A 72,089-nucleotide genomic window follows, 5' to 3' on the forward strand; every position below is an offset into this window, starting at 1 on the left:
CCCATTTCCTCTTAATATTACCGCGGAACTCTATTTCCATTTCTCTAATCAAAAATTTATAAATAAAACTAAGTGTCTTTTTCCTTTTAGCATTTTTTTGCAAAAATTCAAACAAATCGTGTGTCCTAACATCAAAAATCTTCTTATTTTCCGTGAAATTATATGCGTGTATTAATTGATTATACCAAAATTTATGGTTATTATCCAATTCAAATTCAGATTTAAGAAGATTAAAACAGAAGGAACAGCACCTTTAAACTCAACATGGCTGTCCAAGTTGACCAGCTTCACAGTCTAATCAGTGAGATTTCTGGAGAGTTTCCTAATTCATTGAATTTTGCGGTGATGTATTATTATTGATGCACCAACTACAGTACATGACTTCCTAAAAGTCAATGCAGATATCCTTTTCCCTGAATCTGAGGTAATCTGTACTCGATTCTGTGTCCGGGTGTAGGTTTCTAAATTCAATGAACTACAAAACCACCCATTATTACAGGGGTTTTGGTTTTTTTTCTTCAATGGACCTAAATAAAAAGTAACTTGACACGTACATTTTTACTAAATAAACATTGGTCCTCCTGCTTCCATCAGATTAAACACTAAGGTAAGTGATATACACACTATATTATATATATATATATATATCTGTGTGTATATATATATATATATATATATATATATATATATATATATATACATATACACACACACACACATATCCCCATAGCCATAAGTCAATGAAAATATGAGATTTCTTCTAAGGTCCTAAATTCTGGCACATATTTTGCAAAAGAAAAATTATTCTATCATAAAGTGTTAAATAAGTTTTACAATTGCGAAATAGCAACATCTTTTGGTACATTTAAACTTAACCCCCTAAACAAACAATTTTATGTTGATGTAAAGCAAATGTAAGTCCCACATCCCTTACAAAAGATACATTATTTGATTCAATATCCTCAAGTTATTTTTGTGACTAAAAATTTTGCTTACCAAAAAAACAAACAAAAAAAAAGCCATTAATTTAGAACATGTGCAGAACTTCATTTTCATTTATTTTTTCGAGTATTTTAATCAAAAAGAAAATATTTTTTCTCACATTATATCACCATGTAATATGTAAAGATATGGTTTAAAGAAAATATATCAATTAGCCATTCACTATGGAGTTATTTGCATATACTTTCGTAATATGCGGACCGGCTTTCTGTAATCAATGGAGACAGAGAGAGGAACGTAAACAACACCAGAGTAACACCAGCAAACGCTGGCCAGCCCAGAACTCACCTAGTAATCCTTCCACTAATGTCTCTCACAGGGCGATGCTGAGGAATCGAGCAATAAATATTAGAAACTAATACACCGCGGCTTATATTACTGTGAGGTATAATACTGCACACGACTCAACGCAATGACCTGGCAGCGAAAGAGACGCTCTGGAAATTTCCACGGCTTCACATGGTAGGAGGCGGGGAATCCCCGACAGAATAATGCGCGTCTCGGCCAATCAACTACGAGCTAGTAGACGGTTCTGTTTGTAAACCCATCCCCCTAAAGTAGACGGAATTCCAATTATTTGGTTTAGGCGCTTGGCTATGGTTTGTGAGGGGCCTGTGGAAAGTTTTGACGGTGGGCGGGAAAATGTCACTCATTACCTTGGTATGATACAGAAGACGTGTTACTGTCGGTTTGTAAACCGAACCTAAACGTTTGACGTTAGTATTTACATGGTAAATATGGGGAACCATGATTTTAGCTGAAGAGCATGAATAACTAGTAGCTGTAGTTGTCATAGGTTTCAGTCAGAACCATATGTTAATTATGTGCTATGTGACTCATATGCCCTTCAGTAAAATCACACTGGTCAGGCCGGAATTAGAGGACACAGGTGAAGGGCACACACAACAAACACTAATGTTCATATTGTGCATTCTAAGCTTCTTGGAAAATTGAATGCTCCACAGTAAGGGAACACACATGTAGAATATAATATAGACACAGCCTATGTTTTTATCTAGCATGTTAGAAATATATATGAATAAAACAAATTAGATTTACACGTTTTTCTACATAGGTTCATTTGTGTGTGTTGTAACCAAAAAATAGAAAATAGTGGTGCAAGTAGATTGTTGCAAAATTTAGAGGTGTCTATTATTTGTTAATGAAAATTGTTTGTGGGTATGGTGGAGAAATTTAGACATGGAGACTATGTAGATAATTAGGCGCTAAATGCAAATATTGTCACTGATAGGTGCTAGTTGTATACTACAAAGGAGGAAATGTTTTATTTTAGAGGAGAATTAATTAAACAAGAGGTCAAAGTCTAAAACTGGAGGGTTAGAAGTTCAAATGCAAGCCAAAGAAATTTTGCGTTGCCAAGAGGGCAAGGCCATCTTTAATATTGATTGGACCCTGGGCACGCAAATCCTGTATTAAACACATGGTAACATAGTAAAAATCACAAGAAAACTCAGCACTGAAGGCATTGATCAAATAAATAATGCATACAACCCCCAAATTGCAGGTATAGATCAAAGCTCACACACACCATAGGTCAACCTTGGCACCCAGATTGTGCAGATATCACTTGCCCAGCACCCAAATTGCACACAAAGGACTTGCCCTGGATCCCATATTGCACACGTAGGACTTTGCCCCCAAACAACCTACCTGTGCCGTATTTGCCCACCAGTTTAACATCCACATCCATGCTATCACACAATTATAAATTAATACATACTCATTCACACATATTCATACTCCCATTAAAAGCAGTAGAGGCTAATACAATGAGGGAATTTAAACATGGATGGGATAGGCATAAATCTATTCTGAATTTTTACCCCCACAATTCTTGAATAAGAGTCTACATCCATTTTATCCCGTGTGACCAGTATGACACATACAGTATCAAAATCTAGACAACTCCCTTACACGTCTGAGGTGGGCGGTCAGACTTGCAAGGCTGCCTTTGCTTTGCTCCCACACAGCGGCTATTCTCTTGTTCCGCCCAGGAACCCAGCTGAGTCACGTGAATTTACGCCACTTCACCTGACTCTGCTGGGTTCCTGGGTGGAACAAGAGAAGAGATGCTGTGTGCAAGCAACACGAAGGCAGCCTTGCGGGAGTGCACAGGAAATCTGCAGATCTGGTAAGGGGGTGGGCGGGATTGACCACATATGTTGCGGGAGCAGGCGGGATTGGACACATGATGCGGGAGTGGAACACACATTGCCGGAACGGGCAGTTATGGTTAGAAATTCACCGTGAGTGGGTGGGATCGGGATTAAAGAAACAGTCCTGCGGAGGGCTCTACTTTGATTCCATAAAAATCTCACCTATGAGATTAATTCAATTATTTGTGACCCTGATGGAAGATAAATGTTGGTAGAATGCACCGTTCAAGGTCAGAGGCTACTCCTCATTCAACATACTTGAAACTTATTTTGCTTACTTAGGGGTACAGAATAAATTTTAGGTGGGGGTAAGAATGCTTTCAAAAATAGACATGTTATAGACAAAATGCAAAGTGAGCGAACAGAAATAAAATATAAATCAAGCCAATATTTTATATGACTACCCTTTACCTACAAAACAACATCAGTTCATCTAGGTATACTTCCAGAAACTCAGGGATTTTGTAGGTTTACCCCTTCAGATAATGACCAGTGACATGCCTGGTATATTGTGGCATTAAATGAGTTTAGAAAGTGATTAAAGATCGCTTTCTTGGCGCAAATGGTGTTGCTGCAATGCCTTGGATTCAGCAACACCTGCTTAAAAGGTTGCTGAAATGCATTAATATGATCGCTCAACAGAGAGAAAGTGCAATAGCGAGAGGCATGGTCTCACAAGGCATGCTTCTCACAAGATGGCTGTGCCCACTAAAAAGTAAACAAGTTCCCAGAGAGAAAGAAACTAAATAAAATCACAAAAGTTATTGATTACAATTAAAATTAAAAATTTTCTTAAATAAACTGCCTATAGGGAAACAAAAGGCTGCTGGAAATCAGTTGTGTCCACAACTGGTAGTAATCCCAACAATGTTACATTGGAACATTGTAAGTATTAAAGCATAGCTTTACTAAAAACCTGAGTGCTGTCTAACACAATTGGTTTAGACACTGTGCTGACATTTACCTACATTCACTGTGCATTCTGTGTGTCTAATATACTGCTGAACTATCTAGCTCTCTCACACTAAAACAAGATAAGCCTACTTTACAATTCCATGGTTAGCAGGGGTCACTGGCTCTGCTAAACAGTTTTAAGTTTTATGTACGTGCATGCCTTACAGGTGCCACATTTTTAAGCTCTTGTAGTCCTGTTTGTAAGCCAATTAGTTGTCTTTGTTTTCTTCAGGAGTTAGTGTATTACATGATCACGAATATTAGTTGGCCACCTTGGTGAAAGAACTATAGTGGGGCCCAAAACTTTCAAAAAATCTGGATCCATATGTTGTATGTTCCAGTGTTCATTGCAGATAGCTCTAATAGTATCCCAAGCTGCATCATATGTTCCAACACATCTGATGTAATTTTATTCAGAACAGGAGGCTCATATTATGCTTAATAATTTATTTACTATACTATACTATAGCAGCAAATATGAAAATATACAGAAATAACAGTTTATCAGAAAAAAATAAATAACACATCAACATAAGTGCCATTAACAAATCCACCAATCAGAACCTAGTCCAGATCATAACTGCCACAGAATAGAATACTCCTCCTCTTTCTTTGCTACTCTGCCTTATTTGCTATTTACCATTTTAATATTTTATTATTCTATTATTACTTTTATTAATTTGATATTTTTTCATGTTATTTTAATGTCTGGTTATTACTTGTCCAAAAGATGTTTCTGCCCTCTTCCAGTCAGCAATCAACCAGTCTCTTTATTATATTCCCAGCTCTCTGTTGCCTCCTGTGAGGTTTTCAGAGCTTTTGTGGAGCATCTTTGGCTGTATTTTTGGCAGTTTTCTTAACCGCCTGTCTCTGTCGCCATCTTTTTTCAAGGCTGAAAAATCTGTTTATATACATATATAAGAGGATTTATCCATACTTGTATGGTAATAACTAATAATGAGGAACTTATCTCAAACATTAAAGTAAAAGAACACTTGGGAAATAGTGACCATAACATTTCATTTGAGATTAAGTCCAAAAAGCAAATGGGTAACTGTTCTACCAAAACACTTAATTTCAGAAGGGCAAACTGACAGGCTCAACCATGGAATGTATAGACTGGGTTGGATTGTTCTCTGGGGTAAACACAGAGGACAAATGGAATACCTTTAAGCACACATTGTAAAGTTACACATCCCAATATATACCTATGGGAAACAAATACAAAAGTAACAAATCAAAACCAATGTGGTTTACCTGGAAAGTAAAACAGGAAATAAGGAATAAACAATTGGCATTTAAGCATTATAAAAGCAAGGGGTCGGTAGTAGGTACTGCATCCAACCATGCAAGGTCAATGGAGCCCAGCTCACTAATCAGTGTCTTAATAAAAAAATTGCATATATATATATATATATATATATATAAATCGCTTCACAAAAATTCCCGCATGGAGAGAGTTAAAATATTAGCATTATAAATGCCCTTAGGGTGCCTAGTTTAAAAAAATTTATGATTTGATGGGGTAAATTGAATTGGCCGGCTTCAAAGATGTCCCAAATATTGGACGTGGGCACAGAGTGACCAGATGTCTAAATAGCAAAAAAATACACACCTCACAAAGGTGGTCTTTTACCTCCCAAATAATCAAACAAACCCATGCATGTGGGGTATCACTGTACTCAGGAGATGTTGCAGGGACATATACGAGGTATGGTAAATTCATACCTGAGGTACAACATGTATGAAAAAAAATCTAAAAAGATTTACTACCATAAACTTTGAAAAAAAGGCTGGTGGTGGAATTAGTGCATGGGGTGTCTAGTTTTTAAAAATATATGGTTTGATGGGATAAATTTCATTGGCTGGCTTCAAAGATATCCATATAGCACATGGCGCAGAATTACCAGCTTTGGGGAAAAAATGGTTTTGAAATATCAAAACGCTACCACTACTTATTGCCCCATAACGTGCAGAAAAAAGCAAAAAAAACCATAACAACATTGGGTATTTCTAAACTCAGGACAACTAGTAGAATCTATTTAGCAGGTTTTTTCATTAGTTGTTGCAGATGAGTAAAAGTTTTTTGTTTAAAAAGTGAGAAAAGGTAATTTTTAACAAACAATCACCATATTTAATCATTTTTTTTTATAGTAAATTAGATATGATAAAAATGGTATTTAAAGAAAGCCCTGTGTATCCTGAAAAAAACAATATATAATGTGTGTGGGTGCACAAAATGAGAAAGAAGAAAATTACAGCTAAACAGCAACACTGAAAAATGTTAAAAGAGCCATTGTCCCAAAGTGTACTACGAGTAAGAAACAGTCTTGTCATTAAGGGGTTAAAGGACGGTGTTTAAGGTGCTGTGTGCAATGTTTATTTTGAAGATATAAAGAGATGTTATTGTATGTCACCGTTATAATGTATATATATTTGCCTATCCAGTCCTCAGGTGTTACGCGAATAAGTGTCATTTTGTCATTGTGTGAGTCATCCATTGTCCTTTTGTAAAGTCAGAATGTTTGCTGATAGGGAGCTCCCCCAAGGCGGGACTTCACCTTGTTAGTCCATTGTTTCTACTTATTTGTTTGCTAATTCTCCTGGAGATTCCTACAGGATGTGATTAGAGTTTTGTGTCAACTCCTCCTCATTAACTAACCATGGTCTGATGTTTGCTCCATTGTGTAATTTTTGTTTCTATTGTTCATGTGGTGACTTCCCCCTTTTTTGTATAAAAAGCTATGTTTTTGATCAATAGGGTAGTTTGACCCTCAAGAATTTAGTCTCAATTAATGTTCTCAGGGTACCTATATCGACTTCAGCGGCTGATATTCTGGTATCGACCAGGAACCAACGAAAGGCTCAGTGGTCACGGTTGGCAAAAACTAAAAAGAAATCAGGAAGGCATTATCAAGGCATTCAGCAACACAACCCCCATCCCCGATCTCCTTGTGATTGCTCCGAAGAGCAACCACGAGTGCCATCAGCGAATGGCATTGCTGCCAATGGAGCCCAGCTCATTAATCACAATGTAATTAGTAAAATAAAAGAAAAATATATAAAAAAAAATAAAAAAAATTGGTAAGGTAAGAATAATTCCCCACGGTCACCAAAAAAAAGTCCTATATATATATATATATATATATATATATATCAAATAACAGATGGAATAAGTATCTTGTGATAATACCTTTTTTTTATTGGACTAACAGAATTTTGGACTGACAAGCTTTCGGGAGCTCTTCTCCCTTACCAAACACTTACCTCTTGATGGACTGTGACCGCTCCGGAGAGCGGTCACAGCCGCAGCTGCCAGTGATCTTCGCCATCAGCAAGATGGGGGCGGCCCGGGAAAAAAAAACAATAAAGATGAAAGAGTTCGCTAGATGGTCTCCAGACCCTCTAGAGAACTCTGGCTCCACTTGCAGGTTGAATACAGGTACTGCACGCAACCATGCAAGTCAATGGAGCCCAGCTTTCTAATCACAATGTGATTAGTAAAATATTCAAAAAATAAAAAATGTGCTAACATTTAAAAATAATTATGCAGTGATGTCACTAGATGAACCATCCAGTACCAGCAAAATGTGTAAAAAAAATATAAAAAAAAGTATTTTTTTATTTTATTTTATTTTTTTAATAAAGTTTATTATTTTGAGCAAGTGCTAAAATTTCTCAAAAATCTCAACAAATAGTTAAAATAAAAGCACTTCAAATACCCAAGGGGTGTCTAATATAAAAAAAAAATGGCTGATGGGGTAAATTGGAGTGGCAGAGCTCAGAGATAGGGCATAGGTACAGACTGACCAAAATGGAGAAAAAAAGCGCACTTCCCAAATGTGGCATTTTAAATCTCAAACAACACGACAAACCCATGCATGTCAGGTATCACTGCACTCAGGAGATGTTCCTGAACACACATTGGGGTGTTGTTTGACAGTGACATATACCAGAACCTGTATATCTATAACTAAATTACAATTTGTGTGAAAAAAATAAATAAAACAAATTACTATTACAAAGTTTGACAAAGTGTAGTTGTATAATTGGTGCATGGAAAGGGTTAAAATAACAGCATTTGGAATACCCTGGGGTGTCTAGTTTTCAAAAATATATGGTTTGACGGGGTTAAATTGAGTTAACCGGCTTCAAAGATATTCCAAAGAGGAGATGGAGGCAGAATGACCAAATGACCACCTGAATTACGCATTCCCCAAAAGTAGCCTTTTACAAGCCAAACAATCTGACAAGCCCATGCATGTGGGGTATCGCTGTACTCAGGAGATGTTCCTGAACACATATTGGGGGGTTGTTTGACAGTGACATATACCAGAACCTGTATATCTATAACTAAATTACAATTTGTGTGAAAAAAAAATAAAAAAAAATTACTATTACAAAGTTTGACAAAGTGTAGTTGTATAACTGTTGCATAGAAAGGGTTAAAATAACAGCATTTGAAATACCCTGGGGTGTCTAGTTTTTAAAAATATATGGTTTGAATGGGTTAAATTGAGTTAACCGGTTTCAAAGATGTTCCAAAGAGGAGATGGAGGCAGACTGACCAGATTTTTTAAAAAAGGTTTGGAAATCATAAAACGCTGCTTGTACTTATTGCCCTATAACTTACAAAAAACATAAAAACATTGGGTATTTCTAAACTCAGGACAAGTAGTAGAATCTATTTAGCTAGTTTTTTTACTTGCTTTTTTAGGTGAGTAAAAGATTTTTCAAATAAAAGTCATAAAATTTGTTTTTTTTCAATTTTTCACCATGTTTTTTAATAAGTAAATAAGATGATATGATCAAAATAATGGTATCTGAAGAAAGCCCATCTTGTCCTGAAAAAAACAATATATAACTTATGTGGGTACACTAAATGGGTGAGGAGAAAATTACAGCTGAACACAAGCACCACAAAAGTATTAAAACAGCCTCGGTCCCACAGGGTACAAAAAGAAAAAACGAGCCCGGTCCTTAAGGGGTTAAATAATAAATTAAATAAATAATTCTTTTTATAAACTAACTTTATTTTGTTAAGAATTTCTTAAGTAAAAAGAGAGAGAGAGAGAAGGGGAGGAGAAAAATACAAGAAAATCTGTTGCCTGTTTAACTGTTTTGGAATTAATGTTTTTTAACCCCTTAAGGACGTTGGGCAGTCCCTAAACCCATTGAAAACAATGCATTTTGAGTGCGTACATGTACGGGCTTTGTCATTAAGGGGTTAAATTATACATGAAGTTCATTTCTTGTCCACCCAGTTTAAAAAAAGAAAAAAAAAATAGAAAATGTGCTGCTTTATTATTCATGCAGGGATTCTAGAACAATCTTTCTCAAATTCTCAATACAGAATTACACTTCAGAACCTAGTCACATTCAGCTACACTTCTGCCAACAGAGATATAAATATCTTGGCATTGTTGGACTCTTGCCTAATATTTTCCCTGCATGTTGCTGCATTCACATCCAAATTTGGACCACCTTATCAAGACAAATCATCCTGGATTAAGAATGCACATTGTTTAACACATGTTAATGTCAATCAGTGACTACTGCGATGTTCCAAAGAGTCACACAAATACAATTTACTGAAACAAATATAGTACAGTCTCAGAACTTTACAAATCACTGATTTCATCTTTACAAAACAAGAGAATTATCTGTTTGTGCTAAACATGGAGCCCCTTAAACCCATAAAATAGATGTACAGGGTAGAAACTGGAGAGAAAGAGTTAAAGAAATAAGACATCAGTTTCTCAATTATTTTGAAAGAGTCATATATGCCAATGAAAAACTCAATGGCAGCAAGGAGTGAAATTAAATGTAATTTAAGGAGGTTAATAAGCCATTTCTTTTCACTATTCACTATTTGGCGTTTCCCAAATATATCATTTTCTGCTTTCCAGTATAAACAGTGTGTTTAATTAATTTGACTGAATACATTTATTCAATGACAATTTACATAACTCTTAATGTGCCATAGAGAAGGCTATTGCGTTCCCTACACTAAGGTGGAGGAACTACTTCCCTTATGGGGCCACTGATGTCAACTTTATGCTTTACAACTTTATAACCGCATGTCCCAGGCGTCGGGCGATACGAATGACGCATCCCTGCGCTAAACCCTGATTATAGGGTAAGTGAGGCCTATAATCCGGCCAATTCGGTCTATTATGTTTACATATCCTTCTATGTTACATTCTCAAAGAGGACATGTTGCATCTTTCTCAAATATAATCATTAACTTTATAACACGTAACAGATACTTCTGTCACAGACGTCCTCCAGACGTTTTTCCAAGAATGGGAAAGCCAACAACACAACCAGTCTTTCTGTTCCTCAACTTCATTCATATTCCGATTTACTGCATCTTCTTTATATAATTTTAACATTATATGAAACCACATATTTTCTTAAGATTGTTTATTTGTAGTTGTCTTGCTAACAGTGGATACAGTTCATTGCTACCTGTCTTCTAGTTCATGTGGCATGTGATGCTGGGTGTGAATGCACTGGTATGGTGAACACAACAATGTATTTCTCCCCATATCCTGGAGGAATATAATATGCGAGTTAGAAGGGGAGTTATGGTTTCAACTTCCTCCCTTCACTTTTCATTATGAAGGGCCAACAATACCAATGTGAAGGGCTGTGCTGGCCCTGTATAATGCACAATACAATGCGTGAAGAGACAATTTGACTGATTGAAATAGATACCGCAAAGGGCCAGTTAAGCTCCTCTTTTTTATTGAATATTTCTTTTTCAATAAACATAATATCAATTATGTTGGTAAAGTCAGAAAGCCAATCGGCAGTACTGTGACGCAGGTACAGACATGGCACAGAAACTCACTAGGGTTGGCTCTTTGTATTGTATACTGAAGTGAAGGAGCTGAAACACAACTCTTCGACAAGCTTTTAACAGTTGGAGAGATGAGATCAGAGGTCTCCATTGTAACCACTGTAAACTTTTAACTCTGCGTTTAACCTCTAGAATGCCACCTCTGTATGTAGTTCCTAGCACCACCTTTCACCCTCTCCATCCCAACCAGTGGTTTTTAGCTGGTTCAGGCGCTACTTTATGTGTAAAGAAGACCTATCCTCTCAAAGCAGGACAGTTCTTTTGTTAAAAAAGATTGCACAATCGCTCCCATGAGAACAAATCATGCAATGTTAAATCCAAGGTGCCAGTTTACAGTGATTGCTTCCCAGCGGGCACAGGCAGCTTAGAAGTTCAGTGCAAGGGATTACCCATGTAGGGACCAGCCCTGGCACCCCCTAGCTTCATGATCACTCCTTGAGAGCTCTAACTCCTGAAGTGCTACGATCGGGTCACAGCTACAATATGCAGCTTTTATAACACAATTGCTAGTTCCTCCGGTCCCAGCAAGCCTGTAGGGACCAAGTTACAATCAAAGTGGTACTCCTATGAAGCAGCAGTTCTGGACATTATCACAGCTGCTAGATGACCCCGCCAGCGCCAACAAAACAACAAGCTCTTCCCAGTAGTGTTTAGGCACCAGGAGCCTGGGGTCTGTTAGTTTAATCTCTAAAACAAGGTTCACTCGTCTACAGGGTATTGAACATGAGTGGTGACAAGCGGAACTCAATGCTAGTATCTCGTCTTTGTCCCAATCAATTTGTGGGTTGTGTAACTGCAGCCAGGTGTACCCCAGTATCAAGGGAGCATGAGGTGATTGTATTATTTCGAACGCAATGGTTTCTTTGTGGGTTGCCCCTATGAACATCGTGAGGGGTTTGGTCTCTTGGGTAACCACTCCCGGACCCAATTGTGGGTCACAACAGAAGGAGTCCCTTTGGGACAGAGTGGCAAGCCGTGTTGTAGGGCCCAGCTTTCTTCAAGGATCACACCAGATGCTCCAGAGTCTATGAAAGCTTGGGTGACCACAGAGTGGCCATGCCACCTAAGCAAAACGGGTATCATCATGCAGTATGGAAGAGAGGTGATGGTTGTGCGTAGGGGTTCTCCTCCGTTGGTCCCTAAGCTCTTTCGTTTCCCGGACGCACAGGACATGAACGCAGTAGGTGATCCCTTCGGCCGCAATAAAAACAGAGGCCTTGACTCCTTCTTCTTGCCTTTTCGGCTTCGGTTAGGTGGCGTATAGTGCCTATCTCCATGGGTTCCTCTGGCGGGGTGCTGGGTACTGCCGGCGGAGACCGTTGTATGTTGTGGGAAGGGAACGGTCGAGACCGTCTACTTTTGTCCTTCTCCATCTGTCTCTCTTGTATGCGCTTGTCCACAAGTAAACAGAGGGCAATGAATCCCTCTACATCAGACGGAGGGTCATGGTACAAAAGAGCCTCCTTAATTTTTTCATTGAGTCCTTTCCGGTAGGCTGCTCTCAGGACGCCCTGATCCCATTGGAGTTCGCAAGCCAGCGTACGGAATTCCACGGTGTACTGGGCCAGGGTCTTAGGGCCTTGTTGCAACTCTAACAAGGTGGATTCAGCCGTTTCTTTGCGGCCAGGCATGTCGAAGACCGACTGTAGGGCTTCCATGAAGGCAGGAACGTCGTCCAGGAGTGCGGATTCCTGCTCGATCAGGGGGAGACCCAGAGCAGCGCCTCTCCTTTCAACAACGAAATGATGAACGACACCCGTTTTGAGGCAGAACGAAAAACACGAAGATGATTGTGAAAATGGAGCATACATTGGTTCAGAAACCCTCTGCATTCTTTGGGATCACCTGCGTATTTATCAGGGAGCGGTAACCGAGCGGTGGCACAGGCAGAAGCAGTAACGGTCGTTGGCAACCACCCGATCGCCGCAGACATGCCGCGGCAGCTCAACCAGAGCTGTCGCTGTTAGGTGACCGTGCCCTGTTGCCGCGCTCGCCCCTCCGTGTACGTGCTGAGCGCACAACAGTGCACGGAGGGGACGCGCAAGTGATTTTAATGACAATATCGTATTTTACACATGCAACTCGATTGTGCTTAAGAAAAGCGCTTCCCTTTGAAATAAAAGGGAGAGGTTCTTAATTATTCCAAGGTAGTCCAGGAGAAAATTGTGCATATGAACAAATTTAAAATCTGTGAGTTTTCTCAACAAACCATGGGCAACTACAGAAACACTGTCTTTTTCTGCAGTAACACTTTCAAGGTGGACTGTCACACATTTCCAGTCTTTGACAAGTGCAGAGAGAGCACTGACTTTGCTGGCCACCCATCTCACGTTATGCAAGTATAGAGAATTTTATTCTGGAGATTCTCAACCACCTGCTTCAGTTGTCGCATTCTCTTGGGTAAGTACTGGTAAAACTGGTACAGTTCATTTAAAACAGAGTCCGAGGTCATCAATGAATTTTGAATGTTTAACTGAGCTTAACACGCTTAAATGTAATCTATTGTGGCAGGATGGCCCGATTACAGACAAGAAACTCCAAACACCAGCAGAATAAAAGCAAAATGGGGTTTATTGTAGCTTTCTGTAAGGTCCACAGTGTTGCGCTTCACAGTATAAATAAACAAAACAAAAACAAATCCTACTCCATCTTGGAGACTATCTATACAAAATTCTTATCTCACTAACCAACTGGCCAGCTAATCCAGTCCCAGTCATCAAAGTAGTAGCAGCACAACACTAGTTTGTTTGGACCATACCTTTTGTTAGAAAGTCTGAGGGCCTCTGGCTTGACTGCCTCTCTCCCTGTTTTCAGACAACTAATGCCTCTAACGGCCGCCCTTTAACCCTTCAATCCCAGGGTTTTTGGTACCTCACAAGCCCAGAGCAATTTTGCCATTTTTGGGGTATGTCGGTTTAGCGATGATTCTCTTTTCCTGTGAATAGTGTACCCATATAAACTATATATTGTTTTTTCAAGGAGAGATAGAGCTTTCATTTGATACCATAGTTGGATGATTAGCTGAAAATTTAGAATGAGAAATTTAGTAAAAACTAATTTTTTTTTACATTTTCCCTCTGAATCCTCACAAAATTAGGTAAAGTGATGGAAAATCCCCTCCAAGTTTATCAATTCAGGTGTCCTGAATACCTAATTTATATAGACTTTCCAGACTTTCCCAGCGCCAGGGAGCATACTATAAGGTGTACAATTTTGTATCGTTTTTATGCCTATGGCTTAATGGGTTTGGGGGTTGTGAACGGGGGCAGAAGGGTTATACTGGCTAGATGTTATGTGCTAGGGCAATGGGAAGTAAGGTTTTTTAATAATTTTTTTTATTATCTTTTTTTATATATTTTTTTTTAATTTTTTATTTTTTTTATTTTTTATATATTATTTTTACACAGAAATGGTTAGAGGTCCTCCTAGGGACCTCCTGAACATGCCAGTGATGTCACAATGACATCACAGCTCACATTATAAATTTTTTTTGTATTATATATATTATTATTTTAATGATTTATTTAATATTATTTTTTAAATGAATTAACTTTTTTTTTCTGCTTTTCTCTTTCAGGACGGGAGGGGGAGTGAGAGAGATGGTTTCTCACTCCCCTCCCCACGATCCCCCCTGCACCGATCACACTGTGATCTCTATGCAGGTCCTCACAGACCTGCATAGAGATCGCAGCGTCTCTGTGCCTCATCGGAGGGCAGGATATCCCCGCAGGGGATATCCTGTCCTCCGATGACCTTCTGGGTTACGTCAGCAGTGACGTAACCCGGAAGGGAATGCCCGATCGCGCGTTTGCAACTGCACGATCGCGCAATCGGGCACTTTCAACCGTAACAGCTTACCGGCTTTCATGCCGGAAGCTGTTACGGGAGATCGGGCAGCAGAAAGCCGGCGATGCCGGCTTCTGCTGCCAGGGGGGAGTCCAGGCTGTCAAACAGCCTGGTCTCCCGTGCAGCGGCAGGGATGTGTCCCTGACGCTGCACGAAGGGCTGGACGTACCGGGACGTCCATAGGGGTTTCTTTGTGGGCGTTTTTTGGACGTCCCGGTACGTCTATAGGGGATTGAAGGGGTTAAACACCTCAGTGCAGGTTAATTGGATCCACCTGCTGACTTCCCAGCAATTTAACCCCCCTCATGCTGGGAATATTGAGCATTCCATCCTGCCATTGATAGAGACAGACTCTGTTACCTTGCCACACTGTGTAGAACACAGTGAATGCCAATTAAGTGGGTCAGATTGTGGCGTGTTTTCTGCACAAGTCCATTTTCAGCTCCAATCATGCTGGCAGCACCATCTGTACCAATGCCATTCAGGGTGGCTTGAAGAAAGCCAGTCTAGGAGACCATGCATCTTCAGATCTTTAGTAATAGTTTCTAAGTACCCATCTGCAGTAGCCATATCAAAATTTCTTTGACCCCATTGTTCTTGATATATACCTGACATACAATATTAGTTTCTCTACTCCTGCTTTGTCAGTTGATCCATCTAGCATCAAATTTTAGCTCACAGGTGAGTTTTTCCTGATTAAAGCTGCAATATGTGAGATGAATTCTTTGCATCTCTTATCATTTGCATACTCCTCTCTCACAGAAACTCGTAATTTCCCTGTCAGCTCTAACAATCCTTAAAGGTCTGTGAATGGCCTGTTGTTCTTTGCAATATACCGTATTTGCTCGATTATAAGACGACCCTGATTATAAGACGACCCCCCAAAATCTGAATATTATAGGAAAAAAAAGAAAAAGCCTGAATATAAGACGACCCTAAAGGAAAAAAGTTTTACCATTAAATGTTAATTCATGTAAACTATTTTTTTTTAATAAAAGCTATGATTGAGAAAAATATTTTTTTTGTTTTTATTTCCTTGTATTTTCCAACCTGTCCCCCAGTTACGCACATCTGCCCCCAGGCTTGCCACACCAATATGGCACTGTGGCCCATGATATGCCTTTTAACCCTCTATATGCCACTGTGGCCCATGGTATGCCTTTTGACCCCCTATGTGCCACTCTGGCTCCAGAAATGCCTTATACCCCTATATCCCATTCTGGCATTTAGGGGGTTAAAATGCATATTATGGGGCAGAGTGGCATATAGGGAGGTATAAGGCATTCCAGGAGGCAGAGTGCTCTATTAAATGCCCCCTTAACGCCACTCTGCCTTCCTGAAATGCCTTATACCTCCCTATATGCCACTCTGCCCCATAATATGCCTTTTAACCCCCTAAGTGCCAGAGTGGCATATAGGGGTATAAGGCATTCCAGAAATGCCCTATGCCCCCATTTAACACACACACGCACACACACACACACACACACGCACACACACACACACACTTACCGGTGCTTCCAATTTCCTGCTGTATTGCCGGGGCAGCGGGTTGACGTCTCCCGGCTGTCAGAGATCAGAGTTCCCCGCACCGGTGCGGGGAACTCTGATCTCTGACAGTCGGGGAAGGTATCCGCGACGGACGCAGACAACCCCCGCTGCCAGCCACACCTCCTTCCGGCTGCAGCGGACGTTGTCTACGCGGATTACGTAGACGTCAACCCGCTGCCCCGGCAATACAGCAGGAAGCACCGGTAAGTGGGGTGGGGGGGGAGACAGGAGGATCCAGGTCGCCTGCAGCGGTGCGGGGGATCTGGATCTTAGTCTCATAATCAGACCTCTATTTGAGGTCTGATTAGAAGACGACCCCGATTAGAAGACGAGGGTATTTTTCAGAGTATTTGCTCTGAAAAAAACCTTGTCTTATAATCGAGCAAATACGGTAATAGGCAACATTAAATAAAACCTTCATATGTATTGAACATGACTTTGTCCATTTTCTTCACGCATGCAGCCAATGGTTGTAGCTTCTGGAGCCAACAATGCATGTTTGCCCTGTAAACATTTTTCATGCTGGAGAAACTTCTCATGCTTTTTGAAGGTCTCAAGTTTAAAAGGCCCTGAAAACTCTTTCACAGTCTTAGATGTTTGGTCAGCAATGCCAGGGAAGGCGGTGGTTTGGTCAAATTTAAGCCATGTGAGCTCCTTTGTTTGACAGGCTGACAAACATCTAGGTGCCATCACGAGCCCTGAGCTAAATAGAGTGCCACTGTGTATGGGATACATGATTGGTCTCCTGGGCCCTCTTTGATAATTATTATTATTATTATTATTATCCTTTATTTATGTAGCGCCCAACAGTTTACGCAGTGCTTAATACAATACATAAATTCAAGGGATATGACAAGACAAGAATTGACAGACTAAGACAAACCGATACATTTGGTGGAGAGAGCCTGCTCGCAAGCTTACAATCTAGAGGGAAATGGGGTGACAAACATAAGGCATAGAGAAAGGGTGAGAGGTATTGTGGTGGTTGTATCGATGACAAGGAAGTTCTAGCAGCTAAGATGGTATGCTTCTCTGAAGAAGTGGGTTTTTAGATGTTTCTTGAATGTTGGGAGGGAGGGAGAATGCTGAAGGTTCCTTGGGAGTAGATTCCAGAGATATGGGGCAGCTCGAGTGAAATCTTGTAGACGGGAAAAGGAAGAGGTGATGAGTGAGGAGGAGAGCCTTAGCCCATGGGAGGAACGTAGGGATCGAGTAGGAGAGTATTTGCTAATGAGGTCAGAAATGTACGGAGGAGCAGTATTATGGATGGCCTTATATGTCAGTACCAGGATCTTAAATTTAAGGTAATTGGGAGCCAGTGGAGGGTTTCACAGAGGGGGGGAGCAGAAGAGGAGCGACGTGCAAGGAAGATGAGCCTAGCAGCCGCATTAAGGATAGACTGTAGAGGAGAGAGTCGAGACAGTGGAGTGCCAACCAGAAGAGTGTTGCAGTAGTCAAGACGGGAAATGATAAGGGAATGAACCAGGGTTTTTGTGGATTCTTGGGTGAGGAATGGGCGGATACGAGAGATGTTTTTTAGGTGCAAGCGGCAGGATCTGGCGAGGGACTGAATGTGAGGGATGAAGGAAAGGTTTGAGTCAAGGATGACCCCAAGGCATCGGGCCTGGTTAGTAGGAGAGATAGTCGTGTTGTTAATGGTGATAGAGAATTCAGGTAGTGGAGTGGAGATGGAGGGAGGGAAGATAATGAGTTCAGTTTTAGAAAGATTAAGTTTCAGGTAGTGTTGTGACATCCATGAAGAAATAGCAGACAAGCAATTGGTAATACGGGACAGGAGAGATGGAGAGAGATCAGGAGAAGACAGGTAGATTTGGGTATCATCTGCATATAGGTGATACTGGAGGCCAAATGAGTTGATTAGTTAATTAGTTAATTAGGATAACCAGTTATCCCATATGTGGTTGGCATTGAAAGTGAAAGTTGTAGGTTTATGTTTTACAATGTTTGCGAAAGTGGACAGGCTATGCCTCCTTTGCAATATAAAACAATGGGGATGGTAAAAGCGCTAGACAGGACTTTCTGAAGGTAATTCTTTGTTAAAAATGTATTAAACAAATTCTTGAAAATCCTTAAAGTTCATAAAATAGAGCAGCAGCCCACTTGCCAAGGTTTCCTCTTCTTGGCTTGATTGATAGTAGAAATTCACAAAGGGGTAGTGGTTGCGCTTCAACAATAAAAAATAGAAAAGTAGCAAAAATGGTGTAGTATGTTTATATTCCAGGTATACATAAAAATAAGAAAAAAATGAGGTACTCACAATTTTTTTGGAGCTATCCTAGCTCCAAAATGCACGTATGGGCGATACAATCCTTGCCTAAGGATGAAATAGCAGCAATGGTGTGATACTCAGTTGTATAAATAAATAACCTTTTTACATTCCTCCTGGGATAATTTTCTTTTTTTCAAGAAAGATCTGCTGCTAAGGTCTTGGTGCCAGATACCACAGAACACCTTCCGAGGTCTAGTGAAGTCCATGCCTCGACGAGTCACGGCTTTTTTGGCGGCAAAAGGGAGACCTACACAATATTAGGCAGGTGGTCATAATGTTATGTGAGGTATTTCCAAAATCAAGCGCCTTAAATAATATATCTTTATTTGTCAAATAGTTTAGTAAGAATTATCATAGGCATACTATGAAAAATAGTTTTTGTTTTCTTTATTCATATTACCGTATTTCCTCGATTATAAGACAAGGTTTTTTTCAGAGCAAATGCTCTGAAAAATATCCCTCGTCCTATAATCCGGGTCGTCAAATAGGTCTAACTATGAGACGACTAAGATCCAGATCCCCTGCAGCTGCTGGGGACCTGGATCCTCCTGTCTCCCCCCCCCCTGCCCCGCTTACCGGTACTTCTGAGTCCCCGGTGTGTACCTGGGGCAGTGTGTAAATGTCTACGCAATTCCGGGATGGACGCAGACAACCCCCGCTGCTAGCCACGCCTCCTTCCGGCTGCAGCGTAATTGCGTGGGATCTACACGCTGCCCCGGCTGCATGACAGGGAAGTCAGAAGCACCAGTAAGTTTGGGGGGGGGGCGGGGGAGTGTTAAATGGGGGACATAAGACATTTCTGGAGGCAGAGTGCTCTGTGAAATGCCTTTTAACCCCCTTAATGCCACTCTGCCTCCAGAAATGCCTTTTTAACCCTCTATATGCCACTCTGCCTCCTGAATGCCTTAAACCTCCCTATATGCCACTCTTCCCCCATAATATGCCTTTTAACCCTCTAAATGCCAGAGTGGCATATAGGGGTATAAGGCATTTCTGGAGGCAGAGTGGCACATAGGGGGTCAAAAGGCATATCATGGGGCACAGTGGCATATAGGGTTAGAAGGCATATCATGGGGCACAGTGGCATTTAGAGGGTTAAAAGGCATATCATGGGGCACAGTGGCATATAGGGGGTATAAGGCATTTCTGGGGGAGATGTGCATAACTGGGGTGCAGATTGGAAAATAGAAGGAAATAAAACCAAAAAATGTTTCTCAATCATAGCTTTTATTTAAAAAAAATAGTTTAGATGAATTAACGTTTACTGGTAAAACTTTTTTTCCTATAGGGTCGTCTTATATTCAGGCTTTTTCTTTTTTTCCTAAATTAATATTCAGATTTGGGGGGTTGTTTTATAATCAGGGTTGTCTTTTAACGAGCAAATACGCTATTTTCTATAATAAATTATTTCTTATTATATATTTTGTGTGGGTACACTAGACATTTAAAATGGCATCATGGTTGAATAGACACATGAAAATGTTAACATAAGAAAATATAACTTTCAAATATTTATTGCAGCCAAATAAAAAATGTACATAGTTAACCTAGTCATTTTACATTAATTGTAATATTTTTAAATATTATCAATATTTAAAAACAAGAGGGGACAAATGCATGACAAAACAGTGATACATCAAGATTTATTTTAAAGGGACAGCAATGCAAAATAAGTACAGCTTATATCAGAGTCTATATTTTTAGCATTTTAAATGTGTTAATATAATTTATTTCTGTGTGCAAAACCAAAACACAGAAATTATCTTTTTGTAACCAAATAAATTTTAAAGGAACATAGAGTATATATTTGGCTGCACATTGTTTTGTTTTGTATATAACATATTAACACAACATATAGGCAGCTTCCTAAAGGGATGCCCCATCCGGCATATGAATCACAATAACTGTGTCACATTTTCCCCACACAAATGCATGTGGAGAGTCATCAAATCCCTTTTAATGCATTCCTCTCTACCCTTCACCCCACCATCTTGGCTATAAGAAGATGTGAATGCATATCCTGCGAATTTCATGCATGATATACTCAATACCAGCTCTGTCTCAAGCCGGAGTTCTGGGGACTCTGAGACCCCATGCACAGGAAGCAAGCAGTGCTTTCTTTCCATAGATTGGCTGTTTTATGCAGGCATAACTGGTGCAAATAGTGGGTCATTGTGCTACAGTCTTATATACAATTAAGTGTGTGTCTGTGTTTCTTTCCTTTACAGGATAATAAGGTACTAAAATAACCATTCTTCATTGGTGGGGCTATATGGAGTCCTAGTGCTTTCTGTGTAGCAAAACCCTTTTAGGCAAACCCCATCACTTTATTTTAAGGAGATTAAAAAAACAGCCAATATACATTAAGGTAGGGTCCATGGCTGATAAAGCATGACAAACATTGGAGTCTTATATCAGCTAAAAGCTTGTCAATGCAAATTAGAATAGATTGCAACACCCAGTAAAGACAGGGCAATTGAAGGTTTTGCTTTAAGTAACAATCTCTGCTGACAATACAGATGAGCCACTTTAGTGAGCAACAACATTGCCCTTGAACCAATTACATCATTACACTTTAGGGGCGACCAAAGTCAGTAAAGGTAGCTATTGACTTGCTGAGTCTGATAGTTGTTGGGTTTTTAGAAAAGCTAGAGCACTGTCCTCACAGACCTGGAACCAAGAACCTTAAAAGACAGGTAGGCTTCAGTTCCTCTGGTCAGAGATCTATGGTGAGGATATAAAACCTTTGGAAATCTACAATTGTGGACTTGTAGTTAAAAGCACCTTAGGTGTTAATCTATATGTATAACGGTATAGACATTTCATTGATAAAATACTAAACAAAAACACTGTCATTTTCAGTGAATTTGCCTCTTTAAAACAAAAACCATAAGAAAAAAATCTAGAAAATAAAGCATTTGGCATCAGCTAAATGTAACGGTTCATACTGTAACACATTGCATAGCTTTATACAAAGCACAACTTAAAATACTCTGCTAGTAAGAGTTTTTTCTTCAGACAGCTGCAGAACAGTCCCTGTGCCAGCAGGTGGCGATCATGTACAGTTTCACAGAGCAAGTGGTCTGGGTCACAGCATATCTCTTGAGTTCCGAATAGCACAACAAAGAACCATGCTGAATATCATACCAAAAATCTGTTAAAAATAAAAAACACAGGTTACATGATTTTTTTGAGCTACTTAGCATTAAGTGATAAATTACATATTTCAAATTATGGGAAAAAAAATGAAAGTGGACAATCCAAATTATTTATTTACACCTGCATTTTAAGAATATGACACTGATATATAATACATATATTATGGGATATACCAAACTAATTTAGAAAAAAAGTATCCACACAATGCTCGAGCAGCTAGACAAAATAATTATTATAATTACAATTTTAATGTAAGCATTCTGTACCTTTCGTTTAACAAAATCTTGCATACAACTTCTTTCACATGACATGAGATACACTGGTTATTATGCTTCTGTAGAACACGTTTCAGATTTACCTTTGCTTTGCGCTCTTTTCATTACATTTTCATTTTAATGTAATCTTAATTTCTATATAATTTTTAGTAAGACTTTAGGGAGTGTATCAGATAAAGTATTGTTTGACAGTTGAATTTTACTTCTTCCAGCAATAGTTGGATTGTGACCTCTATTGATAAACTGTGTACCCCCTTTTCTATTCTGTACCCCATTTCTACCAAGGTCAGATCTCCTTGGCCATCCCTAGGAAAAGAGGAAAGGGGACCAAAAGGCTATCACAACTTCCCCACCAAAAAGATCTTGCCTTGGCCTTTGTATCCTAAGATTACCCGATACTTGACCTTTGCCCCTGACCCCTCTCGTGTCTCCTGATCTGATCTACCATTGCTGACCTTCGAACCCTCGACCTCCCCAATCTCCAGCATCCCAAACCTGGCTTTACTCCACGCTGATCTGACCTCCCCAATCCGGACATCAGCACGCATACTGACCATCCTCTTCTCTCAGTACTAGTGGCTGTGTGTCCAACTCCTGCATTCACACATTTGCTAGCAATATTGCATATCAGAATCCTCGCCTGATTGCTAACGTGACACAGGCTGATCAATAGACACAAAGACATGCCATAAATGTCTATTAAGGGAGGCCTCCCCCTAAAGACATTCATGCAGGCTAAAGGACTGTGCTGCTGCAGACACCGCCACAGAGCATCAGGGCAGAGGAGACTTCACTTGCAGTGTGTTTGAACAGGCTTTAAATGGCTTAGAATATATATATACACACACACATATATATATATACACACAGATATATATATATATTTACTCACAGAGTCCATTGCACACCATTCCAAATATTCCAAGCCCGGTGCTAGTAACCAGCAGTTTCCATGTATGTCCTGATGAAAGTCAGTAATGACTGAAACGTCGACTTGACTTTGAATAAAATGAAATTGTCTATTTAAAGACCTGGAGTGCTGACCATCTTTTTGAAAGTGTTTTATATATATATATACACACATATATATATATATATATATTACACACATATATATATATATATATATATATATATATATATACATATACACACACATATATATATATACACACATATATATATATACACACATATATATATATATATATATACACACATATATATATACACACACATATATATATACACACATATATATATACACACATATATATACACACGCATATATATATACACACATATATATACACACATATATATACACACACATATATATATATATACACACATATATATACATATATATATATACATATATATATATATATATACACACACACATATATATATACATATATATATACATATATATACACATATACGGTATATACATATATATACACATATGCTGGAACCTGGGCATCATATTAATGTGATTACAGCCTCCCTATGCCATGCTATTCCCCCCCCCTTACACATCCATGCCATCACACACACACTCATTCACAAACATTCAGCATAAAACCCATCACTCTCACACACTTACTAATCCACTCTCACTTAATGTTTTCCTACCTTTCCTCTGTTAGTTACTTTTCCTCCTCCTCTTCGTTCTTCCTCTTGACTCTTCTTCTTCTTCTGTGTCCTGTCCTTCCGGTGCAGTAAAGAAGGTGGGCGTGGCTTCAGTGCTGTGTGCCGGGATCTGACATCAAATCCCGACGCACAGCATCAGTTGCCGCGCGCATAGCAAGGGAGCAGGATCGGAGGTCTGTATTAACAGACCTCCCGCTCCCTTGATTGATTTTAAGCTGGTTGGGGTGAGATTTTTGATCTCCCCAACCGAGCTTGCTCCTCCAGCGGTGGACATTAATGTCCGTATCTGGAGGAGTGCCAGCGTCACCCTGGACGGACTGCCCACCCCCCCCCCCAGCTCCCCGTTAGGTACTGTGCGCACAATGTTAGGACGTGTGCGCTCCCTCGAAAAGTTATGTGTGCGCGCACAAGCGCACAGCTTAGAGGGAACACTGGCTGCGTGTTGAGTTATTTTAAAGGGAAAGCAAATTTACTCTGTTATACAGGCTGTACACTCACTACTTTACATTGTAGCAGAGTGTCATTTCTTCAGTGTTATCACAAGAAAAGAAATAATAAAATATTTACAAAAATGTGAGCAGTGTACTCACTTTTGTGAGATACTGTATGTCATTATTTAAAGATAAACTTAATTGAGTCACTTGTATTATAGCAGGTATATTAACCATAATACACTTGTAGCAAAATAACTAAATGAGAGTCATATATAAATATGATCACAGCAGTATAGAATATGAAGAAGTTGGCTGTGACCCTGAAATTTGCCTCTTTACCCTGACACCCTGTGATTGGGGTAAAAAACCTCACATTCAGGCTCAAACCCTGAGAGTTCTCAGGCGTGCCTACAATTGCTGCTCTCTTAATCTTCAGAAATGCTCAGCCAATTTACTCTCCTTCCTATTTCCCATCTCAAACATGGCATGTCTTAACCTTGCTACCTCTCTCTCTCTATAACTTCACCTCACACCTGCTCTACTAAGGCTTACCGTATTTCCCCATGTATAAGATGCTCCCATGTAAAAGACACACCTTAATTTTGAGGCCAAAAAATTACACTTCTATCATGCCCCGGTTCCAGGATGAGTGTGATGTTAGCTGTGCTGGAATCTGGGTATGCCTGGGCATGATAGGAGTGTTATTGCTGTTAGCAATCATGTATATTTAATATAGCAATCACACTCCTATCATGCACAAGCAGCCAACACATGCACATCACTTTGAGTCTCCCTGTGCCCTGCCCCCCCCACTTACACATCCATGCTATCACACACATATTCATTCAATCCCCCATTCACGCAGACTAATACACCCTCCCCGACCCTTACCTGAACTGTAGATCTTCCGGTACCACTCGCAGACTTGCTCAAACTCTGAGTGAACTTCTCTTGTCCCGGCCAGGGGAGCAGGTCCAGGAACGGAGTCATGTGATGTACATTCATGTGACTCCACTGGATTCCTGTGTCTCCTCGACGGAACAAGAGAAGCTGCTGAGCAAGCGGTGGTAAAAAACAAAATCTACAACCACTGTATATGACGCACACTGTTTTTACACCAAATTTACACCAATTTTTTTCTAAAAAAAGGTGCGTCTTATACATGGGGAAATACAATACATTTCCAACCCCAGCACGCAACACTACCCCACACCTTTGTCGCTGTTACGCACTGCTGAACATAGTTGGCAGAAGTCTCTATGATTTCCTGCACTATAAATTCATGCTACGTTCCCACTACTCTGCTCTCAACTTTGCTAAGTAAACCTACTTATCCTTTCCCTGTCTCGTAACCCTAAACACCTCTTCAATTTCCTTCTTCACTCTATCACAACTACTAACTAACCTTACTGCTCCTGACGTTGCTACATACAATTGTGATCAAAAGTGTGCACACATTTCTTTTATTTCTTATGAGATTCATATAACAGAATGGCACAACCAAAACACGGCAACAAAGAAAAAAATGAAACGGCCCCTGTTCAAAAGTCTGCATACCCTTAGTTCTTAATATTGTGTATTGCCCCCTTTAGCATCAATGACAGCGTGCAGTCTTTTGTAATAATTGTCTATGAGGCCCCACATTTTTGCTGGTATAGCTGCCCATTTTTCGTGGAAAAATGCCTTCTGGTCATGCAAAGTCCTTGGTCGTCTTGCACGTTTGAGATCTCCCCAGAGTGGCTTGATGATATTAAGGTCAGGAGACTGTGATGGCCACTCCAAAATCTTCACCTTTTACTGTTGTAACCATTGGAGGGTCAACTTGGCCTTGTGCTTAGGGTAATTGTCGTGCTGGAAAGTCTAAGAGCGCCCCATGACCAGCTTTTGTGTGAAAGAACGCAAATTGTCTGCCGGTATGTTTCTGATAACATGCTGCATTCATCTTCCCATCAATTTTTTTACCTTGTTAGGCAGACTGTCAGCCAGTCGCAGGGGATACAAGGGGTTCTGTCTGTACCCCACGATGCATGACAGGTAGTGGGATGGTACAGACAGGCGGAATGAAACACAGCACAGGCAGAATACTTTGAAAGGCACTGTATTAATGAAGGTGACAGGAACAGCAAGTACAGGCAGTAAGTCTCTAGGCAGGATGACCACTGGCAGGGCGGACAGCAGGAAGCCCACTGGCAGGGCGGACGGCAGGAAGCCCACTGGCAGGGCGGACGGCATGATGCCCACTGGCAGGGCAGACGGCAGGATCAACACGGGGTCAGGTACATGGCCAGGGCCAGGGCCAGGGCCAGGGCCAAAGCAGAGCGGTCCAAACACTTTAATGCAAAGGCCCTGACTGAAGGGCAGGGCAGGTCTTTTAAAGGCAGGGCTTCACTCAGGTAATAAGGCTCAGCTGTACCTGGTAAGGAGGGTGGCCACTAGTGGTAGCAGATGGACATGACAGCAAGATAATTATGCATGGTCCGGGCTAGCAGGGTGGAATCCTGACACAGACTTATCTTCCTCACCCACAGCTTGAATTGTAGGTTGAATTGTTATGTACTAATTTTTATGTCATGTTTACCCAGTGTTGAAAGCTATGGAATGCGATTGTGCTATATAAAACAATAATAATAAAATATTTGCGACCAAACATTCGAAACGTATGGAATTAAATCCAGGCTCGCTGTCCGGTGTTTCAAAATTTGCATGCAGCATGTGTTGAAGGTTTAAAGTTATCTGTCATCCCTAAATGTGTAACTGACAAGTGCGTGCAACGTATATGACACGTAACAGAATTGTGTACCTGACATGTATATCTCACATCTGAGGTTACTGTTACACGAAATATGTAGTATCTGTCCAAATAAACACACTTCTGCTTATTAATGGCTTGTTTTGTAACAAACATGTAGTTCCTCAAAAACTACAATTAATCACTTTCTCACACAGAGATGCAGTTAATGACAAAGCAGTGTAGAAAATACATTTTCTATGCTTCAGTGTAGCAGAGCCTGTCCTGGTGTGTGTTTGGGTGTCGGTTTGGCACAGCCTGTCCTGGTGTGTGTGTGTTTGGGTCTCGGTGTGACAGAGCCTGTCCTGGTGTGTGTTTTGGTGTCGGTGTGGCAGAGCCTGTCCTGGTATGTGTGTTTGGGTGTCGGTGTGGCAGAGCCTATACTGGTGTGTGTGTCTTTGGGGGTCGGTGTGGCAGAGCCTGTCCTGGTATGTTTTTGGTCATCTGTTTCCTGGCACTTTATTTTCTGAAGGAATAAATTGAACTATTTAATTTTTACTAATCCAGAGATAAAATGCCCTCCTGAATTTGTAGTCACTTCAGTGGACAAAACATTCTAGGCCCAGAAATCAGTGAGAGGAAAAGTGAAGGTTTTGTGTTATTTACTCTATTTCAATCTGCATATTTTATTGAAAAGGATTAGTGGCGCTAAATTGTGGCTTCGGGTGTATCATGACTTTTTTAGTGTACTGATGTACTGCCAATCCCATCACACATCTGCCTAGCACTGATGTCATCTTTATCCAGTACACATGGATGCAGAGGAGTTAACATTCTGTCTATTCCCAGGTACTTATTAGGGTCTTTTAACACTTTTGGTTCCTGAAATTTTGATAATAATGTGATATTCTGTTGTTGTAAAAGAACAATTTAATATAGTTTTAAAAATAATGATTTATAGCTATTTGGATGGTAAATAGCGTGGCTCAGATAGGCGTGTGTAAAGGGTGTGGCATGTGGGCACTAGAGCTCGACCACACGATACAATACATGGGGCTGGTGTCCAAATATTTCCAGGGCTGCTTTTCATTCCCAGTCCGGCCCTGATTACAAATACTACAGGGAAGCACTTTATAGGTGGTGGTCAGCAACATATAAAAATGACAAGGCTGGAAAGTGTCGCTTGAACCTTTATGGAATAACAGCTTTGTAAGCAAGGTACTTAGAAGATACCTGTAAGATACATTGAAACTAAAGAACACATACGACAAGATGCAGGGGGTTGAGGCACAACACATAACATAGAAATAAGCCTAGTGTATCTTTTTTCACACAAAGTAATTGATATTTAGGTTACAGAGTCCCTTTTATTATGAGCGGTTGCATCTCCAGGAAGTGAATGCATTCTTTACTGTCCATTAGCTGGTGAGATCATGCTTTTCTTTTATTATTCACTATTTCTGCTGCAAAGGTAAAATACTTACAGTTATACCAGCTGTGGTGATTGCGAGAATTCCCACTATCTGGAAACCGTGGTTAAACTGTTTGTCAATCTCTTGTAAGCAGTCCTATAACATGCCAAAAATAAGGTATTTTAGTTGGATGAGGTAGGGGTGCACAAAATCAAATATACACCTGGTGATCAGGATCAGTAAGATCTGGGCCCCAGGTCTGGTAGACTGTGATATATCCAATGTCTCAAGAGACTGGAGACATTCATTGAATTTAATATACTGTGATTGTATTCTTTTTGGTTTTCAGACAGGTGTAGGGACTTAAAAATCCCTTGATGATCACACAAGGCTCTGTGGACTACATAGCACTTTACATAGGCCTACAAGGCTCTGTGGACTACATAGGTACTTTATTCAATTTAGTGTCTTTAAATAGACACTGCTTTTCATTAGTGTCTCCACCTGACTTGCAGACCTTACATCCTGCTTTTATACTTGTCTGCCATACAACCTACAGGCCAATCTAAACATATGTTAAGAACAATAAGGATGTGGAATTTTCTGCCTGCAGAGTCTGTACAGATGTTTAAATAGCAACTGGATGAATACTTACAAAAACATAATATTCAGGGATATAATTGTTAAATTATGCAGAAATAGCTTCTGGATCCAAGCGAGACCTGACTGCCATTCTAGGGTGAAGAAGGAATTTTTTCCCCCCTAGTTTGTGGCAAAATTGTAAAGAGCTACAAACTGGGTTTTTTGCCTTCTTTTGGATCAACAGCAACAGCAAATAACAGAATTGGAAAACCTGGACTTGATGGACGCATATAGACATCTTGAGCAACTTACAGGTATATTCAGTTTGGCAAATTAGGCTCATAAATTACATACCTTGTGTTCTTGGTGGTCAGGATGACACAAGCTGCCCACATGCTTAACACTTTCAGGGTCTTGATTTCCGCAGCATTGCATCTTAAAAACAGAATAGAAATATAGTTTGTATCTTGGGTTCTTATCATTATAATACCTAAAATGAATAACATAAAAGATTGCAACTCATTGCCTCTTTATCACTATTATATTAGTATGGTTTAACTTCTCACATGTCAAAGAGAGGAGTAATGCATTGTTTTTATCCCTTGTAGGGCTTTGGACTTTGACCAACCTACCACTTGTCTGTTTAATTTATTCTCTGTACGATAAATCTAGAGTGTGGGATTTTGTTAGCACAATTTCCTTCCTTAGCAATGCTTAATAATGAAATGGTAACAAACCTTGTGCCCTTATTTCCGTGTCTCTGCCTAAAAGCTAAAAAACACAACATAGCACATACACGATCAACAATGATGATCTAGCACATACTATGTCATAGTGGCCTCCTCTACTCCAATGATACTCATACAGTGTAATAATACAGTTTTGTGATAGTACATTTTGTATTATTCAAGCATTATGTCTTTGCCTAGAATTCTTAAAGTGCATTGTATTTGTAGACATGTCCTTTATTTTTATCCTGTGTCTCTTTGTGAGCGCCAATGTGTGATGGATAGTATATTGACTTTGACTGGGTGGCTATGTTAAAAAGAGCAAGTCATCTTAAAAGGCACATGTACCAAAACAGCTAGGTAAACTGATATCCAAAATCTGATTGTTACACCTGGCCCTTTGAAACTTACCACAAACCATAACAGAAAAAGCAACCTATTCTTTTTCAGAAATTTCAATGGAATACCTTATTTTACGCATTATAAGATCCTTAATATATGTGACTCTCCAGAGGTTCTTAGCCAGAGGAATGATGTAAAGACATTTGACACTAACAACATTATCTGCTATTCCTCTTATTGGAAGCATTAAGATGCTAAAATGAGATCTTTGAAAAAAAGATGAGTTGCAGGCTAATTTTAATTTACTTCTTCATTTTGTAGTTATTTGGGATTTTGCTTTTGCATAAACAGTTCCTGGTTTAGGCAACCAATGTGGCTAACCTCTCTCTCTCTCTCTCAACTTCTTATTTCTGGCTCTGTTGCTTGTGTATGTACTGGAAATTTTATAAGGGTTTTTGTTAATTTTTACATGACATTTCTGTAGTAAATGAGCATTCCGAATAGTTTCAGCAACGATAACATGATGGATTTTCTCAGACAAAACAAAACATAAAGAACTGATTTACAATAATGATCTAGAGATGGTATGTGGGAAGCCTTATTATATTAGGCATTATTAAAGCTTTATTATATTATCATATGCTTTGTGTGGCAAAACCTGCAAACTCTTCACGTTGTTACACAGCAGCAGCAAAATGGACAATATTTTTCTGTAAGCACATATGTTATTATATTACTAAATTACACTTTATATTCCATAGCACTCATATTATTTGGTTATGCGTATGGGCCCTTCCAATACCACTAATGTTAAGTTTAAAAAAGCATGAACTATTTAGTCCTCTATTTAGACATCTAATCACTTTTTGTTTTCTGCACTAAGCATCCGTAAAAAGTTGAGAAAAAAAAATAATATAATTATATAAATAAGACCTAAATGAATGGATTTCTTGAGTGAGGCAGGTTCTGCATACTGCTCCACCGCTGACATCTTCAGGAACTACCATGACAAACAAGGTATTATGATGTATGTGTTGGCATTTGTTTCAGTTTTCTGGAAATTTTCTGTGAAAAATTCAGGTGATTGTTTTGATCAACAGAAAATATTTATATATATGTAAATTATAGATATACCAACCAATAACACAGCTGCAACCCACAAAAGACTCTCCAATATCTAACTACAAATTCAACCAAAAAGCGGGTCGCTTGTGTAAAACTAGAAAGAGTAGTAATTTGGGGTCATTTATTTTTTTAAATTGAGGAAATATTAATAGGATTAGTGAGCTTCTGTCTCCTCATCTCATCCTTACTAAGGCTGCCTAAGAATACGTTTTATTAAGCTTTATTTCCCTTGATTCGTTATTCAAGCTATTTAACCCTTAATACATAGGCAGAATAGTCATAAAATACTATAGTAATTGTTTTTTTTTTTATTCTGAGTAACACAATTATCAGTCATTATGATGGAAGATAATTGTCTAGCCTGTGCAACATCACCATATTGTGCCTGCATGATAGATCCTGTCATCATACGCATTGGTTTTAAACCGAATTACAAAGATATTCCATTGACAGTTGAATACATGTATAAGAATGTCTTGTTATTAGGGACTAATAAAGAGGAGTCCTCTACCTCCCCCCTGGGATGATGCAGCTGCCACCCTGTTGAATTATACAGTACAACCACATAGCCTCCTGGTAGCATCCTTTCATTACTTAAAGCTATTAAGGTTGACTTGTTTGAAGCCCGCAATAAAGATAAATATGATGTACCGTATGTAGTAATATAGGGCAAAAACATAGACAGTGTAATACATTTAGTACAGTAATTCTTGTGTATGGCAACATATAGAGGAATATTGGCTACTCAGTTCAGTGAAAAGCTTTTTCTTGACTCAATGTAAAAAGTATTTGTCAAGGACAGAGGTAGAGATGCGCAAGCTGACTGTGCTGTATTCACTCGCAACAGGAAAAGAAAAATACTGAAGCTTGCGCGGACTAAATTGCTGACCAAGAGGAGAAATAGGAGCCGGTTCAGCTCCAGCTCACTCTGGTCCTTTCCTTATAAATTGTGGCTGAATAAGATGTCAGGATTGAGCTGAGCTTTGTCCAACGGCAGGTGGTCCAGTTATAAGCCCATTACTTACTTCACGATGAAAAGAAGACAGAGTTGAATTTGCTTCTTGATTGTTTGGAAAGTTGTTGTAAGCTTTAGAGTAGGATTCTTTTAAGGCTTCTATAGTCTGGAACAAAAATCAAATATAGGCATTGAAATGTATTTATTCTATAATTGCATTGGGGGAAAGGGAAGAATACCTTATGTGATTCATGTTACAGAGTTATTGGAACTTGAAGCATTAGGTGTTTTTTTTCCCTTATCTACCCATATATTACCTTAAATACAACAGAACAAAAGCCACTCAGTTTTGCTAATGCTCCACACCTGATGCCCTGTCCACAAAACAAATATACACCGATCAGCCACCTGCCTAATATTGTGTAGGTCCCCCTTCTGCTGCCAAAAAAGAACTGACCCATCGAGGCATGAAGGTGTGCTGTGGTATCTGGCACCAATACATTAGCAGCAGATCCCTTAAGCCCTGTAAATTGTGAGGTGGGGCCTCCATGGATCGGACTTGTTTGTCCAGCACATCCCACAGATGCTCGATTGGATTGAGATCTGTGGAATTTGGAAGCCTAGTCCACACCTTGAACTTGTTGTTGTGTTCCTCAAAACATTGCTGAACCATTTTTGTTATGTGGCAGGGCGCATTATCCTGCTGAAAGAGGCCAATGCCATCAGGGAATATCGTGTCCCTTGAAAGGGTGTAGATGGTCTGCAACAATGCTTAGGTGGTACGTATCAAAGTAACATCCACATGAAAGTCGCTCAGATCCTTACGCTGGCCCATTCTTCCTGCTTCTAACACTTTGTGGATGAAATATCCACTTGCTAACTGATATATCCCACCCGCTAACAGGTGCCATGATAACAAGATTATCAGTGTTATTTAATTCGCCTGTCAGTGGTCATAATGTTATGGCTGGTCAGTGTATGTAGGATTGTAAAAGCACAAGATGAAACTGTGTCTAGAGACAAAATGAATGACAAAAAGTCACAATTGTTAGACATCTTACCGAGGTTTTACCAAGAAATGCAAAAACTCCAGCAGCTACTTCTGCAGCAAAAATGACCAGTAGGCAGGCAAAGAACTAAAACAGAGAAGAGAGATTTTTTAAAATGACAAACTAGATAACATTAGACCACTATACATAATGGTTTTGAAGATACTTGGCTAGGGAAAGGAAAGGATGTTAAAATCAGTCCTGACACTTTAAGGCTAGCAGTTGAGAAATGATGTACATATTGCCTCCTGTTGGATACACGGCTGCATGCTATGCTTACACGTTTGTAGTGTGCAGCTGTATGTATGCACGCTAGGGACTGGGACTGCTGTTGAATAGTAGTAAGGGTGCATGGGAGGAGTATTTGCCTGCTTTGTCTAATGGCTAGTATGGGCCCGATCTGGTCTATTTAAAGAGACTCTGTCATTATCCCGGCTACTGCAGATGTTCAGACATGTGGTGAAAAATGACAAAAACAGTGTAACAATTAATTTCATGCTCTTCCATTTTTTCCCTGCTAGCAGCCAGATCAACTGCCACCCAAACAAAGGAATAGCTTAACAAAAGCAACTCTATGGCATAATGGGGAGGAATAATCATGCAAACCGTAAGAACATAAACTTAAACTCCCTATGATATACACAACATTTAAGAAATTTTAAGGCAACATTGTATGAGATTATTATGTTTACTGACCTATAAAATGTAGGTTTGGTAATGCTACAGATGCTCTATAAATATAGGCCTGCTGGGGTGCAGCCACCATTATAATGGTAAAGGATGCCCAGATAAAATGTGTATGTAAGACACACTGGCATTCATACTAGAGCACCCCCTTCTATAAAAGCTTTTGCTTTTGTATATTTCGAGCTTTCCTTACCGCTCCAAGCAAACACTGAGATTCACGGGCAGCTCCACAGCAACCAAAGAACCCGATTATCATCATCAACACTCCAGCTCCTATCAAAACATATAACCCTGTACAAGAAGGAAAGAGTAACACATTAACCACAGCTTATTGCCCTAAAATCTCAAGATAATCAATACTTTTTAGTTTGCGCTAGAATAAAGAGGAATTGGGGAGCTATTTTATTAAGGCGTGAGAATTGCGACCAGAATCAGAGGAGTCTCTTTGGACCATGGATCCTGAAAAGCAAACACAAGGCATTTTGGAAAATGTAATGAACCGAGCTATAAAGTTCTTCTGTGCTAAATATTCATTCAAGGCTCTTGAGACAATAGTAAATATCCGAGCTATACTTAAACTAACTTGATTTTTAGCATAGTGACAACAGGAAAAACATTTGAAGAAAGTCTTTGTCTTTCCATCAAAATTAAAAGTAATATAGCCGAAGAGAGACCTCTAAGGGTCCCAAAAGCTATTGTTTTTCAAAATCGAATAGTCTAATAAGATTTAAACACTCCAAATAGATGAACGTCAGCTGTACACCAAGAGCCACGTGCATAAAACAAAAAACAAAGGATAGATCACACAATGCAATTTGACTACCTATAACAGATTGATACAGAAAACAGACAAGAGTTCTACTTATAGAATATCTTCTGGATATAATAGAGATAGGGTGACTCCATAGAGACTCAAGTAAGAGACACTTCACCTATTAAATCAAGAAGATATTCCATGAGTGGATCTCTTGTCTGTTTGCTGTCTCATGGTATTGGGAACTGCAGAACCCATAGAAGAGTTCTTTTTTAAGGAGAGTATTGCTTTGCTGTATAGCTCGGTAATAAGTAACACACACAAAAAAAACAAAACAGAAGACAGATGTATCTGGTCAGGCCCGGACTGGCCATCGGGCACACCGGGCGTTTCCCAGTGGGCCGGGCCACGGCAGGGCCGCATTGACTTAGGGGCTGATGGAGCTGCAGCTCCAGGCCCCTACCCTACCTACGGCCGCATTAACGCAGGGCATAAGGGGCACCTGCCCCTTAAGCCCGCCGCAACTGCGACCGGGTCCGCCACTCTAAGGGGCCGGGAAGTCCCCACCAAGGCCGGCCTTACGGGTCTGCGGCCGCACAGGGTTTAAATTAAAACATCGGGGGTTTTTTAACTTTATTTAACATCCTCCATGTTAAATAAAGTTTTTTTTAACTTTATTTAACATGGAGGATGTTAAATAAAGTTGAAAAAAAACCCCGATGTTTTAATTTAAACCCTGTGCGGCCGCAGACCCGTAAGGCCGGCCTTGGTGGGGGCTTCCCGGCCCCTTAGAGCAGGACCGGCCTTTGGGGTGTGCGACCGCACAGGGTGTCACACTCTAGGGGGCGGTCCGCACCGGGTGCCGCTCATCAGGGGGTGCCAACTTGCGGCACCCGGCACCCCTCCAGAGACGGACAGTAATGTCCGCCGCTGGAGGAGCAGGCTCGCAAGGGAGCGGTATCGGAGGTCTTTAACAGACCTCCGGTTCCCTTGAGTGATTTTAAGCCGGGTTCAACCCGGCTTAAAATCACTCAAGGGAGCCGGAGGTCTGCTAAAGACCTCCGATACCGCTCCCTTGTGATCCGCGCGGCAACAGCTGCTGTGCGCCGGGGTTTGTTGTTAGATCCCGGCGCACAACACTGAAGCCGCGCCCACCGCTGTCCGTGGCCTCTGAACCGGAAGAAGACAGAGAAGACAGAAGAACAGAAGAAGAGGAGCGAAGAGGAGGAAAAGGAGCTGTAAGGAGAAAAGAGGAAAGGTAGGAAAATATTCAGTGAGAGTGGATTAGTATATATGTGTGGATTGGTATATATGTGTGGATTGGTATATATGTGTGGATTGGTATATATGTGTGGATTGGTGTATGTGTGGATTGGTATATACGTGTGGATTGGTATATACGTGTGGATTGGTATATACGTGTGGATTGGTATATATGTGTGGATTGGTATATATGTGTGGATTGGTAAGTGTGTGAGAGTGATGGGTGTTATGCTGTACCATTTCCAATGTCTTTTTCATGATCTAATTATGCTCTAAAAGTACATCATAACTCCCATCACTCTATACTGTTCCATACAGTGGCAGAGCTGGGAGGCAGAGGCCTTGCACCCTCACCGCAGGACTCCTGAAAGGTAAGTGAACTTCAAAGAGGGAGAGGGTAGATAGTTAGGAGGGGGTAGATAGGGAGAAGGGCGTGAGACGGGGGAAAGGGGGTAGATAGGGGGAAAGGGGGTAGAAGGGGAGAAGGGAGTGAGAAGGGGTAGATGGGGCAGAAGGGAGTGAGAAGGGGTAGATAGGGCAATCATACTCCTATCATGCCAAGTCTGCGAGTACATCCTGGAATCTGGGTATGCCTGGGCATGATAGGAATGTGATTGCTGTTAACAATCATATATATATACATATAATATTGTTTTTTAATTGTTTTGTCCTATTTTGGTGTGTTACTTACTTTAAATAAAAGGGTTTTTTTTATGGTGTGGGGAGGTCATATTCGGTTTCGGACAGGTAAATGCTGCATTTTCGGTTTCAGTCCAGAATTCGTTTCGGTGCATCCCTACTACTAAGCCAGACAATGAAGTGGTAGGCCTACACCACAACAATGTTTGGCGTAGTATATAGTGATTGGGGTTATGCTGCACAATTGTCAATGTCTGGCTCAATGTATAGTGATAGGGATTACGCTGTACCACTGTCAATGTGTGCCTCAGTATATAGTGATAGGTGTTATGCTGTACCACCGTCATTGTCTGCCTCAGTATATAGTGGTAGGTGTTATGCTGTACCACCGTCAATTTCTGCCTCAGTATATAGTGATAAGTATTATGCTGTACCACCGTCAATGTCTGCCTCAGTATATAATGATAACAGTGAGAAGAGGCAGAGGTGGTAGATAGTGATACAGGGGATAGATTGCGAAAGGGGAGTTTTGTTACAAGTTTTTATTCCTTTCTTTTTTTGGGATGGGGGGGCACCAGAGGAGTAGTCCGCGCAGGGCGCCAGAACACCTAAGGCCGGCTCTGCCTTAGAGTGGCGGACCCGGTTGCAGTTGCGGCAGGCTTAAGGGGCTCTGCCTTAATGCGGCCATATAGGCCCAGTCAGTCCGGTCCTGACTGGGCCTATTTTAAGGTAGGAGCCTGGAGCTGCAGCTCCATCAGCCCCTAAGTCAATCCTGCCCTGCCACAGGCGCGGTCGCAGTTGCTGCTTGCTCTGGCAACAAGGTAAATAGGGTGAGGGAAGGGGCTGCAGTGAGAAGGGGCAGATAAGATGATGAGAGGGGGTAGTGTGAATGCGTATGAGAATGAATGAATAAATGTGTGGATGAATTGTGTGAATGTGTATGACAATTAATGAATTCATGTGTGGATGAATTGCTTGAATGATTTGTGAGACTGCATTAATGAATGTGTTAATGATTTGTGTGAATGATTAAATGCAAAGATGGTACATGAAGGGTGGGCTTTAACAATAAATAAATAAATAAATATGGGCTGCTCAGGCTTAAATGCCCGGGCCTATTTTTTGTCCCAGTCCGGGCCTGTATCTGGTATAAGATACTAGAACCCCCATACTCCCCAGCAAGTTACTGGTTATAGACTATAATACATAATTGTGTTGCTACCCAACAACTGGTAGCTGGCCCGTGTGTCCAACTTTGCAAACCTCACGACAAGTACTAGCCAAACTTTCCTGGCTAGAATATTCAGATGGAGTTGGATCAAATAAGTAAACCAGATTATTAAAGCTACTTATTCAACTCAGTTCAATGGAAATTTTCTCGCTGTATCAGACATCATAAAATTAATGATGTAATACAACAGATGTTGGTTTTTCAGGCAGGCTGGGACCATACAAAAACCTTTTTAAGTTGCCAGTTGGACAATGCTTTAGGTAATAAAAGGACTTGTAGAAAAGAACACCACAAAGGAGTAAATGCTAAAATCAGTTTACACTTTTTTTTTTTATCTGTGCTCTTTTTTTTTTAGTAGCTTTTAGTACTTTAGTAGCTTTTTGACGATTGTTTCTTACTTGTGGCTTTAGAATGCTCTCTCAAAAAATATTTGTGAGACTTCTGCATACCTATTACCAAACTAAAATCCCACCCCCTTTGTGTAATTGAACTTTGAATAATTGTCTTTTTCTTTGCAGTGGTATTATGTTATTGTTTTTTATTACCGGTATTAACCTCCTTTTTGCTCTGCCCTGATATATATATATATATTACAACTTACGTTGTAAGTAGCTAGCAATGCAATCAATCTCTAGGGTTTCCCTGAGAATTGATGGCATGTTCACACCCTCCTCCTTCTAATTATACTTTGAAGCAGAATTCTATTTTTGCCATTCAGTGAGTAGGGGATTTAATGTTGCCTGCGCTGGCGTCTGCAGTATTTCTGTATCATCTTACAGACAGCATATTTGTCATAAAACGCCTTCAATGTAAAAAATGAAGTCATGTGTTTTGATGGAACTTTCCCTGTGGTATAATTTAACACCGTGTGCGCCAAAGGGTTGTGGTGCACCACTCTTCACAACATGTAAACATGTAATGCTATCTGCTTCGACACTCACTTTTTTTTCCTGCAGTGCAAATTGTAGTACTGACAATGAACAAAAAATATACATGTAATCCTCAAGCAAGTACTGCCCAGAGGGGTTGCACAAATATTTCCAAATTCAATATGAAAAATATAACAATTTAACCCCTTAATGACAAAGCCTGTACATGTACGGGCTCAAAATGCATTGTTTTCAGGCTTTTTCTTTTTTTCCTAAATTAATATTCAGATTTGGGGGGTCGTCTTATAATCAGGGTCGTCTTATAATCGAGCAAATACGGTATATATATATATATATATATAGATATATATCTTTTTATATATATATATATATATATATATAGATAGATATATATATATATATCTTTAATTATAAACTGTTTATTGAATATTGTTTAACCTAACTATAACTATAGCTAAGCTACAGAAAAAAGTGTCTCGGCCCCCAGTGCACAGCAGGTTAAATTCCCTCACTGTATCAACTTCTACCACTTCTGTTCATCAACCATTTTTTCCACAACAACTTAAGATATTTATAGACACCTAGTTTATATCAAATACTGCATGCAATCACAAGAGATAATGCTAATAATAAAAAAGCAATATGTAATAATACATGTCAAGCTAAATAGTAAAGTAACTAAAACTAGAAAATTTACTTTACAACCTTCACTCCTCTTAGTAAATGTGTCATATATATATGTAGTGGTACAAATATGTAGACTGCACCCAAAGAGCATGTAGGTGATTGTACATTATATATTGCAGGGTAGGCTAGGGATGCTACCTACCAGGGCCGGCCCAAGACAAAATGCCGCCTGGGGCGAACTTTAAAATGCCGCGCCCCCCCCATTATCTACCCTTCCTCTCCCTGCCCCCCCCCCCCCATTATCTACCCTCCCCCCCCGTACTTACCTTTCAGCACTCCTGCGATGAGTCTCCCTGCTCGGTGCCGGCTTGTAATGCTGAGCGCTAGAAATTACATCATCTTCCGGCGCTCAACATTACAAGCTGGCACCGAGACCGAGCTACAGGGCTCGCAGAGGGGAGAGAGGGGCGCCGAGCGGGTACTGACAACTTGGTAAGCGAAAACCACTCGGCGCCCTCTCTCTCTCTTCTCGGCTTTAAAAAAAAAAAAAAAAAAAAGGGCTTGCCCCACTCGGCTCCATTGTCGGGCCGGCCCTGCTACCTACTCAGGTTTTACCTGGATTGTCTTGGACAAAACAGGTAAGTCCTGTGTCCCTATCTTACCTTTTTATGTTCTGGGGATGGAAGGACAGCGTTTAAAAAGTTTAAGTGAGAGCGTTCATGTGTTGGAAAATCTACAGTTTCAAGGTTTTAATGAGCTGTAGATGTTTAGGCTGCGGAGGTGACCTTCACTTCTCTTTCCTTCTCTCCTCTCCCACTTTTCTGTCTCTGCTTTTACAGATCCTTTATTTTCTCTCCTTTCTCTAATTTCATATTTTCTCTTCTTCTCCTTTCTCTTTTCTCTCCTATATCTCTTCCATATTTTATCTTTTATTAATTATCATCTGGCTGAGGGCGATGAAATCTGTGGTCCACACAGAAGCTCATTGTCACAGTAGGTATAGTAATCAGGATGAGGATCTGCCATGCAAAGTTGATATCACCTGGTACGCAGAACAGGAATAACAGAATCGTAGCCAAGGCAGGCTTAGGTCAAGTATACTGGAGCAGGACTCAGGGTGTCAAAATTCAGGGATAAGGCAAGAACAAAGGCCAATGTTAAGCACAGGTATGGTACTTTTTTTAGTTAAAAATACATTTATTTAAAAAAAATTAACTTAAGCCCCGTACATGTTGCCGTACGGGGCTGCCGTGCGACATGTTAACGACAAAGTAAAATTTTTTATTTAAAAAAAAATATATATTGTTCAAAAATGTAAAAAAATTTTTTTTTTTTAAAATATGGTAACATGCAAAAATCCCCACTGTCACCAAAAAAAAAAAGTTTTTAATAAGCAAGTCCTAAAATTCTTTATCTTTACAAAAATTCCAGCATGGAAAGAGTTAAAATATTGGCATTACAAATGCCCATAGGGTGTCTCGTATTAAAAAATGCATGAGTTGATGGGGTAATGGGACATGGGGGCAGTAGGATCAGATGTCTAAATGGCATAAAAATACACACCTCACAAAGGCGGCCTTTGACCTCCCAAATAACCCTACAAATCACTGCGCTCAGGAGATGTTACTGAACACATATTGGGGTGTTGTTTGACACGGACATATACCATGAGCGATAAATTTATACCTAAAGTGTGAAAAAAATACAAAAAAAATGTACTACCATAAAGTTTCACAAAGGCTGGTGGTAAAATTAGTGCATGGAAAAGGTTAAAATACCAGCATTTCAAGTACCTTGGGGTGTCTATTTTTTAAAAATATATTATTTGATGGGGTAAATTGCATTGGCTGGCTTCAAAGATACCCAAAATGGCACATGGGGGGAAGAATTACCAGATTTGGAAAAAATGGTTTTGAAATAGCAAAACGCTACCTGTACTTATTGCCCCATAACGTGCAGAAAAAATGCAAAAATACATAAAAACATTGGGTATTTCTAAACTCAGGACAAATAGTAGAATCTTTTTAGCAAGTTTTTTCATTAGTTTTTGCAGATGAGTAAAAGTTTTTTGTTTAAAAAGTTAGAAAAAGTAATTTTTTAACAAAAAAATACCCATATTTTATCTTTTATTTTATAGTAAATTAGATGATATGATAAAATTAATGGTATCTAAAGAAAGCCCTGTTTGTCCTGAAAAAAACCCCAATATATAATATGTGTGGGAGCATGAAATGAGACAGAAGAAAACCACAGCTAAACAGTAACACTGAAAATTTTTAAAAGAGCCATTGTCCCACAATATACTACGGGTAAGAACCCCTATTGTCCTTAAGGGGTTAATGTATATACCGTATTGGCTCGGATATAGGCCGCCCCCGTATATAGGCCGCACCCTAAAAGTTTGGTGCTTTTTTAAAGAAAAAGTTTTTTTTCTTTAAAAAAGCACCAAAAAAACATGCTGCCACTCTCCCCCCCGAGATATGCTGCCACTGTCCACCCCCCCGAGATATGCTGCCACTCCCCCCCCGAGATATGCTGCCACTGTCCTCCCCCCCCGAGATATGCTGCCACTGTCCTTCTCCCCCCCGAGATATACTGCCACTGTCCTCCTCCCCCCCGAGATATGCTGCCACTGTCCTCCCCCCCCGAGATATACTGCCACTGTCCCCCCCCCGAGATATGCTGCCACTCTGCCCCCCCCGACTTACCAGAGCAGACTCCGCGGATGTGCCCGCACCGGAAGTTGTATACGCGTATTGCGTAGATGTCCCCCGCCGGCCCCGCAAGACACCCGGGAGTCTGCTCTGGTAAGTCTTGGGGGCAGAGTTAAAACGCATCGTGCGGACGGTCATCGGCTGCGGCGATGCGGGTAAACAACCTCCGCAGCCGGTGACCGTCCGCACGATGCGCTTAGACAACCTCCCGTGCCGGCACCCCCCCAGTGGAAAGTGCTGGCAGGGGAGGCTGTCTGAGCGTATCGGAGAGTAGGATGCAGGTCCCCTGCACCGCTGCGGGGGATCTGTATCCTAACCCCGCTGCCTGCCCAGCGCCCGGGACTGTATGTCCCGGGCGTCGGGTGCTAGACCCCGAATATAGGCCGCACCCCCACTTTAAAGACTTAAAGTGGGGGGAAAAAGTGCGGCCTATATTCGAGCCAATACGGTATGTGTTTTTTTTAATTATTGGTTGGGAGGTTTCTGTTAGGGGCACCTATCACGTTACAATCACTGATGATGCTGGGATTGGGCTTTTTAACTAGCTACCTGCTTTAGCAACAAAAGTTTTAAACCCAATGATTTCCCTGTCCTCTGGTATGGAAAATGTTTATGTGCTGGATTGCTTCAATGAAAGGTTCAAGGACTGGAATGCACAGCAAGGATTTTTCCATAGCTTCAAGCATTATGATTTTTTAAACTATGCTCATTTATCTTGTGTAGCCCTGAGCAAAAGATTCACATAGTCCCAAACATTAAATACTGTACTAGTCAACATGAAGATCTGAAATTAAGGATTATCCTATCTGACAATCATTGCCATACTTATAAAACTAATATTTTTTACTACTTTGCGTTTTTCCATTGGTCAATAGTTTGGAAGTACTGCTTTGAAATCTGAAAGGTAATGTTACCAAATATGCCTTTTTCATGGAGCAGTACCCTGTTAGGAGTTATTTTACTAGCATATATTCCTCCATGGAAAGTTCTATTCAAAATCACTCCACAAAATATTTTTCTCCTTGAGCATAAAATGCACCACAGTATACAGTAATGTTGATTACTACTTTTTTTAGAAACTAGTTTTTGCTTATTTTGTTCTAATAAACTAATTTTATCTGTAGATGAGGAAGCTGCCATTGTTGTCAGTCATGTGATATTTTCGGTAACTTTCACCTACTCAGATACCCCCTTGTGCACATTTTCACCCCTTTCGCCATACATGGTGTGTATGTTATAGTAGTAAGAGCGTGAGAGTAACTAAGCCACTTTATTGTTTACCACAGGCAGTAAGGAGCCAGAGTGGTTTTGTCCTATTGGGCATATTGGGCTAAGATAAGACCAGTTACAAATGGCTAATGTGAAGCCACCTGACAACTTTATATTGTCAGAAAGAAAAACTAGAACTGTTTTCACAAAACAAAACAGCACAATATTTTTAAAAACATATTTTTAATCTTAGTAATAAAAATATTGGTGGGTGTTCCCCATTGAATAATGTAACACAAGGGACATTTCAAACTGCAATAGTCCCCGATGTATCGCTCTATCTTTCCATAGGGGAATGAATCATAAATCGGGGGTTGTTTGTGATTGAGTATATCAGCCAATCCTCTGTAACTCATGGAGACAAAAGTTGTAAAACTGAGTAAACAAATCCAAGAGGTTTTGATGTATAGTAACATTCAGATGTTGTAATACATGGGTGCAACGTCATGTCCTGCCCATATTATACGCATAGTGACTTGATGTAATGGATGTTCCATCTGTTTTTCCAAATATACAATTTGAACAATGTTACATTTGATACAGTTTATTCAAGGACAGTACTTACATTACATTCAAGGCTAACTGGGACACATTGCAGAACAGAAACATCAGCAACTTTACCAAGTATATACAGGTACAGCATTTGTGTACAGTCAATAATAAAAACAGTGTTCTTGAGAAAATAACTAATGCAAGACACATAGAAGCAACCGTATTCATGACATACAGCAAAAGCATTTTCCAGGGGAACAAAATAGTGGTATTGCCACAGAAATTGCACCTGAAGATCTGGTGAAGATATGACAGATGCCCAAGAGCTGAGGGGACCAAGAGAGTGAGGATTGGAAATCAATCATCCTTCTCAAGGTAAACTGTAGGCTGGAGTCACAGATGGGTGACACAGGATGCGAGGAGTTAATGCAGAATGGATGATCAGACACTGCTGGGTTCGATACACAGGTAGGACAATACAGGATCACAATCGCTACGCAGAAGAGTGGCAAGCCAAGTGTCAGTAACAGCAAACACAATCTTCAACCCAGCAAATGAAATAGCAGGACCACAACAGGGTGTCTGCTCTTAACAGTTCCAGATTTTTAAATCCGTGCCCAGCTACCCTCGCATCCATCCACGTGTCACAGCGCGCCTCCTGTTGCACGTCACGTGATGGCATGTACTCTCTCCGAGCGGCTGCGCAGCTTGGGACCTCAGCCACGTGACAACAAGTAGAAGTGAGACATGGAGATCCCCACAGAGCCATTTGATGTGTCTTTTAGAGTCCACAATTTGGACACTGTACATGCAGAGTTTCCAGCAGTCCTGATTACTGGGATACTTGCTGGGACCCTTAATTCCTTGGACATAACTCAAATTGCTAGGTCTATCCCATTTCAAGTTATGCCATGGGAATTCTTTATTCTTTGGGGGCCTTATTCTTTAAAGTCTTAAATATGTCCTATATAGAAGCTAAACATTCATATCTGAAGTACTGTTCTGTAGTTCAAATGTTAGAAAAAACCCACGTATGCTTTTCCCATGAAAATACACAGCCTCATGGGAAAAACTGTAAACGCTTTAAAACAATTATTTTCATTTCAAACAAAGCCCTCTAAATTTGACTAAAAGGCTAATGTCACATCACATTTAAATCATAGGAATGAAAAAGATGGCAATTCAAAGAAACTGTTTTGTTAAATTGAACTTTAAGATTATCCTCAGATAGTTACTACACATCATCACACTATAACTTTAACCCTTTAAGAGAATAAATGGGGGAATAACATTTTACTAAGATGTAATATATATATATATATATATATATATATATATATATATATATATTACAACTGTATATATTATATATTAACAGTCATTTGAAAAAGAAAGTACATCCCCTTTGAATTCTATGGATTTACATATTAGGATATAATAAAAATCAACTGCTCCTTAGCAGGTAAATACAACCTCAGATGAACAAAAACACTTACACTAACATATTACATTGTGTTATGGTTTATTTAACAAAAAGAAAAAATGGAGAAGCTGTGCGTGAAAAACTAAATACACTTATGATTCAAAAGCTTGTAAAACAAACTTCAGGAGCACAAACCTGAAGTAATCGTTTTATTATGACTTTACCAGTCTCTCACATCATTGTGGAGGAACTTTGGTCCACTCGTCTTTGATTATGTACAGCTCTCTTAAGATCCCGCCACAGCATTTCAGTTGGGTTGAATTTTACTGGGCCATTGCATCACCTTGATTCTTTTCTTTTCCAGCCATTCTGTTGTAGATTTCCTGGTTTCCTTGGTATCATTGTCCTGTTGCATGATTCAATTTCAGCCAAGCTTTAGCTGTCGGACAGATGACTCTAGAATACTTTGGCATTAGGAGGAGTTCATGGTCGACTCAATGACTGCAAGGTTCCCAGGTCTTGTGGAAGCAAAACAAGCCCAAATCATAACCCCCTCCTCTCCAAGTGCTTGACAATTGTCATGAGGTGCTGATATGCTGTGTGGCACTGCACATTATGGGCAAAAAATTCCACTTTGATCCAAAGGACATTGTTCCAGAAGTCTTGTGGTTTGTTCAGATGCAACTTTGGAAACCTAAGCCATGCTGCCATGTTCTTTTTAGAAAGACAAGGCTTTATCCTGGCAACCCTTCCAAATAAATCAAACATACAGTCTTTATCTAATTGTACTTTTGCAGTTTCTCTGAGCTTTGCATGGTCTGACCTTGGGAAGATTGTTAATTGTGCTGAATGTTTTCCACTTTTGAATAATCTGTCACTGTAGAATGATGGACAATGAATTGTTTGGAAATGGCCTTGTAACGCTTTCCAGATTGATGGGCAGCAACAATTGATTTTTTAAGATCACTGCTGATGTCTTAGAAGTGATCACACTGATGATCAATTAATCAAGGGCATTTGATTAGCAGCACATGTCTTAATTCCTATGGAAGCAGTAAAGGTTTCCACACATAGTTTCTCCATTTTGGCTTTATTTTTGTTGGATAGGTATTGGCAGTAGCGTACCTAGCGGGGGGCGGTCCGCACCGGGTGCCGCTCATCATGGGGGTGCCAACTTGCCGGCACCGGGCACCCCTCCAGAGACGGACAATAATGTCCGCCGCTGGAGGAGCAGGCTCGGTTGGGGAGATCAAGGATCTCCCTTTAACCGGCTTAAAATCACTCAAGGGAGCCGGAGGTCTGTTAAAGACCTCCGATACCGCTCCCTTGCGACGTGCGCGGCAACTGCTGCTGTGCGCCTGTGTTTGTTGTTAGATCCCGGCGCACAACACTGAAGCCGCGCCCACCGCCGTCCGTGCCCTCTGAACCAGAAGAAGACGGAAGAAAACAGAAGAAGAAGAGGGAAAGGAGCTGAATGCTGAAAGGAGAAAAGAAACAGAGGAAAGGTAGGAAAGCATTCAGTTAAAGGGAGGGGGAGGGGGTAGAAAGTATATTGGAATAAATAAACAGTGAGAATGAGTGAGAGAATAAATGAATGTGTGAATGCATTGTGAGAATGAGTGAGAGAATGGATGAATTGTCTGAATGAGGGATATAATGAGTTTGTGAGAATGCATTAATGTTAGCAATCATACTCCTATCATGCCAAGTCAGCTAGTACATGCTGGAATCTGGGTATGCCTGGGCATAATAGGAGTGTGATTGCTGTTAACAATCATATATATATATTAATATTGTTATTTAATTTTTTTGTCCTATTTTGGTGTTTTACTTACCTTAAATAAAAGTGTGAGATTTTTTTTTTATGGTCGAGAGTCATATTCGGTTTCGGACAGGTAAATGCTGCATTTTCAGTTTCAGTCCAGAATTCGTTTTGGTGCATCCCTACTACTAAGCCAGACAGTGAAGTGGTAGGCCTACACCACATCAATGTTTGGCTTAGTATATAGTGATAGGAGTTATGCTGCACTATTGTTAATGTCTGGCTCAATGTATAGTGATAGGGATTATGCTGTACCACCGCCAATGTCTGCCTCTGTATATAGTGATAGGTGTTATGCTGTACCGCCGTCATTGTCTGCTTCAGTATTTAGTGGTAAGTGTTATGCTGTACAACCGTCAATGTCTGCCTCAGTATATAGTGATAGGTGTTATGCTGTACCACCGTCAATGTCTGCCTCAGTATATAGTGATAGGTGTTATGCTGTACCACCTTCAGTGTAATGTGTTGTCGTTCATTTGAAGTTGTATTTACCTAATTTTTAGATCTGCTAAGGAAAAGATGAATGTTATTATGTCCTGATATATAAAACCATAGAATTCAAAGAAGGTGTATTTTCCTTTTCTCATGTCTGTATGTATATATATATATATATATATAAGATCTTATTACATCAATAAAGTGCTATTCCCCCATTCATTTTATCAAAGTTATAGTGTGATGACGGTGCACACATTTACCCAATTTCTTCTAGAAGTGGACTTCTAGAAAGCAGAATTCATGGTTCCATCAATTATGGGTATGGGAAGTTGCCCAGGTCCTAAAGCAGCAAGGTATCCCTAGACCATCACACTGCCACCATCGTGTTTGACTGTTGGTATGATATTCTTATTGCAGAATGCTGTGTTAGCTTTATGCCAGATGTAATGGGACCTTATCAGTCCACAGAAAGTCAGTCCACTAAAAAGTATTGGGGTCATCAAGCTGCTTTTTTGGCAAATGTAGACGAGCCTTTGTGTTATTTTTGGTCAGTAGTTGGTTTTGTCTTGCAACTCTCCCATGAATGCCATTTTCGCATGTCTTTTTTTTTAATTATAGAATCATGAACACTGACCTTAATTGTGGCAAGTGAGGCCTGCAGTTGTTTACGTGTTAAACTGGGTTATTTTGTGGCCTGCTGCAATCTTGATGGAATTTAGGCCAGCCACTCCTGGGAAGGTTCACCATTGTTCCATGTTTTCTCTATTTATATGGTTTGCTGGCATCCCAAAGCTAGACAAGTTGTATTTCTTTGATGTCTAGATTCAACGAGGCTGGCAGTTAGCATGCCTGCGTGTGTCTAGTTAAATTTAACCGGATTATTAATTTAATTTGGTTTATTTGTTTGGTAACTAAGAAAGCAATGACTTTTTCACACAGGGCCAGGTAGGGTTGGTTAGCTTTTTTCTCTCTATACATGAAATCATCATTTAAAAATGGCATTCTGTGGTTACTCGGGTTATCTTTGTCTAATATTGGTTTGATGATCTGAAACATATACACGTGTGAAAAATATGCAAATATATAATAAATTGGGAAGGGCCAAAAAAACGCAGTGAAGTTACCATAAATTTAAATGTATCTTTTCAAATAAATCTGTTAACAATAAAAAAAATAGTATTGATAACAAAATGCCCGTCTTAAGCAGTTGACCTCCTTAGAATGATGAAGGTTGTTTTAAATCACAAATTCTTTCTTCCACTCACCCACCCCTGAAACGTAAAAGCAGCAAAGCCATGTTAATCCTCAACACTACGGGGTTCCCCAAACGCCCAAACAAAATATATCTGTCCTGTCTCACTGTACATACTGTATGTTCTGGCTTTGACTGTGATACTGTGACATTTAAAAGGTATTGAAACTATTTGGACTATGACATGATACTATTTTAGTCACTTTATCAGTACCCAGTAAAATTCTGCTTTCAACTTTGTACAACCAGTACTTGTTCTGTAGTTAAAATATTTTACAGCTGACCTAGAATTATTTTCAGATTCTAGAATTATCTTTTCCGTTTCTTATTTGCATGTCAAACTCTACTTTATGAAATCAGTTATTATATCCTTGAAATGTGTCACTTGGTGAAGAAAAAAGATTTCCAGTCCCAATGTGATTTTAGTGTTAACCAAGGGATCCTTGTATACATACATATACGTATTTGAAACCCACTTAACGCAAATCTGCCACTTTTTCAAATCTTATATGTTACAGTTTAGCATCTAATAAAATATATACATACATCCATACATGTATTTACCTCACACGGGGCAGCACAGAAGAAAACTGAGAAGGACTGTGCCGACTTGGCATAGCTCTCCATAGTGTTAATGTTATATATATATATATATATATATATATATATATATATATATTATACCTATTATCTGTATTTGAATGAGTAATCCTAACCACTACGTTAGTTATGCTGTTTTGTTACGTTATTGTTTGTTACGTTAATCTCACATGCTGCGTGGCCCACAGTTTCCTTAAATATGTAGTAACTGAATGAAGATTCTGCATGATATAAATTAGACAAGCTGAAAACTGCGATCCAAAACTAATGTTTACAAGACTTCATAACATTTCAGGTTCCTACATTAGGGAGGCTGTTTAGCAAATTCCGTAGATGAAATTTGTGAATCTCTATTATAGCTCTCCAAGGAGTAACAGGAACAATCACAGGGAATGGCACTTCCGTTGTTGGTACTTATGTTCCCAGGACGTTATTGTATCATGTTTATGTTAAAGTAAAACAATGTACTTCTTAAGCTGGGCTGTGTTCATATGATACATTCAAGCACATCTGGCACTTTAGCTACCATTTTGAACACTGAACACGGACAGTGGTGTATGCGGCGTGGTGCATGGATGGGATTTAGTGGAGGGTCTGTCACAAAGCTTACTTCCTTCACAAAGCAGACATCATTATGATGAAAATAAAGGAATTTATGAATCTATATCTGACTAAATGCCCCTGGCCAACAGCGCCAAACTCTCTGGGTGCTGCAGGGTGTGAGTATGCCCAGCTGCATTCTAGTATAAAAAAAACATATCATGAGGTCACAAATATATAGCTGTTGGCAACACGTATGTCATCAGGGGGCAACTGGCAGGGCTGCCCTGTCATCGCCAGTCTAGCCCTGCTGTGCGTAGTGCAAGTTCTTGTGTAACTTGCATGAGCCTGTGAATTGTGTGTCTTTCTGAGATTGTTGTGTGCTATATTATTTTTATTTTTTATTTATGTATTTTTTTTTCTGGGGGAAAAATCCTCTGATTGGGTGCCGTAAGTGACCAACTAACTTTCATACTCTTTCCCTCTTTGAAGACACTGGATCTAGGCTGTAAAGCACACAAAAAAATATTTCCCTGAGTTCTTTATTTATGTAGCTTTGACGATGATCAACTTTTAGATGTTGAAACTACGGTATGTTGTAAGTCTGTATGTTACACAGCACAGTGCAGTTATTATAATAATAATACTAATGCTAATATTTGTTTATGTAATATTCATACTACAACATTTACATAAAAAAGTACATATAGGGTCAGGATAAAAAAATACTAATATTTTAAAGTTGGCTCTTGGGCAGTGTTCCATCTAATTTTTCTTAGTTGGCATGCGCAAAAAATTTCTCTTGTGCAAAAATTTTCACAGAGCAAAAATTTTGTGCGCACAATATCTGCGCCACATAAAGTTTCCAAAGAAATTTTTTTTTCTTTTTTTGGGAACTGTTGTGCGCACAATTTTTGGATGTGTGCACTCTCTAAAAAAGCTATGTGCACGCGCACAAGCGCACAGCTTCTGAACACTGCTCTTGGGACTCATCAAATGAACGACTAAGTGAATGAGTGAGTGAATGTTATAAGTGTTTAGGGGCAGAAAAGGGAACAGCCAGGCTGTTAGGGGAGCAGAGTTGGCACAGGTATACTACTTAAGGAGCAGGGGTGGCACAGGCAGACTACTTAAGGGGCAGGAGTGGGACAGCTAGGCTACTTAAGGGCCAGAGTTGGGACAGGCAAACTACTTAAGTGGCAGGGTTGGCACAGAGAGGCTACTTAAGGGGCAGAGTTGTGACAGACAGGCTGCTTCAGGAGCAGAGGGGACACAGGCAGGCTGCTTCAGGGGCAGAGGGAGCACAGGCAGGCTGCTTCAGGGGCAGAGGGGACACAGGCAGGCTGCTTCAGGGGCAGAGGGGACACAGGCAGGCTGCTTCACGGGCAGAGGGGACACAGGCAGGCTGCCTCAGAGCCAGAGGGAGCACAGGCAGGCTGCTTCAGGAGCAGAGGGAGCACAGGCAGGCTGCCTCAGGGCCAGAGGGAGCACAGGCAGGCTGCTTCAGGGGCAGAGGTGGCAGAGGTGATACAGGCAGGCTGCTTCAGGGGCAGAAGTAGCACAAGCAGGCTGCTTCAGACAGGCTGCTGAAGCGCCTACACTAACATACCAAAAGACAAATGTTTACATACTAACATAGCCAGACACACACGCTAACATACCCAAAGACACATGTTCACACACAAACATACCCAGACAAAGACACATGTTCACACACTGACATATCCCCCCCCACACATGCATACTAATATTGGCAGACACACACACACTAACATACCCACACACATACCTACGTAGACAGACACACATACATACCCAGACACACACACAAGAAACTCAATTACCCAATGAACATTCAGCTCATCTTGTAGGTGGGAAAAGGGGTGAATGCATATGGGGAGATTATGCAAAATTTCCCAAGCATTCGCACAAAGGACACTACGGAAATGTAAAGGAGTCACACAGCTACCATAATGATTTACTTACATTTTCAGTATAATGAACCAAATTTTAATGTTTTTAAACATGATTACATCTTTGCCCGTATCTCCGGTCTTTTTACAATTCGTTACATGGTTACAGATTTTTGTTGGGAGTATTAATATTTCAATGAGAACCAACTGCTTTTAAATTAACTACTTCCAATTTACTAATTATGAGAGTAATGAGACCCCAGGATTTTTTATTTGAAAGCAGATACAAATCTTGTGCCTTAGTGTCTTTCAACTGAGAAGAAAAGGCATTTTAGCACAGATTTTCCATAAGACGTCACAGTTGTAGTTCAGAAACCTCTAAAAAGCTACCTGTGTGCCTGGTTGTGATCCTGTAGACGTGGGAAAAGAAGGAGAATGAAACTCAATGAAACCTCACAAAGCTGTAAATAGGGCTCTTGGCATCTGGGACAGGGTCAGAGGTCCTGCTCCACACTGACATAACATCTGCATTTGGAAGCGGAAGGATGCGCAGGAACACTGCTACAGGGCACATCATAGTTCATAACATAGTTCATAAGGTTGAAAAAAGACCAAAGTCCATCAAGTTCAACCTAACATCCTTAATCTGCATCACCTGGGGTATCTGCCCTCTTGCCCTATGGAAGTCACTGTCTGATTTAGAAGACACATGGCCATCTACATCCATAATCTAAAAATCATAATATGTAAATTTGTACACAATTTGGAAGGACTAAGTTAGATATGTGACAGTTGAAGCTGGGTGATGTTGTTGTAATATCTGAAGATTCTTCACCGAGCCGAGGGATTATAAAATGGTATAATATAAGACATTTAACAGTTTCAGCAATGGTAATGAACTGACAGTAACAAGTTTTTTAATCTAAGCATCTGCAGTCTTGCAGGTCCATATGGCAGTGAAAAGGTTAATCTGATTTACAGCCCCTGTTTCCTGGAAAATGACCAAATACATACTTGTGGCGCCAGCTCTCCTTGCTACCAGCTGAACACAGTGTGCCTGTTTAAGGTCACCCTGATTTTACAGTAAAACAGACACTGAAATTAGCACGGAGATGCTCTTGCGGTTTGTCTGTACAAGACACACCTTTCAGATTTTAATTGGAAGAGAAACGTGTTCTGTTTAGCGAGAGGACATTATAAAATAGTGTTTTTCATTTGTAGCAATTAGAATAAGGATTTTATATAATTTTTAGTTAAAAAACAAATCCTGCCAACTCTGAGAAGGAGTGTTTGAAAGCATCATTTTTGGTGCTTAGGTTATCTCCTCTTTTACTGGGGTAAAGGGAATTCATGCAGCGGGGATTAAGATCGGCCTTGGCACTTTAAGGCCAGTGGATTATAAACAACATATGTACGTACCTGGGAACTCTCCAGGTTTGACCTGGAGAACTCCCGGAGATGTACCGGGTCAACACTCGTATCCTCCACGTCCTGACACGCCCTGCCCATTTCCCTTTTAAATGGGGGTGTTTCCCGCGATGTCAGCAGAAACGGCCACTGACATCAGCGGGAACGGCCACTGACATCAGCGGGACTGCCCCAAAGTCAGTAGTACCACCCCCCCCAACGTCATTAGTCGTCCTGGCCGCGTTCTGCAAGCGTAGGTTCTAGGTAGCCGGAGCCCCGAAGTTCCCAGGTATGCATACATGTGGCTGCATGTTGGATATGCTCTTCTACTTTTACCTTATGCGTCCTTGTGTATTTAGCCGGCTAATGTACACTAAATAAAAAGATTTGTCACACAAACTGCAATAAAGGTACATGGCACTGCCGCACGGGCATTTTTTTTGCGGGTTGCTCAATGGCCAGTTTGAGGCGATTCATGCTTATAACCGAAAAAGTGAAACAGCAAAGGAGGGACATGTTTAGAGGGTGTAGTTAGAGGCGTGGCTAGGCATTTATTTATATTTTTTGATGTTAATTATGCACATTATTGCAACATTTTAAAAACACTAGGATACACTAATACAAACCAAATATTATGAGCTTCTTGAAAAGAGGAACATCAGAGGAGAAAAAAAAGAAAAGCGGAATTTGAGTCTCAAAAGAGGAAAAATTGGGAAGTGTACTCATTCTACCCGTGTGATTAAAATTATACTATTATTATTATCCAGGAAGGTTGAGATGATTGATCTGGAGCTCATCCAGATTTCACTAATCAAGGACCCCTGATCAGTTTGTGATACGTGATATATTAGTTTGGTTTCAATTAAATTATCATTTTTTTTACCAATATGTCAGACACAAAAGAAATCAGAAAAGCTTCAGGCCCAAGTCAGAGCTGTTAGAAGAATATAAACTACTTCCACAGACATTTTCATGACCTAAGATGATACTGGCTAAACTATAATGGCACTTTTTTCCCACGCATAATTACATAGTTAGTACGGCTGAGGAAAGACAGGATATCGCAACTAAAGTACACCAATCCAGATGAAAGCAAGAAAAGAAGAAAAAAAAAAAAAGCTTAAAAACACTTTACAATTTGTAAAAGGTAAAAAATATCTTCACAAATCCGTAGGCAACCCTTACAGTCAAACTAAAGAAAGGCTTTCTTGTACAAGTTAGCCTTAGGGACAGTGTAATTGACAAAAGTAAAAAAAAATGTAAAAGCAGAAACATAATCAAGGCCAGTGTCTGCTTTGTAACTGTTAAACATTAAGGGCTCTGTTGAGACAAAATCACCATATATATATAAATGAATATTATACTCAACATTATTATATTAAGCAGAGTCAAGGTCTTTACAGATTGTTAGGCTCTATGGCTTACAGCAGTGTAATTCACTTAAGAGTTTTCCATAAACCCTTCCGTAAATGAACTGGAGGGTTGCTACAATTTAGTCTGATAAAAAACTGATAGTCAAGAGGAAAATGGACGTTGGTTATGTTAAAGGGGACTTTCACCACCCTTCCCAATATTTTGTTGGTTTTAAATAAAACCTTAAGTAGGTAAATAGTAAATAAATACTTAATTAATTTTACTTACCTTGATGTTTAACACAAATGCTCATCCACCCATGTTCTTCTGAAGCTCTCCTATTTCTGCCTTTACAACCTAGAAGCCCCCTGGAGCTTGGAACACTGCAGTGTGATTATATTGCAACCGACATAGTGTACAACATCATGCAGTAAGTACTGAGGCTGCAAATAGCATCCGATATCCCATATGGAAGGTGCATATTTCCAAAAATTGCACATTTTGTGGCAATACACAGCCTCCCACAGGTATTCTGGATGGGAGAGCTGAGAAAACAGAAGAAACGGCAGCTTGTGCACATTGAGGGAACCAGCAAGCAGGACACCCATGGAAAATTAAGTAAGTATTCCAGCACACACCTGACTTCACCTAACTAAGCACACAACACTAACACTAAGTATCCTACCGTCTACACCACAAAAATGTAGGGGGTCCCATTTTAATGCGATTAACCTAATTTCCTCTTCATGTTGTCCCCTGTAATTTTCATTAAGTAAAAGGTTTTTTTTTGTTCTGCCAGTTATTTTACAGAAAGATAGAAGAGCATACCATGCGCACCAGGGCTCCTTATGGATGATCTTGTATTAGACTTGCGCATTCGTCTTCGGGCGAACATGAAAACGAGCACGAAGAGGCCGTTTTTTGTTCGTTCCGAAGACACGCCGAAGAGAATACAGTGCCGGCAAAACGTAGGAGAAGACGAAGACTCACAACCACGAAGAATCGAAGATTCTTCGTGATCGTCTTCGTTTTTGCCGCGCAGCCGCCAAAATTTCAAACAGGAGTGAGCTGATCTCGTCTGTCCAATCAGCTCACTCTTGTGACGTCACGCTAAGGGTCTCGTCCAATGCCTGTGCTGCTGTTTTTTGAATTCTGAAGGCGCCTTTATAAGACCAGAGCTTGCCTGAGAGATCCATTCATTTTTCGCTGTGACTGCTTTGGCAACACTGCTGTGCTGCATCCGAGCATTACAGAGAGAGATTGTTCTGTTCTGTGTGAGACTGGTAAGCCTTAGCCTGCCATTTCTCACAGTGTACTTCATCCTCACTTCAGTGCTACTTAATATAATTAATAATAATAATTTGATTAATTTAATTTTTTTTATTTAATTTGTCATCAACTGTAGTGTAAGTGCTGTTGAGTTGACAGTGCCCCCAGTGCCTCAGTGGCACTGGGGTGCCCTTGCCCTGGGCTGGCACTAGTGCCTATTGCCTGTCCTGCTTAAATAAATTAAATAGAATTTATAAATAATAATTTAATAGAATCTATAATTTAATAGTTCATTATTATATATATATATATTTGTCAGTCATATATATATATATATATTCTATAGTATACTAGTGTAGAGTGTACTGTAGACATTCATCTACTAGTGTCTAATTTAAAATCAGTAATATTAATTAATATAATTAATAATTGAATTCATTATAAAATTATATATATATTTGTCAGTTATAGTTAGTAATAGTATACTAGTGTAGAGTGTACTGTAGACATTCAAGACATCTACTAGTGTCTAATCTAAAATCAGTAATATCAATAATTCTATAATTCTTTCTTGTCTTAATAGTTAATTAAATTAGCTATAAATAAAAGTAATAATATTAAATAATTACTACTAGCGTATAGTTCAGCTAATCTTATTAGTACTGGTGCTGCAGCTCTATAGTTTGTGCTTTGTTTTAGCAACAGCAAGAGACCAAGTCAATTTTTCTTAATTAATCTTTCATTTTATTTCATTTGTTTTGCTCACCTCAGTCCATCAGTGAAGTGAACTTGTTGGGCTAGTGAGTGCAGCCGCATAAGTGCTGTGTTTTTTTTTGATCAGCAAGCAGTGACGTTAACTGTTTTGCAAAGATTTTCTCATTTATTTTACATTTTATTTCAATTTTATTAAAAGTACCCTTAGTGTTTTGCTCACCTCAGTCCATCAGTGAAGTGAACTTGTTGGGCTAGTGAGTGCAGCCAGCAGTGAAGCTAACTGTTTTGCTGTGACATTTTATTTTATTTCTAATTCTTTTCAAGAAAAATTGACTGTGACGAGCTGTACTAAGCAAAGCTTCAAGCTACTAGCTGTAGTACTAAAATAATTCTAATCTTCTTTAATCTTAATCTATAATATATTATAAATAATATATAACAATATAAATTCTAATTCATAATCTATAATATAAGTAATTCTAATTCTAAATTCTAATTCATAATCTATATTCTTCTATCTATAATACATAATATATAAGTAAATTATTTCTAATCTATTAATATTATATAACTTAATATTAATTAATAAATCATATACTGAATCTGATTTAACCTCACTTTAGCTTAGTGGGTTTGAGAGCGTCTGCCTAGAGGTAGACTTATAGTAAGGAAATATAGCTTTAGGCTAGCATAGTAGTAGGCTAAGATCTTAGGCCCGTGTAAATTCAAATTAAAAATAAAATACTGCTAGTTATTAAATAGTTAATCTTGAGTTAATAATTTAAATAACTTTAGCACTTTGGCAGATTGCACACAGCACAGTGCAGTAGTGCATAGTTTTACTTTTTAAGCAGTAGCACTGAAGAGAACTTCCTCTAATTTTTTGTCTTTAATTCGTTTTTCCTTTTTTTTTATTTTTATTTTTTTTTATTTTTTTGATAGTTTTTTAAACACTACACTACACTACACACACAACACAAAATTTGAAATGGATCCTCCTTTTGGGACTAAGGAGGGACAAGCTCCATCTACCACCGCCACCACCAGCACCACCACCAGCACCACCACCAGTTCTAAGATGCAGCCTTTGCGTCAGTCTAGTCGGCCAAGTAGGCCAAGCTCTCGCTTATCATTTGGGGAAGCATTGCTTGAAGGATCATCAAGTAAAGGAAAGGCACCAAAAGCAGGCAGTAGTAGTGCGGCTAGGCCCACAAGCTCTATGGTTTTTTACGGAAAGCCTAAAGCACGTTCAAAGTTAAAGGGTAGCACAAGTAGTACCAGCCCAGTGACTAAAAAGAAGTGCCTTTTGCCCCAAGCAGCATCTTCCCCATCCACCAGCAGCATGCAAGGTACCAAGCAGAGCCAAATTAGCAGCAAGACTCAGAGGGGTCCCAAACCAAAGCGATCTCATTCCTTTGTAGGGAAAACCACCACCACCACCCCCACCTCTACCGCCTCTACCACCACTAGTGCTGCGCCTACTGTTCCCACTGGTACCGCCACGCCATGTCCTCCTAGTACCTCTAGCAAGCCACCAAGTCCTTACAAAATTTTTGTAAAGACAGTTAGAGAGAGGGCTACACATAGTGGAACTCCACCTAGCGAGGTAGCAGAGGAGCCTGAGACTGAGAGGCCAAGTGCAGAGTCTATTCTTCCTGCTCGCACTACTACTAGTCACGAGTCTCACGACGATATCAGTCTTAGCTCCAGCCTAGCAGGAATTCCATTCGATCTGGCTAATGAAGAGCTAGACTATGAGCCAGAGGAAGTAGAGGAGATGAGTGGTCAGGAATCAGATTCCTCAGGGAGCAGTGTCCAAATGACTAGTGCACAATTTTCCCCTGAGCCTCCACCTTCTCCGCTACGATCATCACCACCACCACCACCACCAGCAGCAGCAGCAGCAAAACCTAGCAAATCTAAAGCAATTAGCAGTCCCACTATGGCCAGTACTGTTACCACCAGTCCCACCACCACTAGTTCTGCCTCTGTTCATCCACCCCGAGCAGTAGGAGCAGCACCCAAGGCACACTCCAAGGCTATGCGCGCCCCAATTTGGGAGCACTTTGAAAATGTTGAAGAAGGGCGCTATGGAAAGTGCAAACATTGTGGGAAGCTAATAAGCAGAGGGAAAGTGTCTGGCCATTTTACCAGTGCTAGCATGAAGCATCACCTCAGCACTCAACACAACGCTGTGCTATTGGGGAAAGATGCAGAGGGAAAACTTAGTGCAGGCAGCATAGCTGGTGGCCGTGGAAAAACCCCAACAGCTTCTTCTTCTGAGCCAATAGCAGCAGCAGCAGCAGCAGCAGCAGCAACTAGTGCTGGCAGCCAGAGACCAAGGCAGGTTGGAGCACTGCATGTCCAGCCCACCCTGGAACAATTTGTGGCATTCCAATCCAAAAGGTCAATGCCCAAACAGCAGGCCAATAAAGTAACGCGACTGATTGGTCAGTTCATTGCTGTTGGAGGGGCATCCTTCTCTATGATCGAAGGGGAGCCTTTCAAACAATTGATGGCGGCTGTGGCTCCACAATATACAGTTCCGTCACGTTCCACTTTCAGCAGGAACATTGTCCCCTCATTGTATCGGTCCTGTGTTGCAGCAGTGAAAGAGGAGCTTTCCAAGGCTGCTGATCAGTCTGTTCATTTCACTACAGATTTGTGGAGTGCACCTAGCGGCCAGCATGCCTTTCTTTCTTTGACAGCACACTGGTGGCAGCCCGGTGTGTCTAAGGAAGCTGCTGCAGCAGGCTACCGATCTTTCCTTCTCCATGCAGAAGTGATGGATGAAAAGCACACTTCCCAAAACATTCTGCATGCGATGAGGAAAATGTTTAGCCTTTGGGTGGGAGCAGAGGCGGGCACCAATGTTGAAGTTGGTTTTGTGGTAACTGACGAAGGTGCCAATATGGTGAAATCGCTGCGAGATGGTCATATTGTTGGTGTGCGCTGTGCAGCCCACATCATCCATCTTGTAGTGAAGGCAGCAATGTCAGAAGGAACTAATGTGGCAGCAGTAGTTCTGTCCCGCTGCAGAAAGATCGCTGGGCACTTTCACCATAGTGTTAAGGCTAGCCAACTTTTGAGGGAAGAGCAAGAGAGGTCAGGTCTTCCCGTACACTGCCTACGTCAGGATGTCAGTACACGGTGGAACTCCACGTTAGACATGCTCGAGAGGATTTTGGAGCAGCAGAGGGCAATCCATAATCTTGCCTCAGAGCACAATATTGGGATTACCTCTCCATTGAATAGGGAGGATTGGACAGTGATCGCCCAGCTAGTGGCAGTCCTTAAACCATTCAGGGATGCCACAGAAAATTTAAGCTCAAACACTGCCAGTCTGGCCCAGGTAATCCCAGTGTTCTCCCATCTAGGCAGCAAGATGGATGTGTTCCTTGGAAACCGTGAGGCTGTTCAAGGTGGCACTCTACATCCTGACATAGCAGCCATAGTCAGGAAGCTGAAGGATCTGCTAAAAGTACACCTTCGCAAACGAAATGATGCTAGCGTGCCTTTGCGATCCAAGAATTAAGGGAAAGCTAGCTTTGAAATTTAATGTTCTCAGTAGCTACCGGGAGCAATTGGTCAACAAGGTACGTGACTGGCAGCGTAAAATGGGAATGCTGTCCGAGGAGGGAGAGGTGCAGGAGGAGGAAGAGATGATGTGGTCTGCTACTCCTAGCAGCAGCATCAGCAGCAGTGCCACAAGCAGCACAACACAGCTGAGTGGAGCAGCTGCGTTTTGGGAAGAGGCACTTGGGAGTATAGTTGGACCATCTGACAGAGCTAGCAGCAGAAAGGAGAGTAGTGCTGCTGAAATGGTCAAACTTTACCTCTGTGAAGTTCCTTCTGCGCCTAATGTTGATCCTCTTAGCTACTGGGATGAAAAGAAGAGTGTGTGGCCTGCACTCTCATGGGTTGCGCAGCAGCTACTATCATGTCCGCCAACCACTGTTCAAAGTGAGCGCGTGTTTTCTATGACTGGAAACATACTGAGTCCACAGCGCTCACGCATGGCACCTCATCTGATGGAGCAGATTGCCTTCCTTAAATTCAATCTGCCCAAGTTGGGTTACCCAGCTCTTAGCTTGGAAAGTTAATTTTTTTTATCTGTAATGTTTAAGGTAGTTTCTCCCCCTGGTTGCACGTGTTTGCGGTGTGGCAACGTCTGCTACCTCCGCCGGTGTAGCCAATTTACGCTAGGGCCTAGTGTCTGAGTTCTGGAAGTCCGCTCCCAAACGCCATGGACCGACAGACTTTCATGCTTTGCCCTGGGGTGAAACAGGTGAGCGGGTCGTCAATTGCCCACTCATTCACCTTTTTCCTTTTCCAACGGTGCTGCTGGTGGTGGTGCCAGCATCTTTTGCCAGTTCGCTTCCTGGCTGAAATCATGCCTCAAATGTCCCTAATGGAGAGGGTAGTTTCTCCCCCTGGTTGCACTTGCTGCGGTGTGGCAATGCCTGCTACCTCCGCCGGTGTAGCCAATTTACGCTAGGGCCTAGTGTCTGAGTTCTGGAAGTCTGCTCCCAAACGCCAAGGACTGACAGTCTTTGGATGCTTTGCCCTGGGGTGAAACAGGTGAGCGGGTCGTCAATTGCCCACTCATTCGCCTTTTCCAATGCTGCTGCTGCTGCTGCTGGTGGTGCCAGCGTCTCTTCTCTGCCAGTTCGCTTTCTGGCTAGTGTCATGCCTTAAATGTCCCTAATGGAAAGGGTAGTTTCTCCCCCCCTGGTTGCACTTGCTGCGGTGTGGCAACGCCTGCTACCTCCGCCAATGTAGCCAGCTTACGCTAGGGCGTTGTGTCTGAGTTCTGGAAGTCTGCTCCCAAACGCCAAGGACTGACAGTTTTTGGATGCTTTGCCCTGGGGTGAAACAGGTGAGCGGGTCGTCAATTGCCCACTCATTCGCCTTTTCCAATGCTGCTGCTGCTGCTGGTGGTGGTGCCAGCGTCTCTTCGATGCCAGTTCGCTTCCTGGCTAGTGTTATGCCTTAAATGTCCCTAATGGAGAGGGTAGTTTCTCCCCCCCTGGTTGCACTTGCTGCGGTGTGGCAACGCCTGCTACCTCCGCCAATGTAGCCAGCTTACGCTAGGGCCTAGTGTCTGAGCTCTGGAAGTCTGCTGCCAAACGTCTAGGACTGACAGTGTTTGGATGCTTTGCTCTGGGGTGGAACAGGTGAGCGGGTCGCCAATTGCCCACTCATTCGCCTTACCCAATTCTGCTGCTGCTGCTGCTGCTGGTGGTGGTGCCAGCGTCTCTTCTCTGCCAGTTCGCTTCCTGGCTAGTGTCATGCCTTAAATGTCCCTAATGGTAAGGGCAGTTTCTCCCCCCTGGCTGCGTCTGTTTGCGGTGTGGCAACGCCTGCTACCTCCGCCGGAGTGGCCAGCTTACGCTAGGGCCTAGTGTCTGAGCTCTGGAAGTCTGCTGCCAAACGTCTAGGACTGACAGTGTTTGGGTGCTTTGCCCTGGGGTGAAACAGGTGAGTGGGTCGCCAATTGCCCACTCATTCGCCTTTCCCAATTCTGCTGCTGCTGCTGCTGGTGGTGGTGCCAGCGTCTCTTCGATGCCAGTTCGCTTCCTGGCTAGTGTCATGCCTCAAATGTCCCTAATGGTAAGGGCAGTTTCTCCCCCCTGGCTGCCTCTGTCTGCGGTGTGGCAACGCCTGCTACCTCCGCCGGAGTGGCCAGCTTACGCTAGGGCCTTGTGTCTGAGCTCTGGAAGTCCGCTGCCAAACGTCTAGGACTGACAGTGTTTGGGTGCTTTGCCCTGGGGTGAAACAGGTGAGTGGGTCGCCAATTGCCCACTCATTCGCCTTTCCCATTTTTCAATGCTGCTGCTGGTGGTGGTGGTGCCAGCATCTCTTCTCTGCCAGTTCGCTTCCTGGCTAGAGTCATGCCCAAAATGTCCCTAGTGGTAAGGGCAGTTTCTCCCCTCTGGCTGCGTCTGTTTGCGGTGTGGCAACGCCTGCTACCTCCGCCGGAGTGGCCAGCTTACGCTAGGGCCTTGTGTCTGAGCTCTGGAAGTCCGCTGCCAAACGTCTAGGACTGACAGTGTTTGGGTGCTTTGCCCTGGGGTGAAACAGGTGAGTGGGTCGCCAATTGCCCACTCATCCGCCTTTCCCAATTCTGCTGCTGCTGCTGGTGGTGGTGCCAGCGTCTCTTCGATGCCAGTTCGCTTCCTGGCTAGTGTCATGCCTCAAATGTCCCTAATGGTAAGGGCAGTTTCTCCCCCCTGGCTGCGTCTGTTTGCGGTGTGGCAACGCCTGCTACCTCCGCCGGAGTGGCCAGCTTACGCTAGGGCCTTGTGTCTGAGCTCTGGAAGTCCGCTGCCAAACGTCTAGGACTGACAGTGTTTGGATGCTTTGCTCTGGGGTGAAACAGGTGAGTGGGTCGCCAATTGCCCACTCATTCGCCTTTCCCATTTCCTTTTCCATTTCCATTTCATTATTTTCCTTCTGATACACAACCAACCAAACATAACACACACAATAACACAAATAACACAGTGACATAACACATATAACACAGTGACAAGTGACAACACACATAACACACATAACACATACACGTACAATGCAAAAATCACAAGGACCTTTCCTCTTGTTATTTGTCCTGGCCTTCATTTCTACACTCACTAGCATTAACGCTATAACTCACACTTCATACTATAACATTTTTCCATCCACATACCTACCAACAGACCCAACTTTTTCAGGGACAGTCCTGCTTTTTTCCAGTCCTGTCCCATCTAATTTAGCTAAACTAGGTATGCAAATACACGTTGGTAGTTATAGCTCGGTAGGTAGCACTAGTATAAACATTAAATAAATATAATAAAGTACTAAATAATAAATCTAACTTTAAAATACATTTAAATAAACCCCTAATTTTTTTTTAAAACCCATTAAAATTCAATTATTATTTAGACATAATACATCTTTAACCAAAGCAGTGCACTGCTACTAATCTTAAACATAACCGTACATTAACCCTAAGCTATTTTTTAGTTCTTGTCCAACATTTTTCCATCCGCATACCTGCCAACACACCCAAGATTTTGGTGGACAGTCCTGCTTTTTTCCAGTCCTGTCCAGTAAAAGTTGGGTTGTTGCAAAGTATGCCATTGTAAATAGGTAGCAAATGTTAGGCATGTATTACAAGTGGTCCAAAATCAATTTAAAAATGTAAAATAATCCCTATTCTTTTATTAAACATCTATGGATGTGTGATTGTGTATGATAAACGGAGGCCAAGTTCCTTGGAGCATTTGTCTCTAGGTCATTTTGTGTACAGTACACCTCAGTACGTGTGTGCAACTCTATTGGTCGTTTCGGCAGGGGGCTGGCCTGCCATCAACGAATGAAGTGCGTTCTGCAATTCACTAGTTGATGCCAGACCAGCCCCCTGCCGAAACGACCAATAGAGTTGCACACACGTTCCTTCACGGCAGCTGCTGCTGCTCCGATGTGTTGTTAACCCCGTATTAACCCCTGCAAGGCAACCGGGAAGGAAACGAAGATTAAACGAGCACGAAGAATGTCCGCGAATATTCGCCCGAAGAGAAGACAGGAACGGGCGAATATTCGCGGAATACGAAGGTTTTTTCCCCCCCGAAGACGAGCATGAAGACGAACACGAAGAGCCCCCTGGTGCCCAAGTCTATCTTGTATCTGCCTGACATTTTTAGAATTCTGTGTAATCTGGGTTTATACTGTATTTGCTCGATTATAAGACAAGGTTTTTTTCAGAGCAAATGCTCTGAAAAATAACCATCGTCTTATATTAGGTTGTCTTCTAATCAGACCTCAAATAGAGGGGGACCTGGATCCTCCTCTCCAGCAGCCGGTAGGCGTCTGCAACCTCCAGATGGGGGCAAGTTGGAGTAAAAGGAGATAAAACAAAAAATGCATTTTACTCAATCATAGTTTTTATTAAATATGAAAACATTGTTTACATGTGAATTAATATTTACTAGTAAAACTTTTTTCTTATAGTGTAGTCTCATATTCAGGCTTTTTCTTTTTCCCCGAAATGAATATTAAAATTTTGGGGGGTCGTCTTATAATGAGGGTTGTCTTATAATCGAGCAAATAAGGTAATATGTGTATGTGGGATCCTAGGTTTTAACTACAGCATTCGTAAAATGAAACATGGTCTACTCTTTTTTGGAGAAGTAATAGTAACTTTTTGGAGAAGAAATAGATTTAGAAATCCCTATTGGCATAGCCCAAATACCCTCAATTACCAATTTGTTTTTCTCTAAATTCTTGTTTGTAACACCTTGGTGCATTGCATATACAGATTAATTTTTGACATTTCAAAAACTATGGTTGTGATAGATGTGCGGGTCAAAAAACTAAACAAAAACATTTTACAAGAAGCACAGAAACCAAGAAATTGGATAGACACAGTGTTCCCTCTGTGTCTATGCAAGGCACAATAAGTGCTTCATTAACTGTGGATTGGATATGCTTCTTGTCTCGGAGCTATAAAAGAAACAAGACTTAATGACCCAATATAACATAATCTATACAGCAAACAGTAACAATTTGCAATAGAAGTTTTAAACTTATGAAACTTTGTTGTAATTAATGGAGGTAATGTAGATGTTGTCTGTTTCACTTATTAGCAGACATATTCCATTAAGGGTTACTGGTGTCTGCCCCCCCATCCCTTTTAAGACACAGACACTTACACACATACTAGCATGGATACATATACACGCAAGCTCGCTTTTAAAATAGGCTGACTATAATAAACAATTAACGTGATAGTCTGTACAATATTCTGTACAGCAAAAGCTTAAGTACAGTACAAGTTTTCGGTCATTTGTAAAACTGTTAAATTGCAGAACGAGAGTTAACAAAGAGACACAATTTGCATGGTCAAACATTTGTTTCACATTAACATTGAACAGTTAATGTCAGCTTAGATTTTGATTTTAACCAAATTTAACCAATTTTTAAGGTGACAGGTTTATTCAATAAAGTAGAAATTGGCAGGAGAGTTTGCAGTACAGTAACAGTTTCAACATACTGACTTCATTATACATTATGAAGGCTTAATTTCAATGACCTGATGCTGCAGAGAAAGCATGGATGGCCCTGTATAATGCATAACTAAATTAGCAAAACTTCTTGAAAGCAGCCATACTGATTGAACTATGCATTGCGCAAGGCCATCTTAGTCCTTCTTGTAGGTACAAAATCAGAGGGATGGCCCTTCAGTGCGTGTGTTAATTTAGTAAGTTGAAATCACCACTCTCCCGCTATCTCTCATGTTGGTAAATAAACCCCAATGTTGTACAAGCACAATGGCAGAGGGGTTACTGCAAGGACAGCTCCTTAGTCTGTAAAAGGAGCAGAGCCAGAATTGCTTGAATCTTAAGAAAAGTCCTTCTGGGCATACATATGGATACTTATAAGGACCAAAACAGTAAATGACAGGAGAGATTTGAGTTGGATTGGCACTATTGGGATTGTGAAGGTGTTACTATCCTAAAAACTACATTAAGACTTTTTCAGCTTATATCTGCTAGAAAAACATTCTTACTTTGCCGATTTATCCATTTTAAGTTATAACTTTATAATTAATATGATTTATTTCTTTTTTATTTTAGTTGTTGATTAGTAGGTAATAAAAACACCACTTTTATGAGGTCATCCAGAATTTCTAGTGTATGCTTAAACCAAGTATACTGAGAAGTGTTCTTTAACCTAATGGATATATTGTTTGTTCTTTCGTAAATGAGGACTACTAGATGATGTTTTGAACAAAAGCCAAAAAGGAAAGGCTTTCCTTTTGTAAGAAAAAAAACTAACAGTAAACAATGGAAAGTAAGCAGCCCCTGATTTCACTGAGAGGGGACTCAGAGGAAGCCAACTAACTGAACACACATATTTGCCATGACAAAAAAAGGTCAAACAATCAAGTAAGGTGAGGCTCAATCAAAAATAATATTGAAATTGTCTATCAAACACAATCTACAATGGCTGTGTATTTAATAACATAATAAATCTTGCATTATTTACATTACAATATCTTGTTAAGCATATCTAGAACGCTTTCTTTTTTTTATGCAAATAAATGGTTTAAGATTTCCTCAGCGAGGACAGACAGCTTAAAAGCCTGTCCTCTTGTGTCATTAAAGAGAAAATATCTCCATTGACATATCAGTTAGATCCCCCTGCAAAGGCAGCCCAGAACCAAAGAGCAAATTTCCTCTGCATGAGGGAACCAACAACCCCAGATACACATTCCTGCCTTCATAAGCCTCATCAGTAGGGCCCAGTTGGTATCAAGCCACTTAATTGCCTACGGTGCATCACCACTGGGGTGCGTCTTATATTTTAGCCCTCTTGTGCCAATGTAGAGAAAAATCTTCATCTACATCTGTCTGATCCTGCATCTCTCCATCGACATCAGTCTGATCCTGCTGCAATGGCAACCCAGATCAAAAATGAGAGGCCAACAACCCCAGACATGCATTATGGCCTTCACAGGCATCATCAGTGGGGGAGGGCTGGTATCCCTCTAGGCACAAGTGAGTAAGGAGGTTCACGTCTGGACATTTCCACAGCTAACTCTTTAGATGCTCCTGAGCAAGAATGCACTGCAGGACAGGCTATTAAGTGGCTGCCCATCATCTGTAAGGCCCTTTTGGGGCCTACCTTAAGTGGAAAGGTGAATCTAGACATGGACCTCCTGGCTATAGTCTCTGCTGACCAGGACTATCAAGGGTGAGCGCTAACATTTGAGGTGCTCCGAAGTGGATACACTGTAGGAAAGGCTCTTAAGTGACTGTTTGTCTCACTGGAAACAAAGGGACTTCGTTCTGTCAAATATTGTCTTGGCATTGTCATGTGCTACTTGATGGATGTATATGATTTACTTTGTGATATCGAGGCACCACTGTATGTATACCTGTACGATATTTTAAGTAATATTGCTTACTATATGTCAAATTTGTACCATTCTTTAATAAACTGAGAATTGACAAAAAAGTGACTGTTTGTCCTGAGTGAGTGAACCTCATTCTTTTTTGTTTATGTTTTATGTATGTCAATAATTTTGAAAGAAGTCCCTACCTGTCCTGAAAAAAACAATGTCTATATTTTGTGCATGGGAAAGGGGAACATTTTTTGTAATAGACACAAACATATGGTAAAAATGACAAGAAACCTCTGGTAATTAGCGTAGGAAAAACTCCTCTGTCCTGACGGGATTAAGATCATTTTGGTCCCATTGCATCTGACACACTGTTACGCATTGTTATTATGCTGAAGGTAAGTCACCGATGTAGTGGAATAACTTATATCCATGTTTTGCCCACATTACCTAATTAAAATGGTGGACAACTATGTTAAAATGTGTACTTCTTCTCGAAATCAGTATCACTAATCAATGTATCCTATAAAATGTTGGCAAAGATTTACATAATTATGTTGATTATGGTAAATACATTTTATAAAATGTAAACCAAAAGCTAAATAAAGCAAGTTAACAGGTTAGTTTATATGCAATTACAGCAAATATATTCTATGTAATTTCTATATATTCTACAATTTCTATTTCTATAAGTTCAAATGTTCTTGTCCAAATTATGTACATGATACTTGGATCAAATCGCATGACCATAGGTGACAGAATTAAAGGTGGGCAGGGACCATCCGTGGCAAAAAGTCATGTGGCATCAATATGAAACAAAATGTCATTCTATACTACATAAGTGTATGTTAAAAGGGTCAGTAGTGTCTTAATATAAAGCTGTAAAATGGCATATTGAATGCTCAAGTAAACATTATGAGACTTTATTTTTCCTACTTTTATTCCAGAAACCTTGCATTTTGGGGAAAGTAGGTACCAAGAGGGGTTAACAACAAAATAAACAAAATGCTACATCACAGCTCAAATTTTTTTTCTGATTGGTTGAAAATATCAGGAAGCCAATCAGAAGCCAGCTACAATTCAAATAATTTTAAAAATAATCATGAGAATGAGTCACCCTGCATCTTCATAATACAACAAAAATAGTACCAAGTAATAAATGTTATTAATATTTTTGATACAGGGTTATATTGCAATTATGTCAATGTCTATAAATTGGTTATGTATAAATGACTGATTAAATTAAAGAATAAAATAAAAAAGACAAAGTATCCACCCAGATTACATTTTCTATCAAATACTAATAAAATAAGCTTTGTATGAAAAAATGTCCATGTGAGAGTAAACATTTTCTAATAACATTATACAGTATATATTCGAGTTTACAAATGAGTTTCCGGGTTACTGCCTTTAGAAAAATGTATACTTTATGAACTGCATTGCGTTTGAGCCTTCCACTAGCGTTAAATTATACTGTATTCATGTCCCTGTTTGCAATAAAGTAGCAAGGGATTAGAGTGTTGTATAATTTATCGCAAATAGACATTGACATCCATTCAGCCTGTAGGCAATTAGTACCTCATTTCCTGATTTGCTTTATTTTCCTTAGCACTGCTTACACGCTGCATCTAGAGATGGAAAGTATGACAGAGCTTCTCTGAGCTACAAACTGTACCGAGTATAAAAAGTGGATAAAGGGCATTCTGTGTGGTACGGTGCATAGAAAGAGCTCTTATTCTTCCTCTTGGATGAAGCTTTCAGCTAAACTTGACAGACTACAATATGCAACATTCCACACACGGCCGACAGTAGCCCTGTGTAACATTTTAAGGTGTCATAAAACAAGAAACTATACATAAAATACAGCCTAGATATTACGTGTGAGTTGATAGGATATCTAAATTAGGACAGGGATTTTCCTTTTGTATTTATACTTACTTACACATATGTGCTTAGAACAGAATGTCCCAGGTCTGAATTTGTCACATGATGTGGGACTGAGTCTTAGCTTAGAGGTGTAAACCGACCCAGAATCCTCTCCAGGATTCTTGGCTTGAAGACCCACTTAGCTGTATGGTAGAAAGCGAAAAAACAACTTGCTTCTCAATCAATGAGATATCCCTTACAATACATTCATTACAGATAGGGAAATCTTAAGGTAAATGTCAAAAGAGATGATATGTGAAATGTAAAAAAGATTTGCCTTGCTTGCCTCTGGGATGCAAGTTAGCTTAGAATATCATAAAATTCTTGTTTATCTTTTCAATTTAGAACCGCAGTAATAAGACAACATCACTGTCATGGTAGAATGCCTGTAACCACTACCAGTACCTTGTTGTTTCATCTACAGTAGTTCCTGTTATGACCTTGCTTGCTTTCCGCAGCTCCTTATTTCTGTCATCCTGGATTTAGCATTCATTTATCTCCTAACCTGACCTTTTGGCTCATCAGTAAGTCCTATGGTTGCTTTAACCCAAGAGCTTAACCTGAGTGAGTACGGGTTGAAGGGTGAAAAACTCCACTTTGGTTGAAACTCTGATCAAAGAATCCGCTTTCACAAGCTCAGCATAACAATCACAACTTTAATTATATGCTTCACTTCAAATGGGTGAAAATTACTTTAAGCAGGGTGTGTCCACATAAAAAGCAAAAAATAATTAAAATATTAGTGGTACTGGGTATTAAAAAATGAGTGAATTGTGTTCAAATTTATTCTGTCAAGCAGGGATGTATTGTAGGACAGGCTATTAAACAACCTGTCCTTAGTGAGATCATCTTGAACCTTCTTGTATGGTATTTTGCTCTTTGGGAATCTTTTCGAGCTCACACAAGTGGGAAGGTAAGTCCAGACATGGACGTCCTTGTTTTTTCCCCCTCAAAGGCTACCAACAGGAACCCACTGACAAGGCTTATGAATGCCAAAACGTACATATGGGGTTGTTGTGCAGAGAACATTTGCCTCATCTACAACTGGAGATTCTATCAAGTGGGGGATGCACTGTAGGGTAGGCCTTTTTTGTATGGTAACATTTTCTCCTAGGCTAACATAGCTATATCCATTTTTCTTGATACAAATTATTGAGCGCAGCATGAGAGCACTCGTCATTACATTTTCTTTATAAAGGGCCAGCAGAATCGGTAGCATTATTACAGTCAGCCATGAATAGGCCTGGAGCAGGAGGGGGGGCACTGCTCAATGGGCAGTTTTCAAGGAATATCTCTTATCTCGCTAAATTGCAGATTCACGCTACGGAAGACTGCAGCCGCAGCATGCTGTCCCCAGATTCATGCTGTCCAAAGATGAATAAGTCGCTGATTACAGTGAATGGGAAAATACCAGTTTAACAATAACATCAAATCAACAATACCAGCCAAAGGTATTTGCATGCTTTAGAAGAGGAAATCAACTGTCGCACGGGAGGATTTCAAAGCTTTAAGCATACAGATGTCACCCCTGAAGCACTGAAATACACAGGGCTCTCCAGCTTCTGACATATCCAGAAGGACGTTAACATTTTCCTGTCTGATACATAAAATACATTAAAGCATTGTCCATAGAATGCGTCTTGTAATTCATATCACACAGTATATTATTCACGTTTAACCCCCACGCATACACACACACACCACTTACAGATGAGTTATATCCTGTTTGAAACCTGCATAGTGACAGCTGTTTGTACCAAAACATATTAAATTCTTCAAATATCTGGGCACTGTTGCTTCAATGTTTTTTTCATACCTTATCGTCCAAGCAGTGGCAGAGCTATGTACTTTACCATCTGGATTAATATAAAAGGCTCACTTCAAGGATGTCTGTAAAATGCATTATATCACGTTGCCCAGTCCAGTATGCCATTATTATAAAAGCAGACATTTTCCCCTGAACATTGGTACGGATTTAATATTCCTTGAGAGACTGTACCCAGTGGGTACATAGAAGGAACCACATCAGAACATTATGATTATTAACTCCTTTCTCTGTAATGGACTGTTATATGTTCAGTTTAATGTCTACTTACTGCCAAGGCATGGGATGTTGCATAGGAAATTATAAAGAGCTTAGCAACACTTAATTTATATCCCTTGAGGCTATTGTAATATCAAATCGACCTAAACAGCTCAAATTTGCTAGGCGAGACAGAACCTTATTAGTTGCTTAACAATAAATTAATATAAAAAAATAATGGTCTCCTGTAAGAAGCTATGCAATTAATGTACCACCCAGAAACTGTGAAAGAAAACTGACAATATAAATTTCATGTGTTATATTTTTATCTCATTGTTTTCTTAATACATTTGCACTGGTGTTACAACTAACAATTATTATGGCATTCATGCCATTCTTGCCCACATAGTTATGCACGCTACTGTCTTTTATAGTAAAGTGTTAGCAATGTCACTGCCATAAAAGACTTAATATTATCTCTGAGTGCGCTTGTTACTGTAAGTAACTGTTGCTATCTGTTATCGTTATTATCTTTTATTTATATAGAGCCAACAATTACGCAGCGCTTCTTACAACACATATATATTTAAAACTAGAATTGATACACTAAGACAAACTGATACATTAGATAAGTATGATAGCTGTATCCCCAATATATTAGCATTTTAACCTAATAAATGCATGGGGGAATTCACCAGAATCCCCCCCCCCATGCATTTGCACCTCTTTCCCCACTCCTCATCTCCCTGGCTTGCAGGAGATGCATTAAGCCAAAGACGTCTACTAATTACTAGGGCACACGTACGCTACACTCGTCACAGGCCA

The 72,089-nt window shown here is 40.4% G+C and overlaps 1 protein-coding gene across 1 annotated transcript; it reads right to left on the reverse strand.

The window, feature by feature from the left end:
- Positions 1-21,773: 21,773 nt before the first annotated feature.
- On the reverse strand, positions 21,774-38,363 carry LOC149298313 (tetraspanin-2-like). Its single transcript, XM_089487493.1, has 7 exons — positions 38,306-38,363; positions 34,011-34,108; positions 33,143-33,217; positions 32,152-32,247; positions 29,286-29,366; positions 28,422-28,505; positions 21,774-21,839 (listed from the first exon to the last, which is right to left on the reverse strand). Exons 1-7 carry the CDS (start codon positions 38,361-38,363, stop codon positions 21,774-21,776), a joined length of 558 nt encoding a protein of 185 aa, XP_089343619.1.
- Positions 38,364-72,089: the final 33,726 nt, after the last annotated feature.

This window comes from Sceloporus occidentalis, unplaced genomic scaffold (assembly GCF_023333645.1).
Source record: "Sceloporus occidentalis isolate IW3139 unplaced genomic scaffold, rSceOcc1.0.p SCAF_33, whole genome shotgun sequence".
NCBI lineage: Eukaryota > Metazoa > Chordata > Lepidosauria > Squamata > Phrynosomatidae > Sceloporus > Sceloporus occidentalis.

Bases quoted from the DNA above. Each gene is read 5' to 3' on its own strand.
- LOC149298313 (XM_089487493.1), bottom strand. From the start codon at position 38,363: ATGCCATCAATTCTCAGGGAAACCCTAGAGATTGATTGCATTGCTAGC. The intron at 34,109-38,305 runs GTAAGTTGTAAT...CTTCTTGTACAG, and splicing joins CATTGCTAGCTACTTACAAC to GGTTATATGTTTTGATAGGA. The intron at 28,506-29,285 runs GTATGTAATTTA...GGCATGTTATAG, and splicing joins CTGACCACCAAGAACACAAG to GACTGCTTACAAGAGATTGA.